Below are 72,089 nucleotides of genomic sequence, written 5' to 3'. Positions count from 1 at the left end.
ATGACAAAAACAAGCAAATTGTTCCTCTATGGCCCACGAGTCAACATTTCTTTAAATTGATCATTATGTAACCATTAGCTTTCAGCAGAAGGAACTTACAAACAGTAGTTTTCTGGTGTGAATACATTTTATGTGACCATGTATGTGTACTGTGTGTCAGCTCAGTGTCCTAGTATGTTTTCCTTTTCGCTATTATTAATAAGCCAATTTGGCTTTGAAAGTGCAGTAGTGAAAGTTGTCTAGTGCCTTCTTCAGTAGCTCTTCTGTAGTTCCTATATTCCAATGGAAAAGTGGGGAGAGTGTAGGGGCATCTGTAATTGACCTTCTGTAATTGAGTGTTTTTTGCACACACATATGAGCTGTTCCAGACAGAAGTTTAAACAGTACGATTATTTGGAACAGAGCCAACTTTTTCACTTTACACAAATATCCAAAACCCATTACCTCTGGAAAATCAAAATGAATTCTGTTCTTTCAGCATGGTTATTGTTGGAACTGAACTCCTAGCAATAGTGTATGGCTCATGTAAGCAGATATTATCTTCACTAAATTGTTCAAAAGAGGTTATGACAGCTATTGCATTTTAAATAGCTCTTGGTCTTTGTAAGTCTAAGACGATCTTCAGACAGCTTATGTTCAGCCAATGTTGAAATAAACTGGCCTTGATCCCCCTTTTTTTCAGGAAAATAGACCTACTGCATTTTTAAAAAAAAAACTGTTCATTCTGTTTGCTGTGGATGCAAAGTCAACACTACATTCATAAGTATATTCAGCATGGAAAATAACACTGTGTAATGCCAGACCTTTATGCCAGACATTTATCCTGAATTGCACAAGCATGTGGGTATAAATGGGTGACAAAATGAATGGAAAGCCCACCAATGCTCCTTGGCATAAATTGTCCCAAGTCTCTGGACTCCACTGGAGGGACGAACACCATTCTTCCAAAAGATGTTCCCTCATATGGTGTTTTGATGATGGTGGTGGAGAGTGCTGTGTAACACGGGTTGAGATCTGGTGACTGTGAAGGCCACAGCAAATGATTCACATTATTTTCACACTCATCACCCCTCCAGCTTTATGTGGAGGCATCTACATTCATTTTAGTTCATTTTAGTTGTCAGGGCTCAGCCCTGAATTCTCAGACCTCTGACTGTGTCATTCCTCCTCTCTCTCTGGACTGGTGTGCTGCGACTACAGAATCTGCATATGCATCCTGTGCTATTTGCCATGACTGGCTGTGGCTGTGGATGAAGGAAGCGGATTTCTGCCAGTTATCCAGTACACAGCATGACATTTGTTGCTCTTCAGCTGTCATGGGGACTCACTGATGTACTCAGTCTGCTGTTATTGAGGATTTGATTCGAGGGGTGTGACACTGCAAATCCAACTCTTAGAAACCTCTCTCTATGAGTGACCGTTCTGCTGCTGTGAATTTAACCACTTTCGCACCTCGTATTTTCTAATTTATCCTGCACCTGGACCACTGTTAGGACAGAGCTGCTAGTTGGAACTTTAAGAGAAGAGGCTCACTTTTATCCAGCAACAGTATATATACACACACATACCCATGCAGGTCATCAAAGCTGCTTGTGAAATGGAAACAAGCTGTTTGACAACATTAGCTTTAAAAGCCTAACCAGGGTCAGGGGCTGCAAATGAGCTTCATCTTACATTTTGTCAGTTGCGGTATCCTCATGTAACTATGTTTATCTGTATTGTACATGTTAAATAAATGAATATTATATGAAATGGCAGGGTCACTTAACAGAGATTACATGTTACAGATAAGAACAACAGTAGTAATAAATGTATTCGATAATTTAAAAAAAAATCTTCACTAAAAAAAGATATAGGTCAAGTACTGGGGTCAAAGGAGCTCATATAGAAAATATACTTAAAATAATAGAATGATTAAAAAATAACGTATAATTACAATAATAAAAAGAAATTGCAATTCAAATGAACTAGACAGAGGCCTTTACATAGAGATACTTTTTAAAGAGTGGAATTTAATTAAGACTTTGCCAGCCTGAGATCCTCATGCAGGAACCTCCACAGGCACAACCATCTGATGCACTTTGTTAGGATGCTCTCTGTCGTGCTGACCCTCATCAGCCCCCTCAAGTAATTAATTAATGGCATTTATTTATAAACCTAAATATTTAGGTTTAAAATTTAAAAATTAAAATAGTTGTTTTTTTTCTAATTCACAAATAAATTATTTGCTGAGAGTAATTTGTTTTTTTGTTGCCAAATTAAGATTTTTCAGTGTAGTGTAAGAACTGAACACCAGTCCAGGGTTATGAGTACAGTGAATTAGAGCAACAGCATTAACTGCATTTTTTCTTTTTTCAGTTTTTTTTTTTATGAATACTTACTTAAATCAGAAGACAGAAAATGCAAACTTTGCACTACACCTTGGAATGTAATACTAGATGAACCATGGTATCTAGTGTGTTTGTGTGTATGCTTTTGAATCCACCTGCTAAGTGTCCTACACCAGAGAGGGACCGGGGTATGGCTCTGCTACCATGTAGCGGACTGATCACAGACGTCCTCTCTGTAGAAACTCAACATCCCGCAGCTTTCAGTCAACAGTGACATTTCCCAGCCACTCAATATCTCATCATTTGAAGTCAACACAGGAGGACTTTGAGTCCTGACAACAGTGTGTGAACCTCAAGACTCTTGAACACATAGCCTATTTTTGTCCCCATTTTTCGGTGTGTGCAGTAGGGCTCCATTCTAAGAGGGATCAGTCTGTACTGCAGTAAACCCAGTAGACACATGTGCTAGCTGGGGAAACTGCTAGATATCTTTTGTGTTAATGATATTAATACACATCAGCTACAATGGAACAGTTGCAATGGAGCTGGTAGATTCTTAATTGTTCAAGGTTATCCTATGTCTGGAATGTTTAATTGAAAATTGATTTAATATATTATGGACCTAACTTTTACAATTTATTTATAAATATTTCCACCCTGTCAAATATAAACAAATACATCTAAGTGAGAGAGTTCAACTTTACCCTGGATTCACTGAGAGATTTGTCTCCTGGAATGGATAACACTCATATGAGGACAAGAAAAGTAATTGTTTTAGTACATTTTATTATAGAACTGAACTTGGTGGACATATGGTGTGGGGGCATCTATGTTCTTTACCTACAGAGGTCTCCTGCTCTCCTAGTGTCCCTAAATGCTACTTTAGTATTAGAGTTTATTGCCATTACAATAGTATAGTCATCTCTGATCAAGCAGTGGCTTCCGCGGTATATGTAGCATAAAAATTGATGCGTGTTTCATATCATCACATCAAGGACCTTTGTCAGAGGTGTTGCCTTACTAGGACAAAAAGTAAGCATGCAAGTAAGAATTTTAGATTCTAAAATTAAAATGACTAAGAGAGAGATTTTCCTGAAGTCAAGTCAAGTCAATTTTATTTGCATAGCACATTTCGTACACAATGGCAGTTCAAGGTGCTGAAAAATGAAAAAAATAATTTAAGAACAAAGTTTAAAAAATAAGGAAATGCAACAATTGAAATTTAACACCAAATCAGAAAACATTTTAAATTTACAATGAAAAACAAAAATCAGTTGTCCAGCCACAAACACTCAGATAAAAACTGGTTAGTCAAAGGTCTGAGAAAACATGTGGAAACAGTAGTGACTGATCTCAGGTCAGAGCAGAACCAAATTAACTAAAAGCTCCCGCCGAAGTCCTGGATCTTATTCTGAGTGCAGTAAGAAGGCAACCACCAGATGACCTGTGGGGTCTGGATAGACTGTAGTCAGTGAGCAGGTCAGTTGTGTACTGGGGAGCCCAGTCATTAAATGCTTTATAGAGCACCAGCAGAGTTTTGAAGTTGAAGCCTTTGTTGTACTGGGAGCCAATGAAGAAATTTAAGCAGTGCTGTAATATTTAGATCTTATTTGCATGTTTGTGTAAGGACTCTGGCTGCTTCATTCTGAATGAGCTGCAGCCTTGAAATTGACTGTTTTGGTAGTCCAGAGAAAAGACCATTACAGTAATCCAATCTGCTAGAAATGAATGATGAACCAGTTTTTCCAGAATCTGCTTGAAATGCAAAATCTCCAACATTTGATATGTTATGATATGTTCTTTAACTGTTAGGAAGCTCAGTTACCTATCTTACTGACAGACTGTCAAAGTTAAAATCAGCATCAAGAAAGACTCCAAGATTCTTGACCTGCTCACTGTATTTTAGAGGGGCATATAAAAGAGGGGGCATAATAGCTCAGAATTGGACAAAGAATTATTATTGCCAAGATATAGAATCTTGCAGCTGATAAGGCTGTTGCAAATTTGATTAGGCTTAAACGGATTTAGAGAAAAACCTAGCAGGCTCCTTGCTTGGCAAAGCAAACTTCAGCAAACTGGAAGGGTAGTTGCTAAAATACAAGATGCAAAAGGAAATAGAATTTATGGAGATAAATAAAGCGTTCAAAGACTTCTTTGGGAATCTCTATAAATCTGATCACTCGAGCAGAATTTCTAGATGAGCTTAATATTGCATTGTATAAGTCGAGTAAACTATTATACCAAAATTTGCTGTAAAATTCTTGCAAAGAGGCTGGAGGCTGTATTACCCTGCTTGGTGGGAAAAGATTAAATGGTTTTATAAGGGAGAGACAAGCTAAACCAAAAGGAAGAACCAGACACAGCCCTTCTCTCGCTTGATGTGGAGAAGGCCTTTGACAGGGCTGAGTGGCCCTATGTTTTTGATACAATCTCCTCTTTGGTGTTGGAAAATAATTATATATTTGGATTAGATTATTGCATACTAGTCTCATAACTCAAGTTAAGATCTAGGCTCTGAACCACTTAAGATCACCACTCCACTCTTATTTACCTCGGCACAGCCTCTGGTAATTGCTATAGGAACATATGATCAAAAAATTGAAAGTAAAGACAAATACCTGGGTAAAACACAGCCAACCCTATTATGCTTGACTTGATAAAAGAAGGGCATGAAATAAAGAAGTACATAAATATAGGTGACACATTATCTAGTTTTTAGTCAGATTTGTGGGCACATCCTACATGGGCTTTCAGTTGCAGTCAATGAAAGGTTTATGAATCATAGAGAGATGATACATTTATGAGCTTCAAGAAAATCACAGCAATGTGTAACATTTCAAAGAAACACTTCTTTCAATATTTGCACAAAAAAATCATTGGAAAGGCCCACACTTTCATCTTTGAGAATATTTATCACAAAAAAACTGCAGGGATAGCGGTTTAACATTATTAACTGGTTTACATCTGGTTCTATCAAAACCTCAGACTAAAGGCTGGAGCTAAAAGAGGAAATGTCCATTAAAGGAGGGGGGAGGGAAGCATGTGTTAAGGCTCAAGCACAAACACAACTAGACTTATGTAACTCTCAATAAACTACATAAATATGAAAATATTTATTAATATATATTTATTTTAAATGTAACATATCTCAAGGTACTCTCATTCATTGTTTGTGGGCTGTGCTAATAAAACAATAGTTTTGGAAGGAGGTTATTAATAAAATCTCAAAAATATTAAATGCAAGGTACTTTTGTTTCACTTACAATCACAGAATTGTACTTAAAGAGCAAACCAGTATCAATGATTAGATATGTGTAGGTTACAAGTACAGTAAAGCTACTTATTGTTCCGAAGTGGAAAAAAGTGATAACCCAAATAGGAATGTCTGACTTAAAAACATTGTTTGGAATCAGAAAAAATAACATACACTCTGAGAAGTGTTTATATGTAATGGTATACATTATAAGATATAAATGAACCTGAGGGATGAAATGTATGCTTTATTTATTTCACTTTTACTTTTATGTTTTTATTTTTTAATATATTTTGTATATGTAAATGTTGTTCACAGTCCTTTTTCAATATACATTATGTAGGTGTGTGTAAAAAGAGAAAAAAGTAAGCGCAAAGTGAGGGAAATGGAAAAGGTTTTTTTTTTCATTTTTTCTTTTGTTTTTTTGTTTTTTCCACAATCCAATTATGTTTAAAATTTGGGAAACAGTCTTCTGCAAAGTCAGTGTATTTCATTTGTTTTTCCTACAATATCTGCTTGTGGCAACTAAAGCATGAAAAACAGTTTAAAGGCCCCTAAAACCTAGTTTCTTTATCAGCTTCTTAAAATGAATGATGGAGTCCCACATGAACACAAAGTCTTCTGTTAAGTTACAACAGTTTTAGTAATGTCACGAGAGAGATTTATGCCTCTGTATTATCTTGTCTCTGTGCTTTTCTCACTAGTGTGAAGTGGACGAGGCTCAGATGGAAAAAAGTTATGTGTAATAATCAGCCAATCAATATTTGAAACGAAAATCTGATAACAGCTGATGGGGTTTTCGTCCATGAAGCCAGGCCACTGTAAAGCGAATCTGATCACACCAACCCCAGTCCTGTTGAAGCAAATGGGTTTTTGAGTGTTGAACTCAAAAACCCATCTAAAACTAAAAAAGAACATCTTATGTTTTGTTTTGCCACACTTAAACTTTGATCATTGCTCATTTACTTGCTGAGCTGCTTCTGACATTGAAAACCTTCGGCCAATTTCTAAGTTGCAAATAATATTATATACATAAATAATAATATTAGAGAAAGTAGTTTTGACACAACTGCTAGAGGCACCAAGGAACAAGAATATCATAGAAAAATTCCAGAGTGGTTTGTGAAAGCTAAATAACACTGACATAACTCTCCTTTGAGTGATAAATTACTTATTAATGGCTGCAGACTCTGGACACTGCTCTGGACCTAAGTGCCACCTCCTACACCGTAGAGAGCAAAATTCTTATTGAGAGACTGAAGAAATGGAATCACTTGAGCTTTGCTAACGTGGTTCCCCTCTAACCTATTTTTGTCTCCGTCCAGGGCTTTAAATCTTCTACGGCTTGCATCATCCAAGGATCTATTCTAGGAGCAATTTTATTCTCACTGTGCATGTTAGCCCCTGGACATGCCATTTGACACCATATCTCTTTTCACTGTTACACCAGTGATACACACATTAAACCACATGAACTAAATGGTCTAACAATACTGAATTCCTGTTGGTACAGAACATTACAAAATACAGATACAGTCCTCCTTTGGTTCAGTTAGCAACGATGCCTAGTCCATAGCAAAGAACCTCGGGTAACTTTTCATAGCCATCTGTCCTTTGAGCAACATAGTAGGACTATAATGCAAGTATGTTTTTATCAACTAAGAAACATTTCCAAATTAGACACATGCTCAATTTCAATTACACAGAAAAAGTTATACAGGCTTTTGTATGGTCACACCTGGACTACAGTAATTTATGTTTTACCTTTTTAAACACCGCTCAGTCTCACAACTGCAATTTATCCAGAATTCACCAGCCAGATTATTAACTTAATCAGAGAGGTCCTGTCATATCACTCCAATTTTAGCTCCACTGCACTGGTTGCTCACTAATTTCAGAAAAAAAATTGAACGTAAAGAACTTCTCACCCCTTATCCATCCACTGAGGATGGCTCCTCAGTTTTGGAACAGCTTTGCCCTCAGTGTGAGATCAGCAGACCTTGCTGCAGCTTTTAAATGCCTCCTCAAAACTCACTTTTACAAGATGGCCTACACATACCAATGTTCTCAAAGCCAAGTAACATTGCTCTGACCCAGGGCCCTCCCCTGTCAGTCATGTCAGTGGATGGATTTGATTGGGACAGGTGCTGCAGCTACTGTCCAATCACTCACTATGCTGCTGAAGTACCATATGATGTACGACATGATGGTCTCTCCAATACACAAATATACCTCTCTGCTTTATATGATCTTGTTTCTTTCATCTGCATTTTATCTGCCTTATATATGAACTTATTTCTTTTTATTAGCACTTGTACTTTCAACTGATTTATGTATGGGCTCAGTGCTACCAGATATACTGGATGTGCTCTTATGTTTCTATTTCTTGTATATCATACAAGGGTCTTACATTTTTTTCATATTTTTTTAGTTTTTCATCATTTTAATCTGGAGAGCACTTCTTGCTTATGCTTGAAAAGTGTTATATAAATAAATTATTTAGCCATGAACATTAAACATTATGAATAAAAACTTAATATTTGAAAACAAGATTTTTATGGACTTCAGTGGTTATTGTAAGGAAAACTTAAAGAAATTATTCGAGTTCCTTGGATGTCCTATTAAAAAATGCGAGAATCAGGTACTTTTGTTTTAATCCAGACCAATGAGTATGGTCCCAGTGCTCTTTTTAATACAGCTGACCATTTTACCAGCTTTAGTGTGTGAAAAAAAAGTAAAAGTGCAATTCAGCTTACTTACCCATGTGAAGTTTGAATAAACACCCCAAACACTGTAGCTCTAGGGATGACTGCTATAGTTCACCCTGACTCTGCAGGTACACTAGAACTTTTAGTTTCCCAAATTTTATTTTTATTTTTATATTTTATCTTTAACGCAAACAACAAAAGGACCTTTCCTGATAAAATCCCCCAGTTTACTACTCCTTTGACATGGCTGCCACAAATTAGGGAAAACTCATCAGAATGTACTTTACTAAGTACTCAGCAGCAAAAGTAACATTACAATACTTGTCACTTTACTTTGGTTACTCAGCTGTCAGCTCCATCAAAGGTGCCTTTTAACAACTCCAAATCCTCCACAACCACACGTCAAATCTTTTGTATTCAACACATATAGAAAAGATATCAAAACATTGCAGTTTAACAACCCAGCAGCCCTACAATTTGGAGGGATTTATCAACCATCGGGGGGGAGCTTAGCTTCAATGACTGCGCACAGCTCTCCAAAAGTCCCCGCATCAGAGGCTCTGTACATACCCTTCAACTCTGATAATGTAGATGTATCTTCGGCTAACATTAAGCACATCAGCCGGCCAAGAACACACAACATTTAAATAAGACAACTTTGGAATTACCTGGAATCGCATGTCTCCTGTTTTGGTAGAGGCTGCCCCCCCACCTCAGCCATGTCCCAGACCAGCCTGCCCACTGAACACACAGAGACCAAAGCTGACATCAACCCTGAGTCAAAAACTCCCAGTAAGACAGTGAACAAGCCGACTCTCACGTGTAAAAGAAATGGAACATGCCTGGAATTAATGACTGTACTGTATTTCAAATTGTAATCCCTTACACTACTTAATCACATTACTGCTATGCCTTACTAAGTAAGGCCTTACTGCCCGACAAAGGTCAGAGCATAATAATGACAGCTAAGAACAGAGACTTTTTTATTAGGACTGTGACGGAATGTGTGAGGTAAAACTATGTGCAGGATAGAAATACTAAGCCTCTCAGGCAAAGAAAAAACATATGAGATGATTTTAAACGTGTGTGAAGTTTGAAATGCACAGCGAATCAAACCGCTGATATCAGCTGCAATTGGCCTATCGAATGCGAAAAAAGAGACATGATCTTTCACATTCTGCACCACCTGCCTTCTACAAAGGTGAACAGCTGTCTATCAAAGTGAGTGGCATTCTGTGCCTTATCATAAGTGATGAAAAAGGAAAAACAGTTATTCCACAATGATGCACAGTCTGCACGATGATATCATTGTGACAGCAGTCTTTGTGCCAGAGGACAAAGACACTGAGGAATTCAAAGTCTATTTTTATTTTCATTTATTTTGAACAAATACATGACTATGAAAATTATATTTCCTTATATTCAGCCTGTTAAAGGTGAACATACTGTGAATTAAGAAAAAGCGACTAGTTTCATCTGCTGATTTTTTGTCTTCAGAGGAGGAATTATGTTGTCTAAATTAAAATGGATCCCTATTTGCTGAACATGTGAAAGGCTTCCACACCAATCACTGCTGTACTCAACAACCTACTGAAACATGTACTTTAACTGAAAGTCCTTAAACATAAAGCTGTAGAAACACAGATGATCCTCTAGGAAGGACCAACAGGCTTTTAAAATGCAAATATCCATTATGAGCCGCAGCATTTTTTTCATATTTTACTCCTGTTCATTGAAGTACTTAGAACTTAGATGCGCTAAATGCGATATGACAGGAGACAAACAACTGATTGCTTGGCCACCGCACCACAACACCTCGCCCTTAGCAAGGCTCGTTACCAACTAGGTGAAGCAAACAACTGCCCCTGGGTCCCAGACCCCCAAGGGCCTCAGGCTTGCTGTGCGTTAAATGCTTTCCTGTAATTTGATCAATTGCAAATTTGTTTTGCACCAATAAACGACAATATCTACTTAGGCGGGTCCTCCATTTATTGCCTAATCATGTGGCCTTGTCTTGTTGAAGGGATCCTGAGTCAAAATCTGTTTTAACACCTGTACTACTTTTAATTTATATTTTGCTATCGCATATCCTAAATACATTTGTGTTTGATCAATTCACTACAAAAGAACTGGGTCAGTCTGTTTGATTCCAGCACTGGAAACTGCTTGGAGACAACAGGCTACATAATGGCCCAATAGAAAATGTTTGCTGAACCCAGAACTACTGCCTAATAGCAGAAGCTACTGGCTTCCAGCCAGTAAAACACAGTAATATATACAAGATTATGAAAAACTTTCCTTAAAGTATGAGAGAAAGTGAATAAAAGAATGAACTCAAGGAAAAAAACAAAACCTGATCCTAACCAAAATCATCCATTCTGAAAGCAAAGAGGAATGTTACCAGAGAGAGAGGCAGTTTGTTTCCCACCTTCAGGAGTACTGACAGACAACAGTGAGCTCCTCTTTCCTCTATTGCTTTGGTTACTTCCTCCTCCTGTGTGTTCATTAGGATGTGGGCTTCGGCCCAGCTTGACTATCAACTGCAGAATTGCTTTCTCTCTCACAGTGACACAATCAGCCATTCCATTAAGCTGACAAATATCATTTCTTCACTTTGTTCAGGCACAGAGAAGAGATGGATAGTTTTCTTTGTGAAAGGCAGGATGTAAACTTCAAGGTCATGTCATAAAAAAGGATGAAAACCTACTGGTAATACCACCTGTGTTGCTCTTATGACTAGTTAAAAGGAAACATTCTTTAATTAAAGAATGTCATGTATCATATGACCAATTTCCACCAGATAAATTTTGTCATGGTTACCCAGTCTGTTGTTTACACTGATCAGCAACAACGTTAAAACCAGGTACCATTTTTAAATGTTGTAGCTGAATGGAAGTTCCCTCCAATGTATTGCACCTTCAGGTTGCTTTGCTTTCACCGTCTGTCTAGTTCATCCCAGACCAGCTCCAAGGAGTTTGGGTCTGGAGACTGTGCTGGTCTTCCCTCATGTAAAGCCCCCGTTCTTTTCTTTTAGTGTTCTGGGTCATTGTTTTGCTGTAGAATGAAACCCTGACCGACCAGTCTGTCTTCCTTGTTACTTGCTTTTTTCTCGACAGTAGGATAGAAATATACAGTCCTACTTCCTGTGGTACAGTATTGTTCTAATAATGCATCAGAGGGTGTAGTAACGCAGTTTGTTCCAACATTGTCTTTGTACAGACACAGGGTTTATATGTCATCAAGCTGCTGAACTGTTAGCATTAACTTTCAAGGTTTCATTTATTTTTTTGTCACCTTGGGCAGTTTACTACTGACCTTTGTACCATTTAGTTTTTCACTGGATATATATATATATATATATATAGACACACACACACACACACACACACACGTATAAAAACAACGTATGTGAATGGACTATTTACAGGTTTTTTTGGGGGCCATTCTCTGCTACAATGTAGACTCAGGTTTTGTGGCTCTTTGATCTTTTAATGACAACAGCCTGCTAGTGGTGCAGTGATGCTGTGGGAATTTACATTTAAGTGACATCAGTCTAGAAAACATGAAGCTTGCATTCAAATAGTCCAGAGTGTAGATCTCGGTGTTGGTTGAGCTGGTTGTCATGACTTTGTGGCAAAGCCTTTTTCTACAGATGCCCGTCACATCCATAGGAGCAGCAAAACAGAACCACAGCTTCTAAAAGTCGGTCACACATCATATCTTGAGTGGAGATTCTGCAGCTCATCCAATGGTTCTTGAGTTGCTGAGGCCTATGGTGTGTGTGCGTGTGTGGTGTGGTCCTTTGTCTCCTTGCTGTCCGCACCAACAGACTGCTGCTCTGCCAACATGTCTGTTAGCTTCAGCTCGAGCACTGGATCCCTGGACTCTGGTGACACCTGCAGGATAAAAGCAGCACTATGATCATGTGTTCAGAACTGCAGTGTCTGCCATCTGGTGCCAACAATCATGTTATAAAGGTCCGAAGGGTCATGTAAATTGCATTTATATAGCCCAATATCACAAGTCACAAATCTGCCTCAAGGGCCTTTACAATCTGTACAGCATACAACACTCTCTGTCCTTAGACCCTCGAACCGGATGAGGATAATCTCTTCAAAAAACCCTCTCACAGGGTAAAAGAAATGGAAGATAGCTCACAAGGCGAAACTTAGGAGGGATCCCTCTTCCAGGATGGACAGACTAAACAAGATATGTCAAGTGCACAGAATAGAGCAACATAGTAAATTTACGATATGGACAATCAGGATGACAATATTACAGATAGATTGTAACATGTTTGAAGAATATGATCTGGGAAGATGTTGAACAACTTCCAGGTGCTGCTCTTTGAAGTATCTTTAAGTTGGGAAAAACACAATGACAATTATAGCAATGAGAAAAAAAATCTGTCTGATGCAAACAGGATTGTTGTTGCTTTAACATTAGGGCTATCTATGCATGCCTTGCTCCACCGGCTGATCATCGCTTTGTGCTCTGATTTGGAGCAGGAGCCTCCATCCTGTAGGTCTGATTAAGAGAGCTGAACCATCTGCCTAGTTTTTGTTTTTTGAACAGGTTTTGCACTCTGCTTCATTCATACTTATTTTAAAAATATTTTGCAACACAGTTGAACTGTAGGTTGCCAATTTTAGCATGGAAGATAACTGGAAGAAAGCATTACAACTAAAAGATTGATTCAATTACATGACCAAAAATAAAGCCGCAAGTGGCAATTTGCAGGTTTCTAACCCTTAACAGAAAGAAGAAGCTCAATTGCCCAAAATAAGAGGCACAAGCAGCAACGAGCGGGGTTCCAGTCACTTCAGCTAGTTTTATTCTGTTTAAAGAAGGACTGAGACCATGCACTGGTTTCATCATCACAAAGCCTGCACCATTTCAATAACGTGCACTCGGAGTTCCACCATTTGTATCTCAAATTTTGGGCCAACTGGACTTACAGTGTGAAGGGTGTGGCCTTTCCAAAACTGCACTTTTGGGACTTAATCACGGAGCCACCATCTGGCCAGTTGGGCTCATGTTACTTGGGAAGTGTTTGCACCTCATTTCCAGTTATTGGGCCAGGTTTTCATGGTTTTAGCTCATTCCAACTCAAAGCTATTTGAGCCACGGCAGAAGACAAATAATAATAATAATAATAAATAACCAGCACAAACATAGTGGGGTTCTACCACTTCGGGTTGGAACCCTAATAATGGCGTTTCAAGGTGGGACTATATCTATAACAGTTGTGATGCAGTGTTAATGAAGTGTATAAAAGATTTCTTTGTTTTAGTGCATATAATAGAAAACACACACACACACTTACTTTACTTCCTGGAGACTTACCCTATCCATAACCATAATCCTTCCTTGCCTAACCCTAAGGATCTTAAGAGTGATATTCAAACCTTGCATGGTACAGTGCAGCTGTCTAGGAACCCTAAATGAAATAGTATAAAGTACAAACTGATTACCTCAAAGACAAGTGCTTAAGTTTAGCAAGTTGTTAGCATTTCCACATGTTAACAATTTAGTTGTATGCTGTTGGTGTAGATGGAAGGCTGTCTAATTTATTTCAGTTTCAATACAGGTATATCATGGCTCACTGAGGATTATGGATTAATTAGAAAGCTTGGCTCACGAGTACTTTAGCCAAATTTTCTAGCATTAGGCACCAGAGCTGAGAGCATCAGAGCAGAGAGCTCTGCCCTCCTTCTCCATCCCACTGACAACATGTGGCTGGAATCAGCAGCTTCTTGACTAATTATTTCAGTCATCGAAGTTAAGGTGGCAGCCCTAATTCACACTTATACTTTTAGCAGGTCTCTTACAGGAAGAGCTCCTCTCCTTCTCAGCACGATGCCCTCTGTGAGTAAAGCCTTCCCAGTCTGCTCAAACAGAGCAGAGTCATCCAGCTTTCTGTGGCTCTTTAACTCTGTGTACTTGTCTACAAACCTGCGGGATCAAGGTGAGAGATAAACATAGTTAGTAATATTGACACTGAAGTAAAAATGTATTAATAATAAAATATTATTAATGTATCTGGCAACATACAGTAATTAAAATACAAACACCCTTTTATTTAACTCCTTTTTTCCCAACCATACACTTGGTGTGCATTCACTACAGATTCTGCCATTACAAAAACCATACATTTAACCACATAATTTGGTTCATGTTTGAAAATTTGCTATCTGGCAGTTTCTTTCATGATTGTATGTCATATTTCTTTCATAAAACACCGCCAAACATACCTCTGACACGTAGAAACAAAGTTTGATTTGGAGAGATCAAGAGGCCGAGGACCCCCCCCGTACTGCTCATAGAACTTCCTGGAAGGCAGACGATTATGGGTGAGTGGAGCCTACAAAAACATCTCGCAACATGAGCAACAGATGACTTCCATCCAAACATTTTTTGGAAGTCCAGATGAGCTCAAATTTCATATATGTATTATTACACTTCTTTCACAATGTTTCAACTATGACAGTAGATGTGTTACTGTCTATTATGTGTTAGGGATAATTCCAAATAGTAAGAATGCACTGATACTAAACAGTATTACATATAACATTAGCGGTCAGAAAAACAGCCAGTGTGCAATATCACACAGAAAAGGATATACTGTATGCACAAGCTTCAATCTGTGATTTGTCTGTAAGTGTTAAATCAGAATCACTACCCAAGTTCTTTCCATTGTTAACTATGAAAAAAAAAGAGAAAGCAGACATGTATGTGTCATATCTAAAAAATGATCTAATGATGAAATTGATGAGAAGTTTTTTATCGCATCTACAATGTTGTCTAGAGAGAGAGAAATGAGAGTGGACCTCCTTCCAGCACCGATGATGGTTAAGATCGAGGTAAACTTTGAGTCTGTGAGAGAACCGAAATCATTCTTGATACCTACTGGAGTGTATTCATTAACAGTTACAAAAAAACATCAGTGAGCTGTGACAAAACAAAAGGATGGTATATTTCTTAAACACTGATTTGACTCACTCCATTGAACAACAGCCCTGATGAGTTCATCAATGTAGTGATAGATTCAGATGCCATGACACATGCGGCAGGTGATCCCTGGCACATTCAAAACTTAAATCCCAGAAGTATGACCTGCGGTGACCTTCATACATTGCAGCCATGATGCAGGACATCTGTGCTCCAAGTCGAGGTGTGTGTGTGTGTGTGTGTGTGTGTGTGTGTGTGTGTGTGTGTGTGTGAAAACACAACCTCAGTGGAGAGGGTCTAAAATAAAACCTTAAAACAGAGCAGTGGTAAAGAAGCAACTCTGCACTAAATGAAAGACCCCTGACAAATGACAACACACCAGATCCATGTTATTTTCACAATATTTACAAAAGGGGGCATGTAGGTGGTAAGGAGGCACAGCTGCTATTGTTACTATTGGGAGTAGATGACTTACGCTCTAACTTCATCTTCTCTGTAAAGGATTTCAGGCACAGTTTCCTGTTTCTTGGTACTGAGTCTGGCATGTGGCTTCACATGAAGCGGATCCCTCTTTGGTGGAAAAGCCTGGTATACATCATACCAGATGGGTTTCTCTGTTGGCTTTATGACTCCAGAGCGCATCAGATCTCGAACCCTGTCAATCAGGCCATCACACAATTAATGATTAAAGGGGCATTTGACAGCACTATCATTAACTACAGCATTAATATACACACGGAGATAAATAATTCATTTTTAACGTCAAATCAGAGCTGTTTCATATAAAGCTGCTCGAGAGTAACGTTCTGGTCTCAAGTGCATAACACTTCTTAGAGAAACTGAGACTGGCTTTGAGCTTCATTGTGCTGAACTTTTCGGTCCTGGCTTTACTGAAGTTTTCTTCCATGCCTATAATGTCGTCACACTGTGTCTTTAGATTTTGTCCCCGTCCTTTCTCTTGAAAAACTCCATAATTACCATCTGTTTATTTTAGCTGTGTTTCATAAGTGCGATATTGCGTGTCCTTAGTCAGTGTTGCCTGAGAAGCAATCGGACTTCTCGTTACCGTGCTGACTTAGCTGAACGCCAGCTAATGATAGCATCACAGCTGCAGCAGGGCCTATGTGACTAAGTTCACTGTTTTCTGCGTTATATATTCCAAGTAACCAATACGTGTGCTGTGCTAACCAGAACCGTTTGTATTGCGCTTAGTCGGAAGTCTTTCAACTGAATAAGCGTTATTGTGATGTCCTTCAGGCAATCAAGGCTTTAGCTAATACAGTAATGTTAATATTCACTGTTAGCTTCCAAGCCATCGAAGGCTTACGGGCACAGACAGCGTAAAATGTTGTTGTCTTACCGGGTGAATACAGTTCCAAACCTCTCTAGCCTGCTGCCCGCCATTTGGCTTTTCTCATTGACAGCCGGGGATCTTCACCACAGACTATGAAACAAGACTGTCCTCCGGCAAATACAAGACCAAGACATCCGGCAGGATTTTTCTTTTATCAGAATAAAAGTATGAGACTGCTTGTGACCAGATCAATTCTGGCCCTTTCCAAATGCAGTTTACTGCTGCTTCGACTGTTACCGCAGTTTACATTAACAGCTACATAAATCAACTGTATACGAATGAAGATTTATGTCAGACATAAAGGAACAGGCGGTAATGTACATTTATTTATTATAAATAAACGACTGATTTTCTGGTGTGGGTGGTTACCCTGCCAACCGTCCTTACCTTTTCCAGAGCACAGTTCATTTCTTTGAACATTGCCTTCCGCACCGCCAAACAAATACAAGTTCAGTGATGTTTTTCATATATTACTGTAGCGCAGTAATATATGAAAAAATCTATATTTTTTCAAAATATAAAATCTATATTTTGTTCTTGGGTTTGACGATTAAAGAAAAAAAAATGTTTGAAATCAATTGTATGCTTATTGTGAAGGCTACGTGCCCGAACCGGAAACTATAATTTCAGTTTATTCTTGCCAGTGATTTTAATTTGACATTTGATTACTTCCGGTAACCTCTTCTTCTTTCTTCACTCATCGGACCTTTCCCACACCGGACCATCCCTACTCCCACTCCCACACGGGGTGCAACTCTGTAGTCACCAGAAACAGTTCAAAAACTTATAGAGCATCGTTGCGGTCACACTTATAGCAGAAGTTAGCACCCTTCACTAGGTGTAGTGTATAAATACAGCGGCAAGCATCGGGACTAGCTTCCCACTTTCCGGCGAAAACAGAAACTCGGGTAATTTTTCGTTACGATAGTAACCGTAGTAAAAAAAAATGTTTTGGTCTCGTTGACTGAGACCTCGCAGACTTTGGTCATAAGTACAGTGACGCCTTCGTCGTCCTCACGTCAAGTCTGCGAGGTTGCTGAACGAGAGGCTGAAATGTGCAGTGGGACGGGACTTAAAGACCTCGTGTTTCAATGGAGATGAGCTGTAATTTGTGATCCTTTAAATTGTTTCAGATTGTCTTTCTGAACGGTACTAATATCGGCAACGTATGCATGATATGTGCAGGTGTTCTGCTTTACAGAGCAGCCAGAAGAGATCTGGTCAGAGCGCGCAGTAAAAATGTCCCCTTTATAGGAGCTGCAACATTACTTACTTACTACATCAATAAACTTGTACAAAAATGATTAAAAGCAAATGTCTTCAAAAATAAATATGGTAAATATTATTTATTAATGTATTATATCATCATATCCATATTGCGATTGGTGGTGGGTAACTTGATAAGCAAAGTCTGGTTAAGTATCCACCCTGTGCACCGTACAGAGAGTCGGCTTGAGGCTCCTTATAGACCTGATGAATTGTAGGTCTGGACAGCCCTCAGCACTCACGGACTTCCTGGGAAGACGCCTTTTAAATCCTCAAGTCTGCGAGTACGGTGAAGTCCAGACTTTTTCAGTTGCATCCAACAATAGAGGATGATTGTCACTTTCCAGGTCTCCTAAAAGTCCTGATCATGTAATTTAATGTAGTGAAATCCAAAAAATGAAGGCAAGCCTTTCCATACTTACTCATTATAACTTTTCAGATAATCGGCGCATTTTTCCTTACTAAATCAAATAGAATTTCATCTGTTGTTGTATAAGTGATGATTAAAATATTGAGACAGTACCTATATGTAGATATACCCTCAGCCTTTGAAAGACTATAGAGACTTTAGAGACTATTAGTACATCTTGGCTGGTCATCTTTATCTATAATAACACATAAATAGGTAACAGTAAAGATTCTTCACCAGAACATTGGAAATTGAATCAACATTACAATCTTTAAAACAGCTCATATTTTTTTCAGATGTAAGCAAAGACCACACACTTTATTGGATAATTCTATTATTTTGATACCTACAGGAACCTGAGACCTGTTCTGTGTCCTCTGCCACTTGACTAATAACAAAGGTTCTGCAAGCAGTGGAGATGGCCTGCAGATCACCGGCTTAATATCCTCACATAAAAGGTGAGCAGCAAGCAGAAATAGATAGTGATAGCGCATCCCTTCCATGCCGAGTTTCTCATCAAATCTGGGTTATTACTCAAATCAAGCTTAATCGAGCAGCTGGAATTACTGCACTGCATTTTAATTAAATTCAATATCTAAAACTAAACTAATACTGTTATACTGGTGTCTATTTGGCATAAACCAATTGTAGAATAAAGTACTATTTTGAACCTTCTAGCAAATATGAGGGCCATCTTACAGTCTTTATTCAGTTAGTCACGCCCCAGGTCATACTCCAAGGTAGGGAATTGACTAACTAACGTTAAACACTCTAATGTAAAGGGCACCATCTGCTGGGAAAATAATTTGTAGAATTCAGATGATAAACCATCTGTTCAAGGGGATTTTTATCTTACAGGAGTCCTGTACAGTTACTATATTATTGTAATGAATAAAAGAGGAATCATTTTCAAAGTATTCTCAAGTATACAATCTCATAAAAGGTACAACAAAAGATGGATATAAGTGTTGGGTCACTGGTTAGTTTCATTCCTTTGTATCTGACACTTTTGTAGTTTTAGGAAATAAGAGAACTTCTGTTCTGCTTCGTCTAGCCACTATTTTCAGGAGCTGATAAAAGCTCCTTCTGGCCACTTTTTACAATATATACCGTATCTAAACTCTTTTGTAAATTAATAATTTCTTCTGTTATAATGTCTGGTCATATTTGAGAAATTTAAGAATTTTAGTAAGATCACTTCCAAACATATAATGTATTTTGCTTATTTGTATTTGCATAGCTTCCAGTTTGAACACTAAAATTATTCTTTCTGCACTTTGCTAAAGAAGTGTATTGTTAACTGAGAGATTTCTAACTCCACAAGAGAGTTGTTCAGTTTCCAATAATTGGCTTTACTACAGCTGTGATATGAAGGGAAATATGTAATAGAGATATCGTTTTAGCCTTCTGGTAAGTTAAAGGCTGACTGAGACAACTTGCTCAATAATACTTTTAAATACCAACCAACCAGAAGTCTAAACCAGACAGCTTTGTTTTTTCTTTGCTACTCCATGTCAATGCAACCACCCATAACCCTAACCCCTCTTCACATGTTTATTAAATCATCTCTCTCTATAAAAAAGCTTTAAAAAATGTATTCCTAGCCTTATTGCAAGTAACTGGCCATTGATCAGAGTTCGGAACTACATTAAAGTACCCCCCATCTATGACAATAAAATTCAAAAATGTTATGTTTAAACCTGTTCACTTTATTTTCACTATTTGAATGTTCTCTAATTTAGAATTGTAACCGTACACATGTGATAATAAGGACAACAAATGAAGTGCCCTTCTGGATCTGTATCTCAATATTAAATACCGCCATAAAAAAAATGTTTCATGGTTATAACACCAGCTGATCTTTTGGTGCATTGAGTGAACCATAAATTACTACACCATTGAGAGCTTCAAAAGGTCATTTTACTTGAACATGAATGAGAGACCTGATAGAAAAACATGTCAGTGTTGGGCTGTGAATATAAACAAAGCTTTACGAGTTGTAGCATTTCTTAACCCTCTGGCATTTAGGGAAGCTATAGACAAAGATATACTAGAAGAAAAGAATAAACTTCAGAGATACCATGGAAGAAGTGTTTAGATGATGTTACAATAAGCATCGTCTGCACCTTTACAGATCAGAAATGAATTGATGAAAAATACACCAAGGAATACACATTTGAAAATAGACCAATAAGAAAGTAAAATGTCTTAGGTTGTTGTTCTGCATATATGATCGGTATAGGACAGATATAGCATTAAACGTAAAAATTGTACAGTATAAATAATGCATGAGAGAGGTAAAGTAATAAATGTCAAGCCTTTCAATAATGCAGTGTTCTTTATCATAAAGCTTCTGTGCTAGTGAGCCAGAAAATAAACTTGGTTATATGAGGGAGGAGATCCTGGTTAAATCTTCTTTTAATATATACTGTACCTCTGCTCACTTAAAATCCACTGATAAAGGCCAGTGCTCCAACATAGCAGGCAGGCTTTCCCTCATTTCTTGCCTTCTTTACCAAAGGCCACATCTTCAGTTCGCCGTCCCTGACAGACTGAGACAGATCTTCAGCAAAGCAGAACTTATAGTTGAGCATGAAGGGATGGTTTTTTGCAGATCTCCTTAAAGCATCTCTGTAGGTTCTGTAGGTTGACAGAGTTCTATGACTTTCTTAGTACAGAGTACAGAAACACAGCTATGACAACACCAGCAAGTCAATGACACCACTAACCAAACCATGTGGTGAGAGTCCAAACACAGAAAGAACATGAGAAGAGTTTTAATGCGGAAGTGTGTTGAGCTGTGTTCATACGTGGGAGAGTCTGAAAGAAAGGAATAGAGTGCTGCACGATGACGTATTTTTGGAGGCCAATCCAGAAGGTAGCATCACTGTGGTTTCCTCAACGAAAGCCAGTGGTATTTTTCCATTGGCTTTTGGATGATTGTAGAAAATAAGCTCTGTGACAAACAAAAGTTTATGATACTTATATGTTTTGTTCAGCAAGATAATCTTCACAAATGAACACCACTTTTATGATTTCTGAGGGCTGAATGCAATCGCTGGAAGTAAAAAGCTAATGTTAGGCTATAAACAAGCTACTGCATGGTCACATGCCTTTTACGTCACCACCACTAAGCTTCCAACTTGTAATTTGATTTAGCGTATTTAACTCCTCTCTACAAGCCTTTCTTCTTAGAAAGTAATATTTTGCAAGAGCATGAGGTATAAACATATAAACACAACAAGGCTGTATAGGTGGAGCGGTGAGTAGATCAGTTTTCTTGTCTGGCATGCTGACGTTTAATATCCTCGACAACCTCTGTAGTCATGTAAAAGCTTAAAAAAATCCCGAGTGGGGCATTTACTGATGTATTTTATTATTCCATAGCATAGCATTCCATTTTTAGGTATGTGCTCAACCAACAGGACTGTTATTATAGCATGGTTGTACATTTTTATTTGTTCAGTACACTATATCCTTTGCACTACTGGTTGAGAAGCTAAGAATCAGGGATGTAGGCAGTTTTACTTTTGGGCGACGGTGTGGGCTCTTCTGCAACCCAGGTGGGTTTAATCATATTTGATGATACTGTAGAAAATAAGGGTGAACATTAAATATGCTGTATATGTATGCAAACCTACCTGGGTTGCAGAAGAGCCCGCACGGTCGTCCATCTTGAAAATTTACTACACCTTTAAGGACCTGCGGCGTGTTATTTTCTTACCACCAGTTGGGCAAAGACTCTGCCCTTACAGTCTCTTGTTTTTTAAATCCAAATATTTCCTATACGTGAACCTTTTTTTTTTTTTTTTACAATATTTTCTACAAAAACGAAACTCTACACTCTACAAACTCTACATATGCACAAACTGTAAAATGTAAAAAAACACCCTACTCTCCAAACCGTTCTCATTCCCAGGGCATCCAATGTGTGTATTTTTACCATGTTACCAAATTTGTTTGTTGTTTTTTGGTTATTTAAAGTGAAGTAACATGCTATTTTTTCTGAGCAATTTGCTATGGCCAGTCTTTTTTAGCAGCTCCTCCACAGTTTTAGCTGAGGTGAATGCACATAGGTCAAGATACTAAAACCATAAATATGTTTATCCTTTAAATTTACCTTATTTTTGATACTTTTCACACAAAATTCCCAAAGATACCAAATATGTCAGGCGTCATGTGCCTCAAATATTGCTCAAGACATGTAGAATATTTCAAATTAATGGGGTGGTGCAGCCATGAAAACCTGGAGTCATGGATTTGCATATCAACATTATATATATATCCAAAAGAGCTTGAACAATATGATACACAATATTTAATGTACTGTCAGACAGAATGGAATAACATGATTTTAACAGCCTTAAAGCTAGTTAAAGAATAACATTGGTGAAATTCTATACTTTTCTCAGTGTCTGTTTTGGAAATGATATAGCCTTTTTTTAAAATGAAACTATATATTTGTGAGATGTTTTTAAAGATGTACATCCTCAGCTGGGACTAGTGGGCTAGAGGCTGAGATGGACTCAAGGTTTAATGACTGACAGGCTAACATTTTGTTGGTTAGGATTTTTTGGCTATATGAAAAAGTTGCTGCCCCAAGTGGGGCATTTCAAGTACCTCGGGGTCTTAAAATGGAGCGTGAGATCGACAAGCAAATTGGTGCAGCAATAATGTGACCATAGTACTGGACCATCGCGGTGAAGGAGTTGAGCCTGAAGGCGAAGCTCTCAATTTACCAAGTGATTTACGTTCCAACCCTCACTCATGGTCATGAGCTTTGGGTAGTAACCGAAGGAATGAGATCACAGTGACAAGCAGGTGAAATTAGTGTCTTCAGTAGGGTGACTGGACTCACACTGAGGGGAGCTCAGAAATCTTGAGGAAGCTCACAGTACAGTGGCTGCTCCTTTGCATTGAAAGAAGCCCAATGAAGTGGTTTGGGCATCTGATAAGGATGCCTCCTGGGTGCCTCCCTTTGGAGGTTTTCTGGGCACAACCAGCTGGAGGGAAGCCGAGAGTGGACCCAGAACACATTGGAGAAATGATATATCTCATCTGGCCTAGGAATGCCTCGGGATTCCCCAGGAGACACTGGAAGACATTGCTGGGGAGAAGGACATATGAGCTACCATGCTTGGGCTGCTGCCACTGTGACCTGGCCCCAGATAAGCAGTTGAAAATAGATGGTTGAATGGAATAAAGAAAAATATAGAAGTACAACTCTATTGTTGAAAGGAAGCACATGCAGGCTAATTGCTGTGTTGAAAAAAAGAGAAAGTGAACTTTAAACTCTCCTTGTCAGGTGACTAGAGATAAAACCACTGTATGGGGCCCTGGCTCAACAGCACCAGAAACATTATCCAAATTAATTTAACATGCAGTTGAACACACAAGCATATAACATCCACCATCTGCAAAATGCATACTGTATTTTTTGTAATTTGTTCTCTACTTGAACTTGAATAATTTAATCTTTATCTGAATTAGAAAACCCAAGAGTGAGAACATAGATTTTGTGGAGGGATGAGAATCTCTGAAAAAGAGAAAAGTGAACAGACTGTTTGTCATCAGGTGGCTTTTCAGGTTCCACAACAGAGTTTTAGAGCAGAGAGACAGGCAGGCTGGTAAGGCCAGGGTGAGTTCAGGAATGTCAGCACGTAACAGGGTGGTGTAGAGAGAGGGACGCAGGGTGTGAGCCAAATAGAGGAGGGACAAAGAGCAGGAGAGAGAGAGAGAGAGAGAGAGAGTCATAAATGCAATAATTACAGCTTAGGGAGAAATAAGCGACACGCTGTCCTGGTTCCACAGGGTGCCTGCGTAGCTAACAACACTGTTGTCCCACTGATAGGAGGGAGAGAGGGCCCAGGATCAATTTCTCTGTTCTCTGAGTTGTTGTTCGTATTGTATTGTACTAGGATTTATTTTTCACCAGATTTTACATTTCTAGGCATGGATTTGCTCCTGGATTCTGGCTAATTATGACAGATTTCTTACTCCCAGTTTCTTCAAATTCAAACTGAATTTTCCTTATTCACTTCACTCACAAAAAAAAGTAGTGGGAAACATTTACTATGTCTGTGACTGCCCTGTTCAGGGGCAAGTGGGGACAGAAGTCACAGGAAACCCCAGAGAAGCATCCAGCAGCAATGGTTCAACCCAGCCATGAGGAGGACGATGATGAGGATGAGTCTAAAGTTGGTTTCAGCAGAGAGCCTATCCGCAGGAACTCTCGCTTTTACCGGTCAATGAGGAAAAAGAGGCTGGTTTCATCTGAGCAGTCTGAAAGTAAGAAAAATTCAGGCCTCTGTTTGCAATTTAAAATTATATTTCAACTGTATACTTAAGTTGACTTTTCTGGCCTTGAAGCAACATGTTTTTAAACCATTCCACTCCTGTTTGCACTTATTCAAACTTATGCATATGTATTAACAGGCTTCATTAAAAAGCATCACATTGAGGCAGCATGGCTAGGAATTCAGTTCCGTTTCTGCTTTGGTGCTTTGGAGTCCTGTTGGATGCTGTATATTGCTGTTCTTTATTGTTGTCCCATTCACAATTTATGCAGTTGTCACTGAAAGTGTAACAAAGGCTTGGTAGTTCTATCCTTCAGTAGGAATCTACATGAATACAACCTGAGAAACTGGTTCTGTGGAACAGCACAATAGTCTGAGTAATACCTGTGCTTTCCACAGGTCAATCTCTGACCTCGTGATTTCAGGCAAAAAACAACCGAAAGTTTTTATGTTCAAATGACACACAACCAAATATACCTGACATCCTGCTGATTTTAGTGTTTGAAATGGTTTGCAAAGTTGGTCTGGTGAGAGTTTCAATTGCCAACCTACTTTTGACTTACAGATCAATACTCAACAGTCATTAAGAGGCACAATCAAAGAAAATGAATGATGGAATAACAGTGATAAATAATTTTACCAAATGTATTACATTTTTATCCTGTACATTAGTCAGTGTTCCGTACAAAAATGCACCATATTCATAAAGCCATGCCAAATAAAACAAGGTGTGTGAGCTTAGACTTTGCACAGGATCTCAGGTAGGCTTTAAAAAGGAGGGATCAAAGTAATTACTTAATACATAACTAGAGAGTCAGCATCAGTCTTAAAAAATTAAAGTAAAATTAAGTCATAAAAACATTGAGGCTGGCTGAGAAAAGTCACCTGGTCATTTTCAGAGGTAGTTTCCTAATTGGAACTCCAGATTTCACATGAAATTATGATAAATTAATCCGTTTTGATAATTTGCTTAGACACTGATAGCTTTTTCCTTTCCTTTCAGTAGGGATAAAGTACAGTCATATGGTAATTGCTTTATTAGCATGTTTGCTAATGCATAGCAGATGCACAAATTAAGATGTGACTGTTCTGACTGTTACATGCAACCTCAATTTCTTTATTCATAGTGAGTAAACAATCAAGAGAATCAGGGGCTGTACACTTTCAAAGAGTCGATGCTGCTGGTAAAATGTTGCAACAGTTCTTAGCGCAGTCACGTTTTCTTTGAATTCTCTCTAAAAAAAATTCCATTCCAGGTAAAAAGCTATCCACGAAACTTCAAAAAAAAGTATATTTTATTTCTTACCAGGAGTAACAGAAGATGAGAAGATCATTATTAGTTTCATCTTTTTCAGTTCAGTAGCCTGCAGAGACAGGAAAACAGCTAGTCTAGCTCCATCAAACGTCTATGGCTTCTTACACCTCCAAGTTTCCTATTTACATAATGCACGTAAATGCGTGTATTTCAAATGTGAAGAAACCGGAAAAGAGACACTGGGCCTCATGAAAGAATCGAAGGTGGAAAGAGATTTGTTCTTATGTGGCACGTACCAGTGATTTAAGAGAATTTGCAGCATAGGGGAATGTTCTAGCAATTCATGTTTTGTTATTTAACATACTTATTAAAGTTATTTACTGACCAGTAGACTCATAGCTTGAAGAGCCTTTCTCTGGGTACTCAGGTTTCCTCTCACGGGTTAGGTGAACTGGTGACTTTAAACTGCCCATAAGATTTGCTAGTGTGTTTGTGTGTCTCTAGATCACAGAAGACCATAAGAAATTTTAAAATTTCTTATGGTCTTTACCCCGCAAACCTGTGTGTGGATATCTGCATGTAACCCAAAATTTAGAAATGTAAACTGTACACAATCAATAATTAAAAGCCTACAGCTTCTGTGATAGTTAAAGCAATTCAGATATGCAATAGTGCATAAAAACAACAGGCTACAGTTTAGCCTGCCAGCCGTCTTACTATTGACCACACCTGTCTTGTCATGTTGTTGCCATCAACTGCACTGGACCAATGCAGCTAGCAATGGCTAATATTGTGGTTATATGTAGATATGTTGTGTCCCTATGAGGCTACAGTACAATGGCAAGATGTAAACAATAAGAAGTTAAGTAAATTTGGAACTCAAATTAATGCAATCTTTTCCCTTGTATTAGAGCTAATTTAACACTTTATTTCTTGAAAGAATGGAATAGAGTGGGTAAAAGTCTCGCTTCTGACAGTAAGCTACAGATATTGATAGCAGGGGAATCAAATAGGAACAGTCTATCTTGTGCAACTTCTCGATTGGCTACTCAGCTGATCACTCATGACTCCCATTGTTTTGTTGGTTTGAGGTCGCTGTCTTCTGTGCCCTTTTTACACCCACTTCCTTGTATTACTTGGAGATGGGATCGGGGGAACCAGAGTTGCATTAGTGTGTATTGCATGGCGGGGATTTCGCCCATTAGAAAAGAGAATACAAAATAGACTCTTTTTTGCTGTGAATTGATTTGGTTCATTCAAAATATATAATAATAATAATTTATAAAGCTATCTGACTCTGAATTAAGCTTTTTGGGTAGTGGGGTGCCGCATGTGCTTGACCACAAATTCCTATTTGGGATGCTGTGTTGAACCAGCTCTCCCTGAGACTCAAGGAGGTGTGTCTCAATCTAGAGAATGGAAAAGAGGGCTACTATACCTCAGGCTTGGCCTTTCATTAACCAAGCACCTCCCACGAACATACCTGTTTCACCTTCCTCTCCTAGTTTCCTAACCTAATGGATCTCCTGGATCCTAAAGTTCCACACAGTACATCCACAATTACTAAACTGCAGCAGAGATGTGGACCTAGTGACTACCTCTTGAAATTTGAAAGGTCACAAAGGTAACACATGAATGTGTACAGCTTGGGTCAACAGTGTAGTTAGCAGTGACAAGGAGTGCAGAGGGACTGTGACTTTCCAAATTTGTTTCAAGGAAATTACGACACTAATACCCTGTACTGGTCTACTGCCCTGGGGTTGAGACCACTGCAGTATATAAAAACCATGCTTTATTATAGGTGATACAACAAGCAGTTTGTAATGTAGAATGCTAAAAAAAACATTCTTGACCATGGAAATGGTAGTTTGACACAATAATCTAGACTCAATGTCTACTTACAAGCTTTTTTATTAAGGATTCCAACACCTTGCATGGTCTTCATCAGAACAACTGAGCCATCCTCATGACTTCTGAGCAAACTCCATTCACTGACCAAGACTGTGAGATGCTGAAAGTTAGAGTAGCTACAGTAGAAATGAATAGAAGTGGACAACAATTGAAAATATTGTATATTTCGGATATACATCTTTTGATCAACTTTTTCTTCCATATGCATAGTTCAATACCCCAAAACGACATGTTTACATTCAAGTGACAAAGCATTTTAGTGGCCATAGGAAATATGACTCTTGTCCGTTGGGAAAAAAGGAGGAAGTAGTTAAACATTACAGAGAAACTAAGTCCCCAGAGGGAGGAGATCAGAGTATTTGATTGGATAAAAAACACATCAGATTATAACAGGGGCAGTCACCGTTCATTTCCCATTCTCTACTACCAGCCAATATTGGTTTCTTTTAACCGTGACCGCAGTCATTCTGTAGCTTTAAGCGTGGTTAAGTGGTTACTGTTCTAAACATGACAGTAAAAGTCCCATAACCTTAACAAAGTAGGAATCTTAACCCAAACCATGCTCTTTCCCTAACTAAGTGGTATTTCTGTCTAAACATGACCAAACCTCAAACCATTATACTTACCAATCACATATAGTGATTGGTAAGTGGTCTTTGTATATTCATAGTAATTAATCAGCCAATGCAGTTTTGAAAAAATGAAACTGCACAGAGGAAACTGGACCCTGCATTGTCTGTTATTCCTCATGACAGCATGGTTCATTATGCATTATCAATTTCTTAACCAAGGTATTGCTGCTTACTAAACTCAGCACTACACTCAGTGATTGAAATTTGAGGGATAATAACTGTAATTTCCTCGTTTTTCACTGTTGTACCTGATTATAAAGAAAATTTGCTCTCTCTCTCTTTCTCTCTCTGTAGGTTCTACCAGGCCCAGCTTGGACCCAAGTCCATCCAACAGAACAGCAGTCTCCTACTCTAATGCTCCCTTACCCCACAAATCACCTTTGTTGCCTGGGGCTAGACGGTGAGTCTGCATGCGTTCACTGCCCAACCCTACCACTGAACACTAACACACCCAGGAAACAAACAAGCACACCGTGCTTGTTTAAACACTGCCGTACGCCATTTTTATATTTAATGCTCGCTTCTCTCAATGGCTTATCATGTCTGTGATAAGCACACACGCCTATCCAGTCTCTCTGAAGGTTAATTCAGTGTCGTTGAAACAGCAGTCTCCTGCTGCATTCAGTTCTACTCTAGAAGACTGTGATCACAGGAAGCAGAATGTTAGAGGTCCAAGAACCAGTCCTGCGATAGGATTGTTGCCTTTTTTTGAAGAGAAGCTAATAGCTACCAGTGAATGAGTATACTGCAAAAACTATTCATCTTCAAAGTCATTTAATCACTTATTTTTCATGAAACCAGAACACTACAACCAAACCAGATACACTGTAACCTTGTGTGCCAGTTGATTTGTTAAAGAAACATTAATTTAGGACTCAGTAATCAACAGACCGACAAATGGAATGCAACACATCATATATTGAGAACTACTGTACATTTGTGGTGGCTAACAAAGAGCAACCAGATGCTCCAGCATAGCTGCTCAATGACCACCTGTAGAAGACTACACTCAGTGATTGAAATTTGAGGATAATAACTGTAATTTCCTCGTTTTCACTGTTGTACCTGATTATAAAGAAAATTTGCTCTCTCTCTCTTTCTCTCTCTGTAGGTTCTACCAGGCCCAGCTTGGACCCAAGTCCATCCAACAGAACAGCAGTCTCCTACTCTAATGCTCCCTTACCCCACAAATCACCTTTGTTGCCTGGGGCTAGGCGGTGAGTCTGCATGCGTTCACTGCCCAACCCTACCACTGAACACTAACACACCCAGGAAACAAACAAGCACACCGTGCTTGTTTAAACACTACCCGTCGCCATTTTTATATTTAATGCTCGCTTCTCTCAATGGCTTATCATGTCTGTGATAAGCACACACGCCTATCCAGTCTCTCTGAAGGTTAATTCAGTGTCGTTGAAACAGCAGTCTCCTGCTGCATTCAGTTCTACTCTAGAAGACTGTGATCACAGGAAGCAGAATGTTAGAGGTCCAAGAACCAGTCCTGCGATAGGATTGTTGCCTTTTTTTGAAGAGAAGCTAATAGCTACCAGTGAATGAGTATACTGCAAAAACTATTCATCTTCAAAGTCATTTAATCACTTATTTTTCATGAAACCAGAACACTACAACCAAACCAGATACACTGTAACCTTGTGTGCCAGTTGATTTGTTAAAGAAACATTAATTTAGGACTCAGTAATCAACAGACCGACAAATGGAATGCAACACATCATATATTGAGAACTACTGTACATTTGTGGTGGCTAACAAAGAGCAACCAGATGCTCCAGCATAGCTGCTCAATGACCACCTGTAGAAGACTACACTCAGTTGTGAGTTTATTAGGCGCACCTAGCCTCCCCATTATTGATATAAATGGCTTAGACATACAAACTGACAATAAAGTTCAATCAACACATCTCTAAAACAGTTTCAACACAGACTGAACATTCATGAAGGTAGGATTTATTGTGGGACTGTCTTATTAGACTGTATATATTGTATATAGAGTGTATAGTTGTATTGAGCCAAAAGTGGAAGGCAGACCTTGTCCACACAAATACAGATCCACAGTGTTCCAGTAAAATACTCCTCTGAATATGAAAGTTTTTCAAAAATGTTTTCAGGAGGAAAACATTTTCAAACTCAAGTCTTGTCTTGTATCTGATCGTCAGCCTTCAACGATGTGGTCAGCAAACACTTTCTTTCTTCCCTGGCAAGTTACCTCTTCTGGTCATGTGAATAATGACTTGTTTCTCAGAAGCAAATGCAGAATTAGTGTGATGTTGTTATACAGAGGCTACAGAGCCTCCTTAGCAGTAGGTCAGGGTGAGCATACAAAGTGCATGACTTTTACACTGGAGACTGCATTTCACATCCTGTCCCCAGCAGCAGTCAGTGATTCTTGTAACCATGATTTCCCTAACCCAGCAGTTTTAGTTGCCTAAATGTAAGTCCACTATACACTGTACAACAACAGCAATCTTACAGGTTCATCACACTTTACAAGATGGGTCTAATCAAATCTTGGTTGAAATCTGTGTCATAGCATGTACCAGTTCTGTGGTATGTCAGTTTGTGTGATGAATGTCTGGGAAATCTTACTGCTACTATATAAATTAAAAACGACTTGCTGTTTTTTTCAAATTTTATTGAAAAGTAGACTTCAAAAAATAGATGTATACATGCCTGCGTGGTACTGTAATTACATATACTGTATACTTGATGTCCATGGGTGTCACCTTGTTGCCATTGGTCAGTGTATTCTGCATCATTTTGGAGGTAACAGAACAGAGCCTGCTTAGTGAGCAGGTCGTATGTACTGACCATGTCTGTTGAGACAATATACTGTATCACTTTAACCGTAGTCTTTTACTTTTTTACAGTTTGTGTGGGCATTTCAGTGTGAATAACAAACTTGTATAGAAAACAGTTAGGAACTGCTTGTGTGGATATTTTACACATACTGGTGTTTTCAAGTTAGTTCACATTGAAGTGGACATGGTAATAATTGTTCCCTGATGACAACCGTGTCCTAATCCAGTTGCTGGATACTCTGGATCCTCTGAAGGTGACCCACCAAAATGGTTTTAGCCCCACAGAGAGTCAGACATCCCCCAATTTATTACTTGAAGGTACCCATCAAACCGCTGTCAGAGTGTAAATGCCAGTGGTAAACAAGGAGAAGTTTTATAATACCTCTATTTACAGTACTGGTTGTGATGTTGGCCAAATGGCACACATTGTACCAGGTATAATATATATATAATATATGTAATATTTTTCTTTAATCCCTTATGATTAACAAAATATCCAGGCATCTAACAAGAACAAATAGTGTTGTCTATGCCTGGTTTCTATCATATCTACCCCTCAGTGGCTAGGCCATGTGATACATTTGCCAGTGATTGATGACTAAATTATCACAAATACATGGTAAAAAGGGACTTGGTCAAGTCCTGTTTTCAAATAAGTTAAGTTGAAAAAGCAACTTAATAAAAAAAAAAGAAAGTACATGTAACAAAAAAATCTAAATCTAAGATAAAAAGTAAATTAACCACCTTTCAGAGCTTTCAACCACATCTCATGGTCTTCATTCACTAAATGGAGCTGGCTCAGGAGTAATTATGTGACCTCAGTGTGGAACTTTAATCACGTAATTACCGGTGTCATACTATATGATAGAAGATGGTAACCTTCTGTTTGAACATGGTCATCTGATCGGATGTGAATGTCCTCCTTGATCTTTTTTCGGCCATCTACTAACTCCTGGGGCCAGATGTAAAAATGATGCATATGCATAAAAAACACGCATACACCATTTCCAACACAAAAGCTGATGTTGATAAAAGAAGAATGTCTAGTGAGAATGTGTCACCTCAGCAGTGTTCAGAACAGCATACCCATGGATTTCTAGAACCACCTGCAGGTGATATTATAATGAGATTAAATATAAGGTGGAATCTACACAGAAATCTGTAAAAATTTCAATCAAAGGCTTATTTATCATTTTAAATAAGTGTTTGAGTGATAATGTAATTACATTTGAGCAATTATTTCCCCAGCGATCAGTGACCTTTTAGTTTTGTCCTCAACTGTGAGGAACTCTGTAAAGTCTGTTTCAATGAGTGCTATAATGAATCATTGATCATCCTTCTAACATTTGATAATGATGAGTGAGATATCAGAGTAATGATGGTTTACAGATACATGTGATAAATTAAGGGTATGGCCGTTATAAATTGCCTCAGCAGTGCATAATGACAATTGTTCTAGGGCTGTTGGACAATCTTGCTGATGCAGTACAGGCAATAAAACTGCACTTCTTCTTTGCTGTACTTCACTTTGAAAAGGTCTAATGAGTGGTAGTGCAGGCACAAGTATTGACATGCAAAAAAAGCGATTCAGGGCCTATATATGTCCATTTATGGTGGACTGTGGGGGTAGAAATGAGGTTCCATGCATGTATTACGAGTTTCACAATGATTGGGACAGAACTAGGTGTGCACACAGCTTCATAAATCTGACGAATAGAATGTGTACGCTTTTTTCAGTCTTTGTGAGTTTTAGACGTGAATCTGCGTTTTATGCATCTAGCCCCAGGTCGACGACCTTGACCTCATCCCAGTTGATGCTGTGATTGGTTTTGGTCTGGACTTTACAGACCAAGTTAAAAGGCTAACTATGGATTTAGGGTTTTTTGAGGACTACAAAGGACACAACTGTTGTATCCACAAAATTAAGGCATAAGAAAGTTGAATATGTTGATCACCTTTGTTGAAGCCCTCAAGACATTTACAGTGGATTCAGAACGTACTCAGACCCCCTCCATTTTTTCACATTTTGTGATGTTGCAGCCATGCTGAAATAAAAAATTTTTTTTTTTTCCCTCATCAATCTACACTACTGAGTGGAGTTCTGCAGTGATGGTTGTCCTTCTGGAAGTTTCTCCCATCTCCACACATGACCTCTGGAGCTCAGACAGTTCGCTCGTCACCTCTCTTACCAAGGCCCTTCTCTCCTGATTGCTCAGTTTGGCTAGACAGCCAGCTCTAGGAACAGACCTGGTCGTTCCAAACTTTTTCCACTGAAGAATTATGGAGGCCACTGTGCTCGGGGGAACCTTCACTGAAGCAGAAATTATTTGTAGCCTTCCACAGATCTGTGCCTTAACACAATCCTGTCTCTGAGCTCTGCAGGTAGTTCCTTAGACCTCATGGCTTGGTTTTTGCTCTGATATGCATTGTCAGCTGTGAGACCTTATATAGACAGGTGTGTGCCTTTCCAAATCATGTCCAATCAAATGAATTTACCACAGGTGGACACCAATCAAAGTCTAGAAACATCTCAAAGATGATCAAGAGAAATGGGAGGCACCTGAGCTAAATTTCAAGTGTCATAGCAGAGGGTCTGAATACTTATGTAAGTTTGATATTCATTTTTTCCTTTTTCAATAGATTTGCGAAAATGTCTAAATTTCTATTTTCACTTTAACATTATGGGTTGTTGATTGTAGATTGATGAGGGAAAACTTGTTTTTTTTTATTTATTTATTTTTTAATATAAGGCTGCAACATAAATAAGTGTGAAAAAGTGAAGGGGACTGAATACTTTCTGAATGCACTGTGGGTATCTGAACTAGAGATAATCAGATTTTTGAGTATCCAGCGAGTGAATTAGGACATAGCAAGTCTAACGAAAGCTGAATGCACCCAACTTTAAACTGATAAGCTGCTGTACATGTCTTTACTATGCTGAGAGAATATGCCTTTCAGCATTTTGATGAAATTCAGTTCAGTGAAGGTGGCTGCTATAGATGTGATTCTGAAGTATATTTTTTGCTGTCCGATGTAGCCGTCAGCTCACACCACAGCTACATCATTCCAGAACTGTGTTGCCAAGCAATGGTGAGGCCAGCAGCAGACATACTCTGTACAACCTAGATGCTGTGGATAAGAGAAGAGGAGGAGTGGGAGGAGGGAGTGTGGACATATCCGCTGCCTTAAACAGCCAGCATAGAGATTTTAAAGCTGACATGATCACTTACCGGACTCATGGCATTCATAGTGGAGACATAAAAAAGCTGTCTGAGCAAACAGCTGCAGCTTGCACCGTGCAGGAGGTCAGAGGGATAGCCATGAGCTCACAGCAGCCCAGTTCTGATGGCGCACACCAGGATAACGTCAACCTCAGGTAAAACCAAATTACATTGAAAACAGAGAGATGTAAAGGATAGGAGTAGCTAGGATAGAAGCGATTCTTTTTATAAAGCTCAAACTCTAGGTTTCTGATATTAGTAAACAGCAGATATAGAACAAAAAAAAAGAGTAATGGTATTTTGCTTGATGAGCAAAAAAATGACAAATACATTGTGAATTATGATAAATTATGTGATGGAGAGATTGGAATGTATGAATAGTGACTCATTGTGTGGCTAGAGAGTGAATGTGAAGAGGCACAGATGTAGGTTTTTATATTCTCGTCAAATAATGCAATAATACTGTAATCCCAGTGCTAAGGTTCACTCTGTTTGTGTTGTTGGAGAAGACAGAGCAGAGAATTCATCATTGTGTATCTGTGTGCTTGAATGCATCAACAGTAAAATGAAGCATACAGTGAATATATCCTTCAATCTACCTGCCTGCCCAAACATGGATTTCCTTTTTTCCTGTTTTTGTTTTTTTTCAGGTTGCTGAGCAATGGAGAAAGCTCCCAGACAATCTGCCACAGCCTCAACATCGTCAAAAACATTGGTGAGGAAAGGCTTGTCAAAGGGTGAGGGTAGCGCATATATTCCAACCACTTTTACCACTTTCATAGCTGTTGCTACAAAATCATCATTTGTGAATATATTATGTGACTATCACACATGCAAACACAGATTTCTAATAAACAATCAATTAACCCATCAATATGCTGGCTTGAATCAATGCCACTAAGTTGTATCTGTTACAGCAAGGCTGAGTGTCTCTCTACGCTGATAGTCTGGCAATGTTGACAGACTACTCACCATGGTGTAGCTCAGTGTGTACACAGAATAATGGTAATCTGCAGGGATTAGTCCAAATTTACTCAAGACAGCAGTTTACCTGCAGGACTTAAGTGAACAATTTAAATGAAAAAGCAGAAAGAGCAACAATATTGTCTGTGGTTTATAGATATATGAACTGTTTCTCTCTCTCCAACCTGTGCATTTCTTTGGCCGTGTGTACGTGTTTCCCTCTCTCTTATGTAATTTTCAGTCCAGTTCTACGCCCACCAAAGCAATCTGCAGTATATGACTGAGGGAGATTATGCAACAGGCCCCTGTTGTTCAAAGTCACCTTACCTCTTGATATACACATAGCCAATGTTCCCTGAAAAAAGCATGTGTTCTTATCAGCAAACTTTCAACCCACCTGAAACTTAGTGAGCGAGACGGTATCTGTGTAGCTTTCCAACTACTGCAATGACTGCATCACGGTAGAGAGTTGAAGTCCTACCCACTTCTGGCCCAGCTTCTGTTTCACTGGCTTCCGTCCTATACGACCAAAGACTTTCTTTTATCTGTCTTTCTGAAAAGTGGAAACATAACGCTGGGGGTGTTGTATTAAGATACGTAAATGGGTATCTGGTCCTGCTTTTGCAAATGAAATCTGAGCGTCATTTGAATGATATAAGAATGATTATTTTGTAGGAACACAACTACACCTCCCAGGGGTTCAATAAAGAAGAAAAAAACTTAATTCCACTTATTAGTTAGTCATCATGTGATCTATGTAGGAAACCTTGGTCATGTGATAAGGTGGTTAAATATGAGAGGAAAATGCTTTTGCTGGCTATAGTTTGGTTGCTAATGCTGGCTATAATGAATACAAGTCAAACGTCTTGGTCTTGATCAGTTCAAACAGCCTACTAGAAATTTATCAAAGCTGGGTACACATGTCGACCATGATATGATCGTAACACCACAGATATTGGATTAAAAAGGACTACATTACCAGACTACAAACCAGACTGGTTTACAACTAGCTCAAGAAGTTTATTGTGTGTTGCAGCAGTACATTTGCTTGACGTTTTTTTGGTGAAAAATTGTAAGAGCACTCTTGTTTATATTATCCGTATCATGATGCAGGTTATTGTTAATTACTTAAGTTATTAACATAATTTGCAGTTGCCACAAATGATCACTAAACAAGCTGTTGTATGTATTGTTGCTCTCAAAGCTAATAAATATGAATTAAAATACAACTTCTCACCCAAATATATAAGATATAAAATATATTTTATTAATAATATAATTACGAATAATCATCTTGTTACACAATAATAAGCCCATGTGATGTAATAGTGCAGCGCTGGAAGAAGTATTCAGATCCTTTACTTAAGTAAAAGTATTAATACCACACTGTTAAAATACAAGTAAAAGTCCTGCATTCAAAACCTTACCAAAGTAAAAGTAAGTAGTAAGTAAGAATTATCAGCAAAATGTACTGAAAGTATGAAAAGAAAAAGTGCTCACTGTGCAGTAAAATGGTCGCTGTAAGTGTTTTATTATTATATATGATGTTTCTGGATTAATATTACTGCTGCATTAATGCATATGTTGCATTTTACTGCTGTAGATGTTTAAGGTTTAGCTATTTTTAACCACTTTACATACTGTTAGGTAGTTTAATCTACAGCAATGCATCATGGTCTATAAGATCATCATATGCTCAAACATCAACATAAAGTCAACTTTTCATGAGCTTTGAAAATCAGCCTGTTTTCAGTTTTGTGACAATGCATTTTCCAGCTGATCCAAAATGGTTTTTCAAATAGTTTATTTAGCTTAAGAGGTAAGAGAATTTTCTCAACCCATAAAGGGTAGATCCTTGAGTTTATCACAAACACTCAAAATTAAAACATTTGGAGATACATGGACACAATATTTGCCTCTGAGATGTAGTGGAGTAGAGGTATAAAGCTGTATACAATGGAAACACTCAAGTAAAGTACAAGTACTTCAAATTTGTACTTAAGTACAGTAATTGACTAAATGTACTTAGTTACATCCCACCACTGTAATAGTGTAACTAACCATATGAGTCTCCACCATAACTCTGTTTTTGATGAAGAAATATTGCATTAACACACATTTTGCTACGACCACTCAGACAACTTATGTTATCATATTGTTATAAACACGTAATTAACTGAGATATCAACTCATTCTAATCAGTTCCCATGACTATTATAACAGTAACAAGACCAGCTGATTGTGGTGATGTACAGGAGAACTGACCTAATTAGTGTCTCCACTGGAAAAGCGGTGGGTGTTACTGTTACACAACACATTCCAACTTCACGTGTAGACATGAAGTTAAAATACAAAATTACAGAGTTGGAGCACTTTTATGGTTCTGAAATGCATAAAGTCAATACTTTACACAGGCTAGTGGAACAGATGCTAAACCAAAAAGGGGGCAGGACCTCTCTAAAACTGTTCTTAATAATGTCACTTCGGCACAATGGTAACCCAGGCCTTTGCAAAAAGCAAGAAGAAATTCCACATGTACCCATGTCTGACTCATTATATTTTGACATTCCAGCCTTCCTTTACCAGGAATACCGGGATACCTCCAAGCAGCAGGAGATCGAGCAACGGCGGCAGCGTGACAGCCTTTCTCCTGGGGTTATGGCAGGGACTGTGGTGGCAGAGGCCCCCCCAGCATTACAGCTGCAGCTGAGGAACAGTGCTCGCTCACTGAGCTTGTGGCAAAACCTGGAAGCCGTGCAGGCCAGTGGCCTGCTCACCCAGTTACCACAGAAAGAAATCATAATTCAAGAGGTTAGTTATAGAATATTGCATTCAAGAGGTAAGCAGGACTAGAAATGTTCCACTATTCACTGTTAAAGAAATCAACATTTAGCTTAAGCTATACCATACAACTAAGGAATGACAATGTGCAATTTTGACACTTAAATGCAGTTTTTTTGGTACACCTACCTAAAACTAATTTAGTCCATTAGAACAGCCCTACAATAAATCGGAGAAGGATCTGACTGCAGACAAGATGGGGGACATCAATCATGATGGTTGTGCTCATATAGAAAATCTTAAATCCATGGAGGTTTGATATTTGTAAAACTTTCCCACTTTCATTCAGAGTTTCATTTTCGTGAAGTCATCCCAATGTGTCTATGGGATGAGTGGAAATGCGTGAGAGGGCAAGGCGGGGAAACACTAATGCACATGTTGCAGTGGCCACACAATGTAGAAGCAAACCCAGAAGCTAAAGAACTTTTTTAGCTCATTTCATTCAAGTGAATCTGCGCCATCTTTGAGTCCGTTACGCAGTTCTTATACTGTAATACATCTGTGGACAACAGGTTGAAGTGTGTGTGTAATAAGGACAAAGAAGACAGAACCAGAGTTTGCTGCAACTTTAACAAGAAGAGATAGAAGACAGCACCGGCGATATAACTGCATGCTGGAGTGGCTGCTTTCTTCATGACTGCAAGTGGAGTGATAGATGAAACAGGTAAAATACCAAGTTTAACATTTATTAATTGAAACCAGGTTATAAAACTACCGTTCTCTGTTGCTTAGTTAATTTCTATGAATCAAATGATCTGTGCTTCTGTATGAAAATGTAGGATAAATTACTTGGAGCTAACAAAGGCTCAAAATTTACCAGTTATCTTTTAGCTACAGCTAATGTAGCAACCACTAACTGTAACAGTTGGCAAAATAAATCTGAGTTAAATTTCAAACCTTCATACACGCTGCCACCTCCCCATGAAAGTACTTAGGCAGAGACAGCATTGGTTCACCTGGAGTTTTATAAGTAATGTAATTAACCCAGTAGATGCAAAAGAGCTGGTACAGAAAAAGGTGTCATTTCAGTCGTGTGGGCTCCAGTCAACATGATACAGATTAAAACTAAAGGTTAATACTTTTGGAAAAAAATTGAGTGCTGTATGTCCGTTGGGAGTGTACAGTGCAGTGTTCGTGTGTGTGTGTGTGTGTGTGTGTGTGTGTGTGTGTGTGTGTGTGTGTGTGTGTGTGTGTGTGTGCGTGTGGTGATGAGTGTGAGAGAGAGAGGATGTGTCTATACAGACTTCAGCTGCGGAGCCGTAAAGCAGTCTCCCTTTGCTCTCCGACCATAATGTGGAGGCTGAAGCAGGTCATTTCAGACACAACAGTCAGTTACAGAAAGGATGTAAAATAATCTCACTGTAAAACAAACACCTACAGGGTGTTCCTAACCTCTAAACATGATACATTAATGTTACTCAGAGTCATTGTCCATGATTTGAGTTTATAAAGTAATTATACTAAGTATTTGGCCTCATGCTAATGAGTGCTTTGTGTTTTCTAGGGGACAGTCAGAGTCCTGGAGACCTGTAAGGACTTCAGACCATTTGAAGCTGAAAAAGTCATGCTGATGGGAGTCAGACTGTTTAATGAATAAAAAATATGTTAAAATAAAATTAGGACTTGAGTGATATCTTTTTTTTCACTTCACAGAGTATAAAGAGATACTTGCAACTAGCCAGTAAAAATATTTACACCACTGACCTGGAATAAGCTTTACATTATTACATCTAAACAGGAATTTTGATGTAGCTAATATTTTACATGACTGCTTATTGAGTTACAATGTCATCATTCTGAGTAGCAGGGTCCGTGGGAGTACTTACAAAGCTGTTTGATTACAGTATGATTACACTATATTGCCAAAAGTAAGTGGACTCTAATAGTAGATTTAAAATACTTCAAAACTCACAATGAGTTTTGGTGAGTAGTACTGAATGTAAAAATAAGTTTAGTTTGTTTATAATAAAACTCCATTGGACACCTTTAAGCTTAATAGTTTTACTGAATAGTCAGCGATTACAAACTGTTTAAGTTACATGCTGTATGATATTTTATGTTAACTGAAATATTCCAAATTGGACAGGACAAGTATTAATGTAACCGATAACATGCAAATGACAACTGATGTCTTACACACTACGCTAGTACAAGGTAGTTAGCAATAAGGCTCTGATTACACAAACTTTCCATCTGTTACCATTAGGTTCGTACAAAATCAAGACTCAAATTTTTTAATAAATCTACAAAGATAGCTTTATTGTTTTCAAATAAAGATTAGTAAAGTTTGCAAACAAAGGGAAAAATGGTTCTCATTCGGCTACTGAAAGTTTTTTCAGCAATAAATAAATACATAAATAAAGCTAGAGACTTGCTGTACTCATATAACCATTGTGGTTGAAGTCCACCATTTTGTCCACCAGTGTACTGGGTTGCGTTTTACTGAGAGGGGTTTCTAGTATTTAGTGTGCCCCACTGATATACAGAAATGTGAGGGACAAACTGTTATACAGCTCTCAGTAATAGAAGAATACAATTCAACACCTTCAACAATTTAAACAAAAAATGAACGTAATAACCTCCCTGAAGGTAGAATTTATTGCAGGACTGTTGCATTAGAATGCATTTGTTTTAGCAAGGTGTATCTAATAAACTGGCTTGAGTCTATATTGATATATATTCAGAAATATGACATTTTCTGGAAGAATCATTTGATAAACTATTTATCCATAAAATAACCTGACAAGAATGTTTAAGATGACCCAGCAAATTATAGCTGAGAAATGAATGTACACATTTAAAAAAGCACAAAGAGCATTTCAAGGATTTTAGTGCCATTCCTGTATAAGTGCAGGGTCAGCCACATACAGACACTATTGCTCGTGTGGTATGAGAGACTCTAGAGGGCTCTACTTCATTTCAAGAGTCTCGCCATGTTTTTTTTAACCAAGGACGAAGTGAGAACTTTTTTGAAACATGTGCAAGGTAAAAAACTTTCTTGAAAAAAGTATATATATATGTATAATAACATAATCTAAGCCTACAGGTAATTTCCTACCTTTTCTAAGCTTTCAACCATGCCCTTGTCTTGGTGAGTAAATGGAGCTGGCTCAGGTGTCATCATGTGAACAAAGCGTGTCACTTAAGTCACATGACAATAGGTGGTCATCCTTAATCATCTCTCCAGCTGTCCACTGACTCCCAGTCAATAACCTTTGACCCTTTCTCAGTTGATGTTGTAAACAGTGTTGGTTTAGTGTTCAAAGACAGGTGGTGTTGTTTACAGTGTTTATCCGGTCTTTTAAAAAAAACAGACAAATGGTTTACAATCTATCTCCCTATACAATCACCTGTTATCACATGAGTGAAGTTCCACACTTGGATCATCTGATGACACCTGAGCCAACACCATTAAACAATGAGATGTGGTTGAATGCTCCAAAAAGGTAATAAGTGCACCTTTAAACTTTGATTATTTTGTTACACATACTGTTCCCACAGGTCAAGAATGAACTACCGTGCTCCAGTGGACCTTTCTGTTAAAATTCCTCATCCACTGTTAAATACAGCCATCGTTTAAATCTGGCAATTTTTCAGAAAATGAAAATGAGTATCTGCCTTGGCCAGCTGTCCCAGCAGGACATCATACTTCATCAGAATTTCATCATATTAACTGCTCACTGGATGCAGGGATCCGAGTCAGTACTAATGTGGTCTTATGATTTGCTTTTCTGTCTAGGCCATGTTTGAGCTTGTTACCTCAGAAGCTTCCTACTACAAGAGTTTGGAAATTTTAGAGACTCACTTCCTCCGTAACCCTGTGTTAATCAACACTCTCAGCCAATCCGACATGCATTTTTTGTTCTCCAACATTGAGGAAGTCATGAAAGCCAGTGAAAGGTAGGACAGGGTCTTGGTTAACACAAATCAGTTCGTAATTGCAGTCTGATCATACATCTCACCTACTAAGTTCCAGTTCAGCAAACAATCTTTTAATTAAAATCCCTGGATAATGATCTCTTCATATTTTCAGGTTCCTGATGGATCTTGAGCACCGAATCGAAAAGTCCATTTTGATTTCTGATGTGTGTGACATTGTTTACTATCATGCTGTGGAACACTTCAGTGTCTTCATCAAATACGTTATTAACCAGGTATACCAGGAAAAGAACTACAGACGCATTTTGTAAGTAGCTATTTTTATACATACACACATCTGTTACAATGTGCCTTATTTATATGCTAGTAGTTATTTGTGGAGTGGTATATTAGTCAGGTACTATTTCTTGCTGAAGGAAATGGTGGTGATTTATCAAAATACATTGTGCTTTTTTGATACTGGGCATTACATTTGTCTTTAAAAGCGGTAAATATTGCAAGGCCCATGCTCAGACTAGTACTGTTGCCTGCTTGACTACTTACTGTGTAATGAATACATGCTTGGAGAGAGAGGAACTGTGAGAGTGAATAATAGGCGTCATCCTTCATACATCAATGTTTTTTTATGTCTGTGAATGCTGTGACTTTTCAGAGAAGAACAGGTTTGTTTTTGATCAAGACAAATGTGATTTGCAGGGTGTGGTTGACTATGAATATAATGCGTATGTTGCTCTTCATAAACCAGACATACCTGAGTGAGAGTGTGACATTCCCACGCACAGGAAGACAGGTACCTCAGATGGTAGACACTAAATGGGACCTCTGCCAGTAACTAAAAAAAACCTCTGAGACCAGATGGTTGTTTCAAAATGAAATATGAAATGCTGTATGAAAATCTAATTTCGCCTGTGATTAGTTTATGAACTAACATTTTGGAGATGGCAGCACTAATAAAGTCCATGAGATGTTTTAGGTGTATATTACATCATGCTGGTCTAATCACATACATAGGGTTGTTAGGAGTGCCAAGCCTAATTAATTGCCACATACAATCACATCAGTGGCTGAGCTGCAATGTTGAAATGTTAGTTATGTCAGTTTAGGAAGCACATGACAAAATTGTTCAAAAACCCAGTGACTAATTATTGTGATACTTTGGAGGAGAAGAGCTGTTTTCTTTCTCTTGCAATTGTAAAGCATGTTTCTTCCTCATGCAGGCTGGTAGATTCTTAAGCGGTTTTCACTGCCATTCATTCCAGGACAGATTATTTCCAGGCTGCATATCATAAAGGCGATTTGCTATTTTACTTCACATCCACTAACTGTACCATACAGAAAAAATGATTTTTGTATTGTACATTTTTTACAAAACCTTTTCACATAAGACCTCAGGTGCAAACCTAGATCCACCATACATGTTCAGGCCAATTGAGTAAAAACATATTGCAAAATGTATTATTAAATAGCAGGTTGCAGTCAGTGTCTTGATTTTGGTGAAGGGGTTCACTGCTAGATCACAGTTCTTACCTTTTAAAGGATTAGGCTGGTGGTATACGGTATTTTTCTTACTGTCAACTAAATGGCATGGTTTTTGTTTTTATGTTTTGATTGTTTTACTTTTATCATCTTTATATCCTGGTTCAGACGCAGGTTTTAAAACAGTTTGTCAATGTTCTGTCTCAAGGAAATAATGGTCAGAATATGGTGTCACTCTACACCTCTGATGTCTGATTGACAGAATTCCAACATGAAATATTACAGGTGAAAAACGAACATTTAAATGATTTTTCACTATAAAACTTCCACAGCAATCTTTCCAAGTCACAAAGCGGGTTACAGTCAGAATTTGAACTAGATACAAAACAAACTAAGCTGGTAAACAGTTTAGTGCGACAGCAAGCTTAAGGTGAATTGATACTCTCTCGACACAAACAAACTTTCCATTTGGTTTCTTGTTGGGTTTAATTTGGTGAAGCTGCTATGTCGTATTTTTGGCTAAGGTTGTTAAAAGGTCATCTGACTCACACATAGTTTGTGACTGAATTCCTCCACTACCTTTGGACTGTGTGCTATGTTTATGTATTGCCATAGCAACCAATGCCCTGCTGTTTCTGCTGTCTTCTTGATTTGTATCACATTGAAACACCGGTACCTTCCTGGGACAAGTTGATATACAAATGTATAAATTCATACGCACAAAAACAATGGATACGCCATTTCCCACACATAAACTGGCATTTATAAAAGAAGAATGTTTGGTGAGAATGCAGACATCAAACAATGCGTACACAGTTCTCTAGAGATAGCTGCAGGTGATAAAATAAACTGGACATGAAAGGTAAGAGACATGACCTTATGGTAAAATGCTGTTCGTTGTTGTGATTTTTTTTGCAATCTACACAGCGTTCTGTAAAATGACAATCAAAGGCGCATTTATGAACTTATTTGAAATTATTTATCTGTGATGAATTAGATCATTCTTTTTATTTACATTTGAGCCATTATTGCCGTGTGTCAGATGTATTTGAACTTTATTGAATTGTGAAGCACTTTGACTAAGACTAAAGTCTGTTTTAATATGAGCTCTATCAATTAATCATTGATCATCTTTCTGATGTTAAATTATAATGTCTAAGATATCAGCAACAATGATGTTTAGCTGTTATTTGATTCTTTCTTTAACTTCAATTTGCACATAACATCAAATGCTTACCTACTGTGCATATTGATATGAAAAAAAGTCAATTCCAAAATTTGAATTCAGGTTTCGTGTACATTTAAAACCACATCAGTGAGCCACACTGCTGCACTGGGTAACATGTTCCTTCATCACCATCAACACACACTGTGGTTTATTTTCACTCAGCCCCACACACAAACTCATTAAAACACCAAATGTGTATAAATCTGCTGCTGAATAAACTAAATATTTTTTCAGCCGTTTTTTTAAGATCCTCTTGGGTTCTTGGGAACCAGTGGGCTAGGGGATAAGAGCCACAGACAGAGTAGGGAAGTCAGAAAGTATTTGGTTTTGGTCTTTCATGGGATTTGATGACAATGGAAAAATGATACATCAGTCCTATCCTTTAGTGAACTAAGAGCTTAAGGGATGCTTTATTAACATGAAATCAATCAGCCATCAGGACAGCCAGTTTGATATTTGTCCATGGATGGTCAGCAGAAACCTCTTTACATAGGTTAATGTAACAGTGACATAACTAAACATTGTGTTGTCTTAATATGACTGTCTGTCCAGAGAGGGAAACCAGGCATTTCGCGAGGCCATGGCTGCACTGGAGAACCATCCTCGTGTCAGAGGCCTGTCCTTCACGTCATTCCTCATTCTTCCTTTCCAGAGGATCACAAGGCTCAAGCTGCTCGTACAAGTGAGTGTGCCAACATGACTTAAAACTAAAAATTATACAGTCCCGTAAAATGATAAGATTCAGCAGTGAGTTTGTATATATTTTGAACACGTGTCAAAGTTGCAGCAGTAAATAGGGGTTTGGTGCTGTTGAGGTATTTGTTGTTTTTATTTGACTTTGTTTCTCTACACAGAATATCCTGAAAAAAGCTGAAGAAAGCTCAGAGAGGGAAGCAAATGCTATAAAAGCACATCAGCAACTGGAGCAGGTGAGCATCAGTCTAGGCGCTAGGCCCAGGTTGGGTTCAGAAAGGCAGTGAGGTAGTGGCAGAGGATGGTGTCAATATAATGATACAAATATTATTTATGTTGGCACATTTATTTATGCACTGCATTGGCTAATCACATGCATGCATTCCTGGTATATTACTATATATCATGAATGGCATAATTCTAGGGTTTACATTGAGATGAAACTGATTGTTGTATCGAGAACTTTCTAAAGTGTATTACAAACGGCTGTGCATTGTTTTGGTGTCTGACAACCTCCCTGGTTTGTATGTCATCGCCTCCACAAACGTAGCCCCTTGCTCTAATTTCCATATTACTGATTTTTCAAGGAGTTTGTGGATTAGGTCTTTAAATGAAATTTATGACCTTTGGCAGATTATATTGATAAGTACAGTTAATAACAAACAGGGTTTACCTCCCCCTTGTATTAAAACTAGAACCGTCAGAATATGCTTCCATAAACAGAAAGTAATGAGAAAAATAAGGAGCACAAGAGATTCTGATTATAATCCACATCACTCAAGTTATTAAAGACAATTTGAAACAACATCTTTGCTTTGTTGTTTGTTATTTTGTTTTTCCTTGCTTGAGAATAAAGACAGTGAGCATTGCCATCACCTCCAAGAACGAGCTGATTGTGGGCACTGGATCAACTTCTCATTCTAAATGCAGTGTAGCGCTGTTTCCATGGTGGTTGCAGTTTCGGTTTAGAAATTAATCAAAATGGTGCATCTGACTGGAGTTGTATTTTGACATGAAATTAATTTGGAAGTGTGATTGGTAACTTTGCCTTAACTATGGACACTGTCCAGGTCACTTCATTTACAAGAACCTGTGCGTGGGTATGTCTTCTCTCCAAGTGGTGGCTCCCTATAATGTAGTTTGACATATTCAGTGTGTCTTTACACTGGAGGGTAACACAATGGGATATTAATTTAGAAAAGCAAGTTTGATGTGAAAGGAATGACAGACGTCATGACTTCATATTAAAGCAGGGTATACTGCAGTGTGCTGCTGACCCGGATTGATATTTATGGACAATAAAAGCACACTAGAGTGGAGACAGGTGAGAGCAAAGACAGATTTATACAAAGAACTAAACATTCTGTGGCAGCGTCACATATACCATAGCACGTCAAATAAAAAAAATTTTGTGACTGGCACTCTTGAGTATTATTTATATTTGCCATCTCATATATGTTTTTTTATTACATGCATCTTCTTTGCACACTTCTAGATGTGATGGACCACGTGGATCTACACAAGTCAGATAACTTTTAACTAGTTACATCAAGCCCAAACTCCCTGGCATGATTTAAGTGCAGCCGTCGTTCTCTAGAAACTGAGTTCCAGGAAGTTAGTTTCCATTTTAATGAAAATAAAAAGATTGGATTTCTATAATATGATAATAATATGATGATGATTTGATATTTTTAAAAAAATATATTTTTTATACAGTCCACATCAATGACAACCAAATACAAGATATACAGAAGAGAAAACAATATCATATGACATTTTAAGGTTATGGACTGATGGTGGATATTTGTCTTTCTCAGATTGTGAAAGAATGTAACGAGGGGGTGCGAAAAATGAGTCGCACTGAGGAGCTTATCAGCATTGAGAAAACACTGGAGTTTAAATCCAAGGTAAACTAAGTCTTATTCTCTTGTATTTTCAAGTGTAATGAAGTCACACAGTTTTGTTTTTATTATTGCACATTGCAGATTTTGTGGCTTTGTACCCATCATAATTTTGATGTAGCACCCAAGATTTTCTTTGCCTGTATCCATTTCATAATATGAAGCCTTGCTAATGCTGTTATAAAAAAAGGTGTCAGCACAAACTGTTAGTAAAACTCAAGCAGTGCAATGCAGTAATGGTGCTAAGGATTAAGGGCATTTGTTCAGACTGAACAATTGGATTTCAAGACTGAATACGTCAGATAAGTAAATACATTTTTCTCATTCCAAAGCTTTGACAAATGTCGCTGGAAAATATGGCTGTCTTTTGCACTGTTTTAGACTCATGATTTATCCTTTGCAGCCATTTGTTTCCCAAAATCTTTTGGGAGCCATGCTTATTTGAAGGTGTGAAGATGGAAAGTATTGCACAATTGCATTTTATTGCCCTGCGATTTGCTTGCTATATGCATTTTTTAAACTGATGTATCATGAAACATGCCCAAATGTTTTCACAGTAGTTACCACTCTGTTGCCTTTCTCTGGTGGTATATTTCAAATGTTTGAACTTATCTAAAGATCACCCAAATGTGTCTTTATGGGCTGTGTCCTTCGAAGGAGGCTGCCAGTGGATTGGTACACAACTATTCTAATAAGCATACTGTAGGTCTACTTGGTTCCACTTGCTATCTTGCCACATAAAATTTGCCACATTACTTCTTCAACCTGGAAGAAATAATAAGTGTGAATAAGAAGTCAGCATCATTACCATGTATTTGTCTAGGTAAATTGCCATGAATGGCCGTTATCCTGCATGTTGTATACTGTATGCCATGACATGATGAGACATAAGTGGGGGAATTTCACAATTTCAATTCAGTTCAATTCAGACATAACAGGTGTGTCTCAGGGAGCTTTTCATATAGAGCAGGTCTAGACTGTACTCTTTATAGTAATGACATATAGTATAGTAATTTAATTTAGGACTTTCTCATCAAAAGTGTTGTGAAGTGACTGTAACCACTTCAGCATTTGACACATTAGCAGGCTTTGTTGGAGACAACATGTATGACGCTAGGAGAAACCAAGAGACATTTCAAGAATTTTGTCAGGGACACCATGCTAGGTTGGCATGTGAAGTGACGATAGGCTAATGCTCTTTTCTGTGAAATGGACTGCTGGCATGGTGCTGCAAGTTTGTAGGAAGCTGGGCACACTCTCTGGCAAAAACAAAGAACCAGTAGGTTTGGTGGTCCTTTTTGATGTCACAAACCTGGGAAGAATACTTTCTGGACAATTTTGAGAGACTGGAGAGTAGGGGTGAGAGAACACGACCTTTTGGTACTCCAGTACTGACAGTCCGGATGTCTGACACATGTTTTCCTAGCCACACCTGCTGACTTCAGTTCGTCTGGAAGTCTGTGATCCACCGGCAAATGGAATCCGGCAAGGATAGCTGGGACAGTTTCAACTGCAGAGGCTCTGGCTGTATGGTTTTAAAGGCCAAGCTGAAGTTGACAAACAGCACCTTGGAATAGGTCCCTGGACTGTCTAAACCGGAAAAGGGTGCGAAATGATCACAGCAATGCTTTAGGGTGGATGGTGAGACAAGATCTTGAACTGGAGCTTTTCTCACTTTTTGTCTCCTGAACAGCCTGTTGATGTGAGAGTGAGATCCACAGGAGGCAAGGTTGAAAGAGACAAAGAGGGGTGGCGGTGGAGGTGGGAGGCAAAATGATGTCCTTAGTACTTTCAAATCTGCGAAAGAACTCATTCACGACTTTGGTGAATTCGCATTCGTCATTCATATGGAGGGGGGTTTTTCTCACCTTGTAGTTGTCAATGTCCCTGAGGCTTTTCCAAGCTGAAGTTGGGTCGTTAGCAGCAATTGGTTTTATGGCCTAACTGAGTAATTTGTCTTAGCTGTTTTAATTCCTTTGTCCAGCCTCTACTTTGCCTCTACTTTTTTAGATAATTCTGTCCCCACTCCTGAAAGCTGCCTCCTTTTTCCTTCAAAGCTCTCTGAGTTCAGTTGAAAACCATACCTTTTCATTGCTGTATCCCATCTGTTTTCATTAGTATCCAAAATCCTCTGCAGAAGTTGATGACATCATGGTTTGAGTTTGATTTGAATGTTTGTCTCTATGTTGGGATGAGGAAAATAAGACTGTGATCAGAATGTCCAAGAGCCACTCGCATGAGGCCACTACAATTATGTTTAACAATGGTCCAGGTTTCAAGACATCAAACATTGTTTACAGATGCACTAGGGATATTAAAATACTTTGCAAGAGATACTGCAGCCAGTGATGCCACACCCTTCTTCTATAAGCCAAGGGCAGTACCTTTTGCTATGAAAAAGAAAGTAGAACCAGAGACAGAGATGCTCTTAGAGGAGAGAATCATAGAGGCAGTAAAATTCTCAGAACGGGCCACACCCTCAAGGGGTGTACCAATCTTAAGACCAGTCTGTAGGGCAGTAATGTGTGGGGACACACAGTAAACAAAGCGAGCAAAAATAGTCACCATATGGAAAATTGTCATCCCTAATATTTGTTAATGATCAGTCATGTCCCCCAAGTTGATCACAACTAAAATAGTCCCCTTAAAGGTTAAATATAAAACAGTGTGTTACTGATCTTGATGAACCAAACATGTCTCCTAGAAATTGAGTTTCTATACAGCTAAAAATGCAAAAGTAAATACTTTTTGTAGGAAACATAATAGCTATTTTTTGAAGGAATGAAGCGCTACATGTATTAATAGCAGCAAAGTCATTAGAAGGTGGTTAGGGCAGATGGTGGATGTACAAAGTTTGTGACAAAGTGCAAGCACTTTGGTTAATGTTGGAGAAAAATTGTGGTTTTCGTTAAATGTAAATAAACAGGTTGTGTCTGAAGTCACTGTGAACTTTTTCTTTGTTAAACCAGACCATGATCTTTCCTCAACCTTAACCAAGTGCTGTGAGAGTCTAAAAATAACCATAAAACAGTTTAATGATGCTAGAATCACTGCAAGTGGATATTGTGCTGCAAAATCAGATATTTTGGCGGAAAACAAACACGTTGTCTGTGAACATTTTACGGATTAGTCTGGTTGGGGGGGCTATCTAATAGTGCCATCATGAAGTTCACTTTTAATAAAACATGATTGAAACTCGTGGTTTTTCAGTTTTAACAGATTTAAGAATTTACAGAATAATGATATTATAAAGACATCATAAAAACAAACAAACTCAATCCCTCTGAAATTCATTGGGGATTGCTGAGTTGGCCTTTATTCTCATTATTTTTGAGTTCCCTCCCAAAAGTTTTTCACTAAATTATGTTTGGCACCTTGTGATTGAACTGTTCTATACATTGGTCAACGGCTCCTATAAGGCCAGAACAACTGAGAGTTGACAAACCATGCTAACTCTATTCACTTGTGGGGAAATAGCCATAGGAATATGTTTTGAGATCAGGGGTGCTGCAATTTTAGCTGACTAACCGAACCCAGTACTATTTTAGCTGATCAGAAATTATTTAACTTTGTGATTTGAGGCAGGTTCTCTACACCTACTGATGGTGACCGAAGCCTCACAAAAAATTTTGCAGATACACATTTACTGTACATCTATAAGTTAGAGTTAAATAAGTCTCTACTGGATTTCTTTAATGTCAAAAGTGATTAAATGCAAACTAACGCATCAGAATGGTGTGTGGAGGGACTTTGCAGGAACTACTCCAGAAAATACAGTTTGTTTTGGACACTTGCAAACATTACTTTATACACATATCTTTTGACTTCTGTTCACCCTTGTAGTCTGTGCCCATCATTTCCCACTCACGCTGGTTACTGAAGAAGGGTGAAGTGCAGCTAATGGCTGGACCTAAGAGCACAAGGACCATTCGGAGTCGTAAGCTCTACCAACCAGTCTACTTGTTCCTTTTTAACAATCTGCTGCTGGTTACCAAGCGCAGCTCTAGGTAAGCATTTGGCAAGGTATTCTCACTGTGAAATTCTTCTTTTTTAACATGTTTTATGTTTGTCTTTTTACTCTGAGCTGGCAGTTTGTTTGCTAGCTAGCTAAAACTAATGCAACTAATGCAGTCTAAAACAGCAGTCCTGTAATAAATCTTTCTTAATGAATGTTCAGTTTGTGTTAAAACTATTTTAGAGAGATGTTGATTCAACTGTATGAGCATTGTGGAGGATATAGTTTGTGCTGCTGTTTAACTCTACCGCATTATACAGAGAGGTGTTTCTGTTATTTAGCCCACCCTCACTGATATAAATCGAGTGGGAAAAAAATAATAGAATAACCTGTCAGTACAACACAATACAATTCAACTGCAGCACAAACTACAACCTCCAAAATAGCCATACCGTTGAATCAACATCTCTAAAACAGTTTTAACAAAAAGTGAACATTATAACCTACATGAATAAGGACTACTGCAGGACTGTTATATTAAACTGCATTAGTTTCAACTAGGTGCGGTTAATAAACTGGCAACTGAGTGTATGTTTACATTCAAAAAGCAAATAAGTCAATTGTTGCACTGAAAGCAGGGAATGTTAATTAAGCCAATGTGTTGTCAGTGGGGACAAGTTCCAGGTTCTTGACTCATGCACGCGGGCCATGTTGAGGACTGAAGATCTTGAAGACCAGGGCCAGCTGCTGGCCAGTGTCTTTAATCTTAAACTGCTGGAGAACCAAGAGGAGCGTCCAGTCAACTACATGCTCAAGACCGCCAGTATGTGAGTATCTGAGGCAGAATCAGCTTATGATGCCCCTGAGCTGCTATGAGTGAGATGTGGGTAAGGGTAATGAGAGAAAATGAATAGATGGGTCTCCGTCCACTTCGAAGCAAACTCTGGATGATTTCAATTGTGAAAGCAAATGGACCAACCATCGTATTTTATGATAGCTTAGTCCAAGACACTTCTTTCAAGGAAGGGACCATTTATAGCAAATCTAATGCCAATTATATTTGGCGGAAAAGGCTCTGCTGTTTGTCGAAGCTCTCAATAAATCCCACCAGTGATGTGGATTCTGCTGAGAGAGTTAATCAGGGTTCAAGTTATAATCACACACACAGAAGCCCACGCACCCCATACACACAACAAACAGAGCTGTTCATGGTTCTGAAACAACGGCGGTAGCAATAGCGATCCATTGTTTAGAGACAATAGTTAAGCAATAGTCACATGCATCTTGGCCTATAATTTTGTTGTTTTTTCTATTCTTCTGTAAACACATAAAGGTAAACAGAGGAGGCAAAAAATACTGTACATACAAACAATAGCCTAGTAAAAAGTAAAAGCCATCCTCTTACTGTTACAAAGACAAAATAAACCAAAGTGGTCTGTTTTCAGCAGGCTGCGGTCGTAATCCTGTAACCCATGATGCTGAAGTCCTATGTCTTTCTTTATCCAAGATTGGACTGTCCGGAGAGGGTTAAATTTGGCGATTTGAGGCCCATTTAAGTCCATGAATAACAATGTGGTAAGGCTCCTGGCTCAAAGTCGGTTCCTGGTACAGTCAGAGTCATTATATGCAGAAAAGCCCCTCTTGCACTCTGCAGAGGTCGGAGGAGTAGTGTTGCTCATCACGACAAGTCTTTTCAAGTTTTTTATACCCTGATGTTCCTTGCGTTGTAATTCCCAATCTCTGAACTCAATGACAGCTTCATTGGTGGACTCTGAGAAGTTTAGAAAACTTCAAGTTTTGTCCTCTTTTATGGCTGGAAGTGCTGATCCATAGGCTTCAGAATGGTTACCAGCTCACTATCGACGCTTGGTGAGATTATCAATGATTGACTGGTAAAATTGGGACTTCTTTATTTTAGGTTGAGATTCTGTGAGATCAACCCGTTTGAACTGGCCACTGGTTATGCCCGGTTTGACTTTCAATTCTGTTTTCCCCCCTTGGTCCTTAATTGCAGAGATCGCTTCGATCGTTTGGTGAATGTGGCGGCTTGCATCAACCAGGGGCGTGTCACATTTCTGTAATTTCAAGGAGAAACTTTGTGGTTCAGGTAACACGCCTTTCATTGTCGCTAAATTATGTAAACAAGCTTACTTGGCCTTCTCTTATATGGAACATGAACCATCTAAAGATGATGTTCTACCACTGGAAGATTCTTCAGCACAGCTTTGACAGTGTTAAAACTGCTGGACAAATCCCACACACTGTCTAACTTGCAATGATGAATTTATTTGCAATGTTTCAGTGCTAGACCTTCATCCGGCTGGACACCCATCTTATTGTAAAGAGTTCTGCAATTTCAGAATCTTCATGTTCAGTTCCACAGCCATTTCCGCTAACTCCCTTGTGTTTTTCGAGGACTATTACTAAAAAGCATAGAGTTTCGAGAGGAAAAACTCTAAATGATTACAGCCTGCCACCACCTTTAAAGAGTCACTCACCACTCTTACTCTAAACAATGCACGAGACAATGAGCTGCCTGAAGTAGAGGGAAATGCTGTTTCCGTCTAGCTATGAGTCCAGTGTGTCTTCTAGTTAGAATGGCAACCCCATAGTTAGGTTTTTTCAAAGAAAATCGTCATCCAGTCCCTCTGCCCTAAGGCTATTTTTCAGTCCATTACACAGCAACTCTGAAACTGTGCCCTGGTCCATTTCAAAAATGTCAAAAAATACATTGTCCACATCTACATTCCCAGTGACATCGCACCTGACATAAAGAGTACGTGTGTCCATTAATTGTGCTTTCGTCCAGTGTTATGCTAATACGAGAAAAAAGTGATTTGACATTAGAAATACATTTCTTTTTCATCACTTGTGCAATGTGGTCTACAATCTGGGCACAGGAATTATCAGATCAGTGAGCAGGACCGACTGTTGAACCATTCATCTCACTAAGTTTCATAACGGGATTCAATTTTGTATAAGGCAGCCTCTCTTAAGTGGCAGTATAGGCTACCCTGAACAAACTAGCGGTCTCGTTAAACATAGTGGAGCTGAATTCTGCAGCTTTCTTTGGAAGCACTTCCTTTTTTTGAGCTCTGCTATTTCAACAGCTCATTTATAAGCAATACTGTCAAGGTATATGTAAATTTTTTTGTGCAACTGCTTTTTGAACAGGGCTATTTAAAGTCCCATTGATCCAGGCATCCGCCAAATGCATACTTTTACTCAGAAAGTAAGAGTCTTCTATACAAGGCATCCAAGACCATCCTTTGCAAACAGCCAGGGGTTTCTTTCTTTCCAGGATCTCCACTGAATGTGTCCCCATTTCTATGGCAATCGTTCCATTGTAGCACCCCCTGCCTCCTCATCCTGTTCCTCTTCTGAAATGTCCAAGTGTGTGGAAGTCCCACAGCAATTCCAGTTGTCTAAAGATGTTTTTTGTTTCTTTGTGAAAAAAACTTGCCAAGCTTGGAGATGCCGTCAGTGGCAGTGGCCTTTTTTTCAGCGGCATGGTAGCTAGTCTATACTACTACTTTGCAATATATCACAAAAATAATGTTGGCTGATGCATGTAGTGCCATCCTCTTCCATATGGGTATGTGTTCGCACGTTTGCGTGCTCTCAACAGACATAAGTTGCACAATATTCTACCACAACCAATGGTGGCTTGGTGGTGAAGTGCAGTCATACTGTCATTCATGAGAGAATAATGTGCATAGAGCTCCAACGGGCTCCCACAAAACTCAAACCCAGGAGTTAAGTTGAACCCAGGAGTTAATCTCCCAAACATGAAAATGAATCTGAGTTGAAACAACAACATGAAATACCACATAAGCAGGAGGTTGGGGACCCGGAGGGAGCTATGGCAGCAAATGGCGTTGGCATGGGCATGATCATCAGAGTAACAGTGAGGAAATGTCCAATTATAATGTTCATGATGTACATCTGAATGAATATGATGCAAAACTAGCACAACTACTATTAAAATCAGTGTTCAGGAAGCAATCTTATGATAATTGATCTTTATGAGTGATATTTATATGTTGGCAAATCATTTGGTAACCATTGTAACATGCATGCATGTCACCATGTGAGTGCAGGGGTTTTCCCTGGTCAAATCAATCCAAAACAGTGAAAACTGCATTATGATGTGCTTCTATTACTCCGTGTATATTGGAAGTTCATTAAGTCCATTAAAAAATGTTTGACACAGTCACCTTGTAATATTTCTGTATAATATGCCTCTTTTTTGCCCTGTACCTGTTTGTCATTATTCATAAGATGCAGTCGAATACTAATATTGCTCATAATTAGTTATTGCTTCATCATTTTTGTGGCACAAGAGAAGAAAAGAGTTATAGCTGCTTCCACGTCTAACAGTACCTAAACCTAGTTGTTTGTACTTGTGGTCCAAAGTACTAAGGCTTTTGTGACAGGTAGAACAGACTGGGGAAGCCTTTTTGTAGGTCAACGGTCAAATTTGTGTGGACAGTTCTCCACCTCTGAAGGGTAGGTGTAAAAATAGTGCTGTTGTATAGTTGTGGCAGGGAAAAGTGACATGAATTAACTTTTTTTTTAAAAAATAGAAATCTTAATGACAGCAGACACAGGAAGCACAACAAAAAAACATCTGAAGAGCTGGACTGCATCAGTAAACTACAATAAATAAAGTAATATATTTATATATATATATAACATTTTTTTTTACAGAATACGACAATTATTTTTATTATCATGTAAATAAATAGGGAATGTGAAGATGTGATTTTGTGTTCATTTAAGCTGAAATTGAATGTGACCTTAAATTAACTGTGAAGATACTACAGGGTAGTAAGTACTGTTTTGATAAGGCTTATACAGTTTAAACTTGGTTGCAATTACCTGTTGCACTCTGACTCTCTCACAACTTGTTGCTGTACATAATGTGTGCATTCCTGGTGCACAAAATTTTTCTGCACCCAAGTGTCAGTACATCTGGTTCACACTGATAAACTATGAAAAAGTATAATTTACATTCCAGGATTGATGGCTTTCATAGTTACTTGCAGATTAGTGGAGGGTGAGAACAAGGCTGATGTTATTCTGGCTTTGTCTTACTGTCAGCGAACCTTATGAAAAGACAAAACATAACAATGTCTGTCTGTCAATACCCACTGGTTACGACTGGACATATAAACATTTAAACATGGTTCATTGGTGTGTTCTTAAAGATAAACTCAATTTAAAATTGCATTTCTTCAACGTCAATATGTAGATAAGAATGGGGTACTCTGCACAAAGCATTTTACAAAAAACATCAGATAACAGATTAAATTCACCAGAGTTTATTCTGACTTTTCTCAAGAAAGTCCAGATGCCAGGAAGGTTTGGGCATTTCAGTTAGATACAAATAAAATCAAGAAGGCAACAGAAACAACAAGGTTTGGTGCATTTGGTGCTAATGAGTATTTCCAGCAGCAGGCCATTGAATGTGGGAATGAGTCAAAATACACTACACAACAGAATAAACTAGTGTAGTTTATTTGAATGAGTGTTCATGGTAAAGAAGGAACATGTCACCCACTACAACAGTGTGGCTCATTGATGTGTTTTAGTAGTTTTTGGACAACAGTGGAGCTCTATGTAACAGAAGAATAAAATACTCTAGGTCAGGATATGGCAACACAGACAAAACTTATTAATATGATCACTTCATTGTTGTTTTGGTGTCTTCATGGAGTTTGTTGACAAAAAAAAATATAGAATATGTCTGTGTTAAAGTGTGGATTCATATACAATCTGTCAAGCCAAATTGTTCACTGTATTGTAAGAATGATGAACATACCAGGTAAAAAAAAATTAATTTCCTCTAACTGGGTACTAATCAATGGCATCCTGTGGACAGGAGTGACAAGCTTCGATGGATGTGTGCTCTCACACCTAACCGGCGTACACGCTTTATGTCTACTAGTGCCCAACAACCAGGTGAGACAGAATATCACACTAACACTGAGTGCAGTCTTCAATATGCAGCCATGGAGATATGAACTCAAACTGTTTGTGACCTTTAGACTCTCCACAGGTGCAGTGTATTCAGTCATACTCATCTCAGGAGCCAGATGAACTCTCCATTGAAATGGCTGATGTTTTGAACCTCGTAGAGAGAACAAATGATGGTTTGTAGCAACACTAATCTGCTTATATACAGTATCTCTTTTGCGGTTCTTGCTTGTCAAATAAGTAAAGAAATAAAGAATGAGAATTTTCCACTAGAAATATTTGTTTTCTGTAATTTTCTCTTTCCATCTTTACATCACCTTTGGTCTTTTTGTGTATTCTGTGTTTCAGGTTGGATGATGGGTGAGAGGCTCCATGATGGTGAAAGGGGCTGGTTCCCTAGTCGAGTAGTAGAGGAGATCCAGAGCAAGGAGGTCCGAGCTCAGAACCTGAGAGAGGCCTTTAGGATCCAGCAAGCCCAGGAAGGTGGAGGAGGCCCGCAAACTGGAGCCAGGGTTGGTTTAAGGGCAGGGAGACGCACACCAAAGGTCTCTAGCTTCTCCAGTCCTTGGATTGATCAAATGGGGGAGAGCAGTGAAGTAAAGCAGTGAATCAGTAATAGTGATGATTATCACCATTCAGGATCATATGCACTAAGAGAAACATAATCAGGATCCATGTTACCTAATTACCATACAATGACATCTTGTCCCTTTGATTCTCATTTAGCAGTGGATGGTTTTAAACATCCACAGTTTTAGTCTCAGTGATCTGGGACAAATTATCAAAATGTTTGAGTCAGTAACCTTGTACAAGCTATGCTGTATGTCTCATATGTAGTGAATGTGTATTGTAGGCCCACGCACTGCAGTGTGTAATGCATGGAGCAAAGCTCTGTGCTTGGGAGCTTTGTGTGGGAATGGCAAGCCCTAAAAGTCTATAGGCACTGTAAACATCCATCAGCTGCATGGGCAAGTTTTAAATCTTTTAATGTGTTCATTTCATTCTGAACTACCTTTCAGCACTGAATTATACCCCACAGCCACATTGCATTCAAGTGTGTGGTGGCCGTGAGAGGTCAATGCACTGCAACTTAAGAAAGCACAGGCAAATAGACAAAATAAAAGCAATTAAAGAAGTGATTTTCATCAATTTGGCAACTTGTGCAGCATTCAGGAAAAAACTGCAAAGTCAGGAAACACAAATCAAATAGAAAAAAACACAACCAAATACAGACACAGAACATGACGGAAATTAGTTTTAAAAAAACTCATTCACTTAATGGAAATGAGGTAACAATGTCCGTTTTTTAGTTTTAATATTCTGATTGCATGATTAAGATATTGCAACACTTTATTTGAAAAGAAAATAATGGCAAAAGGTTAACACTAGGTAATAGCAAATGCTTGAAATAATATTTGAATCATGCAACCAGAAACTTACATTAAAACTTACATTGTTAACTAATTTTACAACACTACTGAGTGAGAGTGAAAATGGACTTGGACATGGCAACATATAAGCGTGCCCCAGGTGTGTCCGGGCATGTTCATCAGTTTTTAGGTGTCCCCTGAAAACTAACTTTATAACTAAGTTCTGTGTGACTTCCATGCCAGCATGTCTGTATTTGGTTGTTCTCTGTTATTGCAGCATATTCATGTATTTGGTTGTCTCTTTGCAGAATTTTTATAACATGCTACACATGTGTTGTAAAGTTCAAGATTTTTTCTTCTTTTGTTGGTGTTTTTTCTATTTACATGTGTGGAGTACATTGTCCTTTCAGGGCCACCATACAATTGTCTAGTAAAATCAATACATAGAGTAGTATTGTATGCAAATCACCAATGATTATTTAAAAAGTCTGTGTCTATGAATATTCATATAAGTGCTAAAGTGATATGTATCTTTTGAGTATGAAACACTGACAACAGCAAGATTTGTCTGCTGGCTGTAAAAGGATTCTCAATGATGGAGAAGAGTGGCAGTAGTTAGCTTGGCTTCACAGCAGTTACAATATTGTCAGGACATCCATAGATATGACAGGTGTCGATTAGTAATGATGGGACCCAGTGCAACATTCACCTCATGATAGGCACATCTTCAAGTTTACTTGTATGGCTGTGCATTGTGAGGACCAGTGTGAGTTTTAAACAATTGGAGTGAGGACATTTTGGGAAAGTGAGGACATTTTTTCTGGTCCTCACACCTTCAAAGAGCTGGTTGAGGGTTAAGACTTGGTTTTAGGGTTCAGGTTAGAATCATGTTTAGGTTAGGCTTAGGGTTAGGGTTGGGGTTAGGCATGTAGTTGTGATGGTTAAGGGTATAGTAATGGGCTAGGGAATGCATTATGTCAGTGAGTTTAGTCACAAAGATAGAATTACATACATGTGCGTGTGTATGGCTGTGAATTGTTGTATGGCTTGTATGGCTGCGCACACATACACACATCATATAGCATAATATAAACACAAACACCTCCACAATATAATGATATATAACATAATAATATAATAATATTACTTCTCCTTAGGGTTGGGACACAACTATCAAAACTTACATATGCCACATTTAAAAAATATATACTAAGCTGGCAGCTACCCAAGTCACATAACATATATTATTACAGGTTTTTATGGCCGTCGATCAGAACATACACCTCCTCCCAAAACAAACTTCTAGAGTACATACCTAGTTCAATTTAAATGGAATCTGATGAGCCTTGTACTATGCAGAATCCTTAAAAAAAATGTAATCAAACTCCCTGGCTCTAGAATGACCAAACTGATAGAATAGCAAATCCATCCATCCTCTCTGCAATGGGTCAGGTAGTGTTTAATTGTTTTAACTTTCACAAAGGATCTTTATTCTCTTGCAGCACTGACATGTAACATCATAAACAATAGCAGGGCAGTGTAAACTTAAATAAATGCAGATATGATCAAATCGTGACCCACAATAAGTATCTGTGCATATTTGTAGAACCAGCATTCAGCATTCCTTAGCTTTCTTCCGCACTTAAGTAGAAATTAAGTTTGCTGGTCAAACACAAACATAACTGTCACATGATTAAATAGACACTCGACATCAGACAACAGTATTTCCCAGCAATCACTGCCAAATGTCCAAAAAATTATTTAATTGAATAACTTTCATTTGTTCATAAACAATAGCCATAAGGCTATTATTGATTGATTATTGATTGTCATAGGCTAACCTGCTATTACCCAAGCTGACTGCAGCCTCTGTTCTGTCAAAGAACAAACTACACCCTAACAGCTATCTTCTAAGCCTACAGTGTTTAATACTCAAAAGATAGATTTCATGTTTAATATCACTTTAAAATTGTCAGTTTAACAAAAGCGCACACACACTCACACACACACACACACACACACACACACACACACACACACACACACACACACACACACACACACTGGATAAATCCCTTAATAGCAATTGAATGCCAAATAACTGCAATATGTCGTAAATGTATAGAATGTATCAACACTATGAACAACTATGGATAAGCATGATTGTAAAGCCTGTCTTTCAATACAGTATGTTTACAGCAATGCAAACATTTGATGTTTAAAGTAATAATTACTAAATAATTATTTCATTTTGTAAGATGTAAATTATTGTTCATAAAAAAGTATTAATCAGAGATGTGTGTGACTCGCTGTGCTTAATTTTCGGATTTTATTATTTGAATTGTTCATTTTTTCTCCCAGTGTGGAATATACATATTCACATGCACAGCTGTTCTTTTCACTTTTAACTCCACCATTGAAGATAGAGCAGACATACATAATGTCATGCATACCAGCAAGGAACTTCAAAGGGAACCACCACCCAGCACTACAATATTTACAGTATGTATTTATAGTATGTAGGACCACACTAGAACATGAGGCATTAGGGACTGTGTGATTATTATTCGTGGGTGTTGAGGGGGGTGGGAAGGGGGTAGAGGATTGCGGTAAAGTTAAAAGGTAACTACACCCTCAACTCTTGCTAGAACCCCCATCATGTAGATCATGATGGGGGTTAGATGGGGGTGTAGATCATGAAAATGCAACAGAGGAATGAGGGAGAAACGACTGTAAGAGACGTGGAATCTCACTACATAGTGTTTGAGGTGGAGGGGCAGGGGACACGGGGGAAGCTGACTCACTACAGTCAGTGTAACAAAGAAAGTGATATAGAGCTTATGGCCAGAGCTTAACCAGCCATGAGCGATTTTTCCGCCAGCACTTATCAGGCTTGCTAATGCTAACACAACCAGCAGCCAAGTGCGAGGGGCTGGAGTTTCGCTTAGGGAGGGGCAAGAGAATTCAGTTGAACTAAACTTTCAAATCCAAGCAGACATAAAAAAGCTGATTTTCAGGAGTATAACTATCATATGCCAACAAGACTGTTATTATTTTTAAAGTTCTCTGTAATCGTGTCATATAAAGTTAAAGTTGTAAATGTATCTGGGTGTTTTTAAACCATTTCCCTTCAAAGAGTAAGTGCACCCAATCTAATAATCCCGATCGCACTGCCAACTAGAGGTGATGGTCTTTCCACACACTGTGCAGTTCATTACAGTTGGGTGTAGTCACAAGTCGAACAGACCAAACCTGACCAGGATTAAAATGAGGTATACTTGATCAATCTACAAAGACAAACAAGACCAAAGGTTAAAAAGGAGGCAGGCAAAAGGCCGAATTATGCAAGGTCTATGAATTAAGATAAGCAGTCATACAGGGACACAGACGACACACAATGGCACCCGTCAAAATTTATGTTACCATGAATAGTTAAGCGAAGAAAATATTAATTGATTTCCAAAAGGCATAAAGTTAAGATGACACATTTCTTTTATGAGATTACTTTTTTATTTCCATCTTTTACTACTTCAAAATAACAAAAAGGAAAAGGGCCCAAAACAAAGGTTTGGGTACCCTGCATGGACAGAACTTGGTACAACACCCCCTCTGGCAGGTATCACAGCTTGTAGATGCTTTTTGTAGTAGCTAAGAGTCTTTCAGGTCTTGTTTGGGGGACTTTCTCCCATTCTTCTTTGCAAAGTCTTATAGTTCTGTGAGACTCTTGGGCCATCTTGCATGTACTGCTCTCTTGTACTTCAGGTTTTTTACAGACGGTGTGATGTTAGCACCCGGAACTTGCTGCTATTTAATTGGATCCATTCTTCCCTCTACCAGTGAAATGCTCCCCTTGCTATTATTATTATTATTATTATTATTATTAGTTTTATTATTAGTCTCATTAGTTTTATACATCTTTATGTGGTACCTGTACTGTGCTATGTATTGTAGAAAAAACACCATGCAAACATCTAAAGAGCTTCAGGCTGACCTGGAGCAATCTGGAGTGGTGGTTTCAGCCTGTACCATATGCCACACAATAAACCAAGTAGGGCTCCATGGGTGGAGACCAAGGAGGAAACCACTATTGAAAGAGAGGTACAAAAAGTTCTGCAAACTTATGGCTGCAAAAATTTTCATAGATAAGCCACAGTCTTTACACAATAACATTACAATGTTTTAATTGGCATCTGGCTCTACATCATAATACACACATAGACAGTCATGAGACATATGCCAGATGTTTTTTTTTTTTTTTTTTACAATAAGCAAAAGTTAATAGTAAAAAAAAACCCCAAAACAAACAAAAAAAAACATTCATTCGATCCCTGTTTCATGACGTAATTGTTTACCAGATTTAATCAAAATCTCTTACCAGGTTTCTGAGATATCTAACAAATAAACAAATGTGACTGAATATGTAACCTCATTCTAGGATAATGCTGTATATGCTGGGATAAAGAAAAAAAAAACATTTAGATTAAATTCATTGATATAATTGGCTGATGCTCTGAATCATATAACAATTAATATATAGGGACAGACTGAAAGTGCTTACATTACAATGGCTTCTCCTTGATACATCACTTTGTGACTCTAATTAGACCAGAGTCTGGAGCCAAGAACACCCAACAAATCCCAATCAGAGTACCTTAGACACCTACCTAGGGTAGCGAACCGCATAACATACCTCACCATTATTGGTTAGAGCAACCTCTTGGCTCCCATAACGGTTGAAGTTAAGTCTGAAAAAGCCGATTATGCAGTTCACAAGATTTATAGATGTGAATGAACGCAGAACTAGAGACAAAACTCTTCAGTTAAACTGTTGCCATTGATCTTACAGGAAAACATGTTTTGTTCTGATTTTACAAGAACTGTCTACATATGTATTTATTATGTTCAAGGATAATGCATTATTGCTTGATTACTATGGGATGTGCTTTGTATAACACCTTTTTCATGTGTTTTTACTATTTACACTGAAAAAGGCTGTTGGGCTTAGCACCCGATATAAAATATGTCTCAAACATGATGGAGCTGGAGAATTTAACACTTTTATTTTTCTCTGCAGCAGTGCCTGTGATTTAACAGAACAAATGTTGGTGTGTTGCATCTCATCTATAAAACAACAACAAAAGCAATTCTTAACACACTCAGAGTTATGCATTGATGAGCATGAAAATATATCACCAGAATATTTTATGGCTGGAGTGTACTAGAACCAAAATAAACTAAGTACCAACCAACACACTGAAGATTAGAACACTAACATTTTAAGCCACATACTTTACACTATGTGTTTTACCTGGTGCCAGACACTTCTTGTCTCTTGCTTCTCTCCAGGGGTGGATTAGCACAGCAGGGACATGCAGAAGTGCTATGTTCATGATATCCAGAACATGGTTTGCCATGCTTTGCTATTTGGCCTCCATCCCATCTGGATCTCCATTAGGAGGGGAAGCTGCAGTCCAATACAGGTTGTTCATAATGTCTTGCCTCCACAGCTTCAGGTCCTTACATTCCCTCTCCTCTGCAGCAGCATCCAAAGCTTTCCATAGATCAGTTTCAGAACAAAAACAAAATGCTGAAAATGAAAATGTAACCACCAACATCAGGACATAAACTTTTATCAATATACCAGATGCCAAAGAAATTGTTTGTTACTTTTGGACTCAACTCCTCCCACACCCACTTGACAACCTAAAGAGTGGGGCACAACACTGCAATTATAATAATGAGAAGATTTATGTGAATACTGTGTACAGAGATTTTATGTGTGTATATTTATTCTTCTGTGTCTTGACCTGGTGATTTCGGTCTGTGATGATGACAACTTGCATGTGTTGCTCAAGTTATTTGAGGCTGTGCTTTATCCTGCACAGCTAGGATAAAAACAGGTCCAGCTTATATGATTGTGAAACATCGCTAAGTGACCATTTTAGGTACTCCTCTAATGCAATCCAATACAACAGCCCTGCCATAAGAGCTACCTTTACAAAGTTCATCATGTCCAGCTTTCAGTCTCAGATGTGTTAATTCAAATATATGTTAATTACTGAGGTCATAGTCAGTGTTGGAGTTATACTTGACCACATTATACTGAGTGGTGTTTCTAATATATTAACCCTCCATTATGTAAATTGAGTGGACATATGTGTTTGCTACAGAAACATATAGACACAGATAGCTAATGCTAGATATAAAAGTAAATTTACACTACCTGATGGACAAAGGACAGGTTTTAGGAAGCACACCTTGAAGAGCCAGTGGAGAGAAGGCCTCTGGTTCTGGGTCTACAAGCACCGCAGCACTGGCTGTAGGTACATCTGTCCCTATATGAATTGCAGTATTTCCTGAAACCTTATAACACTATATGAAATTCAATTCAATTCAATTCAATTTTATTCATATAACGCCAAATCATAACAGGGGTTATCTCAGGGCACTTTTCATATACAGTAGGTCTAGACCGTATTCTTTATAGTTATAATTACAGAGACCCAACATTTACCCATGAGCAAGCACTTGGTGACAGTGGCATCAAACTCCTGTTTGATAGGTAGAACGTTTAAACAACACAATATTGAGACTAATTATAAAACTATAATAATTAAATAATAATAATAATCATTTAATAATAGGGCTAATAATAATAATAATCAGACTAAATTTAATAATGATTATAACAATAATTGAAGCACTGGAAGCAGCATCATGGGGGCAATAGGTGGTTTGCAATAAATAAATATGTATTAGCTGTGCAAACAAGTCACAAATACTTCAGGGTTCTAATGTTCTAACTAGCAAATGGCACATTTTATAAAATAGGATGCTAATGCTAGTTAACATGCTTTATCAGCTGGAGGATAGATATGCTACCTTACAACAACAAATGCTTAGCACATGTTTATTCTCTTTATTGAAATCATTAGGGTCAGGGTTAGGCTGACAAGACAAGACTTACAATAAGGAATATTACATTAGTACAGGAATCATGGTGATCAGCTAAGACCAAGAAAGGAAATGTAATGTCATCACATGAGGTAAGTTAGTTTTCAGCACTCACTACTGAGGTGACGGATGAGTAACAGATACCTGAGAGACCGGACATTGAGAGTTCCAGTGGGTCCTCGTCAGGAAGAAAGGAACATGTGGACTCAGGTCCACATTGGTCATATGGGACCATTAAACCACCGCCCATAAGGAAGACCCATAAGGAACATAGTAGTTTGAACTGTGGAATGTGGAAAATGTATATGTTTAAAAAGTGTGTAGTAGAGCATATACAGTTAGGTGCCTACGTTTCTGGCAGTGACACAATTTTTGTAATTTTTACTCTGTAAACCACCACAATGAAACAAAGCCATCAAGATGTGATTGAAGTGTAACTTTCAGCTTTAATTTAAGAGGTTTTACAAAAATATCACATTAACTGTTTAGGAATTACAGCCTTTTTATACATAGTCCCTCATTTTCAGTTACTCCAATGTAATCAGACAAACCAACATAATTATAAACATAAGGATTATTTATAATACTTGGATGAAAATCCTTTGCAGTGTATGACTGCCTGAAATCTGGAACCCATTGACATCACCAGATCCTTGAGATGTTTTGCCAGGCCTTTACTGCAGCCGCCTTCAGTTGCTGGTTGTTTGTTGGCCTTTCTGCCCTCAGTTTTGTCTTCAGGAAGTGAAAAGCAAGCTCAGTTGGGTTGAGGTCAGGTGACTGGCTTGGCCATTGAAGAATATTCCATTTCTTTGCCTTGAGAAGCTCTAAAGTTGCTTTTCCAGTACGTTTTGCGTCATTGTCCATCTGTACTGTTAAGCACTGTCCTATCAGTTTTTCCGCATTTGGCTGAACCTGAGCAGATGGTATATTCCTATAAACTTCAGAATTCATCCTGCTACTTCTATTAGCAGTCACATCATCAATAAACACCAGTGACCCAGTTCCAATGGCAGCCATACATGCCCATGCCATAACACTGCCTCCACCATGTCTGACAGATGCAATTTCCATCTCCATACTCGTCTCTTCCCATCATTCTGGTACAAGTTAATCTTGTTTTCATCTATCCAAAGAATCTTGTTCCAGAACTGGGCAGGCATTTTTAGATGTTTTCTGGCAAAGTCTAATCTGTTCTTGAGTGTTACCAGTGGTTTGCACCTTGTGGTAATGTAATTACATTCATGAAGGCATTTCTTGACATTGATACGCCTATCTCCTCAAGAGTGTTCTTGAACTGGCTATATGTTATGAAGGTTTTTTCTTCACCAAGGAAAGAATTCTGCTGCCAACCACTTGAGTTGTCTTCCGTGGTCTTCCAGGCCTTTTGGTGCTGCTGAGCTTGATTTGGTGGGGTTGCTTTGTTTTTCAGCCTAATGATGGACTCCTTCATTTGCATCAGCACCCCTTTGGACTCCATATTGAGAGTTCCATCTTAATATATAACAAGGGAACAGGTCACACTTGGTAATGAAACTGATTGTCAGTTAATTGTCCAATTACTTTTGACCCTCCGAAAATAAGGTAGTATATATAAAAACTCCATATTGAGAGTTCCATCTTAATATATAACAAGGGAACAGGTCACACTTGGTAATGAAACTGATTGTCAGTTAATTGTCCAATTACTTTTGACCCTCTGAAAATAAGGTAGTATATATAAAAATAGCTGTAATTCCTAATCAGTTAATGTGATATTTATGTGAAACTCTTTGACTTAAAGCTGAAAGTCAACACTTAAATCACATCTTAAATTATTCATTTCATATCCCTTGTGGTGGTGTACAGAGCCAAAATGAAGAAAATCGTGTCACTGTCCGAATACTTATGCACCTAACTTGAGATGGTACTCAGAGTGTCAGTAAGTGGAACTGTATTAGATGACTTCTTAAGAAACTTTCTATTGCTAAGTTGAGAAATATAAAATTATAATTATTTTTTTACTGAGAGTCTGTTATTTAAACTCTGACTTGACTGGCCAGACAGACAGAGCTCATAACTACATTTGTCTAGCTGATTGTGGAAGGTAGGTTTGGGACTGCTGTTTGAATATTCTTGGGGGGGCTACGTAATGGACATACTTTAGGTGCTTTAGGTTTTTAATTAATAAGCATTAATTGCAAAGGTTAATTTTATGTCAGGTGACTGGTGGTTGGTAGCTAATCATCACTGGCAGTGGCATAAATACAGTTCATAAATAATACAGCACTTCTAAGATACATGGGACTATCAGGAGAAGCCAAAATAAATGAATAGAGCTGAGGCTTGTTCGTCTTTCATGTTTTTACCAATCTTCAGGTTTTTTAGTAGGAGTTATGTCCCAAGCAGAAAATTTTTTGAAGTTTTCTACCTCAGCCAACATTTTTGCGATATGTTACACTGTTGAAGAGTTTTATCGTTGCCAGGCAAAGAGGAGCCCAACTTAGAATGATAATTTCACTACTAATTAAAACAATGGAAACTAGCTGCAAAGAATATTGCAGCAAATGCAAAGCTGAATATAACACCACTTTACAGGGACTCTCCATTCAGAAGAATCGCAAGACAAGACAAAGGAACAGCAGTGAAATACCTTATTTTTCACAGAATTTCACACGACTGCCTTGGTGGCATTCCGCATGAACTAGCATTTTTTAAGGACTTAATGGTTAACAGCAGGTCTAGTCCAATTCTCTATCACTGAAGAAGCCAATCACAGGCTATATCTCTAAATTTTTTGGCCAGTGAAGGTGTTCTGAGGTCAAAAAATAGATTGCCCTATCTGCCTCAGTGCCACAGTGCACAGCCCCACATTACAATAAACTAGAGGCTTACTTGATTAACTGTCAAAGCGAGTTCATCGTGTTTCTCTCATCATGTTGCTTTTTGGACATTGCAAATAAATGCTTGCCTGTTTTCCTCAAGCCTTGACAAAAGAGTTATGTCTTGTCATCCTCACCCTTCTCCATGCTACCCTTATAACAATTATAACAAATATTTAATTATTCACCAGCATATAATTAAGAAGATATTAAAGATATTTTGCTCCAGAATTTTGCTATGGTGACTTGGAAATTAGCTTTACTGCCTGGTAATAACCAGATGCAAATAAACTGCCTGAGATACTTTAGCACACCAAATTAACAAAGTAATCTTTGAAAAATTAGCACAGATTTTATTTTAAATAAAGAAATACTAACCCAAACTATGCTTCTAGCATCAGGATATTTCATTCCAATCCTAAATTTTTCATTCTTGATTCCCTCAATACAGATGGTGCCAGTGCTCTGCTATGAGTCCAGAAATGTTTAATGTCTGAGGACCATCTATCCCTTGCCCATACGCATCACCCTCTACATGATTCTAGGGGTCACGGTCGTCCTAACAGTGTGTGGAAACCTTTTGGTCACTGTCTCAATTGCCTATTTCAAGCAACTCCAAACTCCAACCAACTACCTCATTGCCTCTTTGGCTTTGTCTGACCTTCTTTTAGGATTGTTAGTCATGTTTCCCAGTATGATTTGATGTGTAGAGACTTGCTGGTATTTTGGTGATGTCTTCTGTAATGTCTACATGAGTTCTGATGTCATGTTATGTACAGCCTCAATTCTAAATCTGTCATTCATATCACTTGACCGACACTATGCTGTTTGCCATCCTCTACTATACAGAAGAAAAATGACTGTTAACGTTGTGTTGATTATGATTCTCCTTAGTTGGAGTATTTCAGCTGTCATAGGCTTTGGATTGATTTTTCTGAAACTAAATATTTGGGGGTTTGAGAAGATCTACTACAACCATGTTACATGTGAAGGAGGATGTATCTTGTTTCATAGTGGAATGTCAAGAACAGTCTCATCAGTACTTTCCTTTTACATTCCAGGAATAATAATGCTTGGTGTTTACCTGAAGATTTTCCTAGTGGCACAGAGACATCTACGTACCATACAGAACACAAGCTATAAGAGCTCAGCAAGACTATCAAATACAAGTCTGGCTAAACCCACTAAAACACTTTCTATCATAATGGGGGCATTTCTTTCTTTTTGGACTCCTTTTTTTATCTGTAATATCATTGATCCTTTTATCAGTTACTCAACACCACGCGCTTTGTTCGAAACCCTTGAATGGGTGGGATACTTGAATTCTACTGTGAACCCCTTAATATATGCATTCTTTTATAGTTTGCTCAGAAAGGCATTTCGACTATTCACTTCAGGCAACATCTTTAAATCTGACATTTCAGAGACAACACTTTTCACTGAATAAATTGATGCAAAGCAGAAGTCTGAGAAGTGGATTTTCATTTTACAGCCAAATTTGTTGAAAAACATGCCATTTTGCACCCATTGATCTGCTAAGGGGTCAAAGGTAAAGACCAATGAGGTGTATGGTTAAATATGCAGAGATAAATTTATATGTTTTCATAGAGGCCCTAGATCGGGGGGACTCAGAGGATGCCTCGCATTCTGAAAAGGGAGATAATACTTTATGATTAAAACCATATGTTGGTGATGTTTATATGCAATCAAGACTAATAAACTACAAGAATTAAGCGTCATGAACTTGGTTGTGTTGTGCCCTGCAGTATCTTCACCAGCATCAGTGCGCCGACTCCCGCTCCACCCCAGCAGTTAAGGTGAGCATTCCTCACATTCTCGGGGGGCTTTGTTTGTTTGTTTGCTGGTTGGACACACCACAAAAGAATCAGTTGTGTGTGCCTGTCATGGTGTGTTGATGTTTGATTTGGTGCTCCATTCTAGGTTGGGGTTTTGTTGCGTTGCTAGGGCACCGCAATGGGGGGAGAAGTGTAGTAAAGTCGTGAATAACATAAGAAATTAAAGTAGTCAAGACGTGAATAAAATAAGAATTTAAAGTAGGAAACTGTAGAATAGCCTAATTAGTAATGGTAAAGTGTGCTAAATAAACTCCATGCAATAAAGACAGGGCCCTTATCTTTCTTAACGGTAAGACATGCGTATTAGCCGCTTCTTGAAAGTCTGCTTTTAAAGAATAGTGGAATTTGACTGGAAAATAGAAACGTAACTCCAGGCCTGGAGGAATTAGGAGAAATTAAATAAAGTAAAAGTAACATGGTAAAAGAGGTAATGTAAAGGAAAAGAGATAAAATACAGAGGTCAAGCCGCAGATTCGGATGAAGCCCTTAGGAAGGCGGTGTTAGACGGACCATAAAACCTGGAATGTCACTAGGGGATGTCTCAGGTCACTTCTAAGAACTGGAGGTGCAAAATGAAAAAATTCAATTGTAAGCTCCCACTCGAACATACATTGACAAACAATGTCTGAAGCAGCTTCTCATTGAAATGTCTGCATCTCATTAAGGTAGCATAAATTTAGGAAAAAGAGAAAAGTGAGCAGCAAAAATGTGCATTTAGTCGAGAAGTATGAATGAGTTAACTTTGAGAAATTTGGGATGATGATTGAGTTTGTTGTGAGCTTTTGCTTTTTGTAATCTGCTCTGTGTCTTGTTTGTTCAACGACTGGTCTCTGTGTATGTGCTTGCTGCGTGGTGTATCAGCTGTGTTTCACCTGGGTGTGACTGCCTGCTGTTCATGTGTGACAGCCGCACATAGGTTGTGGTTGAAAATACGTGATTTATTGAATCATAAGGACAGATGTGTTTTCTTTTTAATGTTAAATATATATGAACCTCTTTCATGGGGACGTTTTGATAAAAAATCATGAGCCTCTTTGAAAGGACATTTGAAACTAATGATCTATGACTCTTTAAGGGGACTTAAATTGTTAAAAATATATATGAGCCTGAGGGACCTTTGATAAAATTTATGAGCTTCCAATGGGAAGTCATATTGAATCTGCTAAAATATGAACCCTGAGAAGAACATTTATTGTAAAGAGAAGTAGGGAGAACAGCAAGAGTGTTTTGTGTGCACAAGAATGAGTAAGAAATAAGATAGGAAGGGAAAGAAAACCTTATGATAAAGATTACCAATATTAAAATACGCATTTTGGTTTTCATTTGGGATTGATTGGTTGATTGATGGGCGTGCAGTTTTTCCCCCTTTTTTACTCTTTGCCTCTCTGTGTGTGTGAGAGAGAGGGAGTGAGTGAGATAGCACTACCCCCTCTCTTCCCTCTTGGATACAGACTGAAGAAAGAAAAAAAAAAAACTGACGAACTGGGGCTTAGAGTAAATAAAATTCAAGGACATTTGACTCAATCTGAAGTAGAATAATTTAGAGATTTAAGATATTTTTGACTCTTTGAAGTTGGCAAATTTATTTCACTTTGTTACCGATTATGGCAATACAGTAGTTTATAATTAATTTAAATAGGAAACTAAAGAGAGTAATAAATTTGATTTGATTTGATAAGGGTGTATAAGGAAACCATTACAATGTCGAAGAAGGACAGTAAAACTTCGAAAGCA

At 38.3% G+C, this 72,089-nt stretch overlaps 3 protein-coding genes across 12 annotated transcripts; 2 read left to right on the top strand and 1 right to left on the bottom strand.

Annotated features, from left to right (window-relative positions):
• Positions 1 to 11,629: 11,629 nt before the first annotated feature.
• mrps23 (mitochondrial ribosomal protein S23) lies at positions 11,630 to 16,720 on the bottom strand. The gene is made up of 5 exons (XM_040123016.1): positions 16,603 to 16,720; positions 15,718 to 15,897; positions 14,546 to 14,623; positions 14,123 to 14,246; positions 11,630 to 12,187 (listed from the first exon to the last, which is right to left on the bottom strand). The coding sequence occupies exons 1-5, from the start codon at positions 16,644 to 16,646 to the stop codon at positions 12,062 to 12,064; spliced, it is 552 nt and encodes a 183-aa protein (XP_039978950.1). The 5' UTR covers positions 16,647 to 16,720; the 3' UTR covers positions 11,630 to 12,061.
• Positions 16,721 to 17,291: 571 nt separating this feature from the next.
• ngef (neuronal guanine nucleotide exchange factor) lies at positions 17,292 to 59,526 on the top strand. Of its 10 annotated transcripts, XM_040123006.1 has the most exons (18): positions 17,292 to 17,504; positions 18,040 to 18,146; positions 18,624 to 18,729; positions 24,369 to 24,559; positions 28,660 to 28,765; positions 34,219 to 34,557; positions 35,053 to 35,117; positions 37,938 to 38,176; positions 41,946 to 42,106; positions 42,240 to 42,392; positions 45,342 to 45,471; positions 45,644 to 45,718; positions 47,300 to 47,389; positions 51,227 to 51,390; positions 52,007 to 52,165; positions 57,223 to 57,302; positions 57,389 to 57,493; positions 57,666 to 59,526. In XM_040123006.1, exons 4-18 carry the CDS (start codon positions 24,421 to 24,423, stop codon positions 57,923 to 57,925), a joined length of 2,265 nt encoding a protein of 754 aa, XP_039978940.1. In that variant the 5' UTR covers positions 17,292 to 17,504; positions 18,040 to 18,146; positions 18,624 to 18,729; positions 24,369 to 24,420; the 3' UTR covers positions 57,926 to 59,526. The 10 variants fall into 10 exon arrangements, with proteins under 10 accessions (XP_039978940.1, XP_039978939.1, XP_039978938.1 ...); XM_040123005.1 differs by lacking the exon at positions 18,040 to 18,146; XM_040123004.1 differs by lacking the exons at positions 17,292 to 17,504; positions 18,040 to 18,146; positions 18,624 to 18,729 and having other exon boundaries at positions 24,080 to 24,559; positions 34,252 to 34,557.
• A 9,424-nt stretch (positions 59,527 to 68,950) lies between these two features.
• Positions 68,951 to 69,946, top strand: LOC120787376 (trace amine-associated receptor 1-like). Its single transcript, XM_040122981.1, is given in 2 exon segments — positions 68,951 to 69,239; positions 69,312 to 69,946. Coding segments are annotated over 2 exon segments (924 nt in total).
• The last annotated feature ends 2,143 nt before the right edge of the window (positions 69,947 to 72,089 follow it).

This window comes from Xiphias gladius, unplaced genomic scaffold, assembly GCF_016859285.1.
Source record: "Xiphias gladius isolate SHS-SW01 ecotype Sanya breed wild unplaced genomic scaffold, ASM1685928v1 HiC_scaffold_1472, whole genome shotgun sequence".
Classification (NCBI taxonomy): Eukaryota; Metazoa; Chordata; class Actinopteri; order Istiophoriformes; family Xiphiidae; genus Xiphias; species Xiphias gladius.
This window is presented reverse-complemented; position numbering and strand designations above follow the sequence as displayed.

Coding starts and splice junctions, on each gene's coding strand:
- mrps23 (XM_040123016.1), bottom strand. CDS start 16,646: ATGGCGGGCAGCAGGCTAGAGAGGTTTGGAACTGTATTCACCCG. Junction 15,898..16,602: donor TTTGGAACTGTATTCACCCG/GTAAGACAACAA, acceptor CCTGATTGACAG/GGTTCGAGATCTGATGCGCT. Junction 14,624..15,717: donor AGAGAAGATGAAGTTAGAGC/GTAAGTCATCTA, acceptor TCTGCCTTCCAG/GAAGTTCTATGAGCAGTACG.
- ngef (XM_040123003.1), top strand. CDS start 24,346: ATGTCTGTGACTGCCCTGTTCAGGGGCAAGTGGGGACAGAAGTCACAG. Junction 28,766..34,218: donor TTGTTGCCTGGGGCTAGACG/GTGAGTCTGCAT, acceptor TGTCCGATGTAG/CCGTCAGCTCACACCACAGC. Junction 35,118..37,937: donor CAACATCGTCAAAAACATTG/GTGAGGAAAGGC, acceptor TTGACATTCCAG/CCTTCCTTTACCAGGAATAC.